Raw genomic sequence first — 72,089 nt, forward strand, 5'->3', positions numbered from 1 at the left:
CTGGATTTGTCTAGAGCTGCAGCATCCATCAGAGGTCTTTTCAGAAACCATCTTAATAAAAAAGACTCCTGCTGTAATATTAACGGGCAACCTCTGTACATCCCATGTTTGAGAACTGTACTTGGTACCATAATGTACATTGATGGCAGTGGCTCAAGTTGTCAGATCCAGTAAAAGCCAGAAAAAGAACAGCATAATATTTACGGGCTGAATGGTTTTGAAACAAGAAATGCTTCTGGCATAAAAGGAGATGAAATTTATGCTAACAATCAAAATCATTGCAAATCTGGGTTATTAAAACCAATATTGTATTTTTTGAAAGCCACACGAACCCAGATAACAGACTTTAAGAAGACCAAGTGATTCTAAAGGACATTAGACAAAAAGAGAAGTTTAACTGTAGATTAGCATGATGGTACTGAACCTGGGTTGCTCATTTCCTCTCTGTACTTTTTATACGGTGGTTGGGGAATAAATGCTTTTCTACATGGGGGAAAAACAGCAGGCTCAGAGTATATGGAAAATTCAGGTGGTGGTCATAAATACATATACCACAATTTATTTTAATTTGAAAGCATAAGCTCCGTAGGAAATGAAGCAAAAGGTTTGGATTCTTTCAGCTGGTAGATTTTGAGAAAATTTTCCGTAATTCAATCTTTTATTTTTCTTACTGGTTTTCATGTATCTGTAAGAAACCACCACTAAACGAATTGTCTTGTACCAGCACCACTTTCATGCACATTTATTGTGTAAAGTGGAAACTCTGAAGTGTAAGAACTCTGTAGGACTGAGTAATAAGGATGACTCCAGACCCCACCACACTGACAAAGCAGAAAGGGACATTTTCATTTGGTTTTAAACATACATTCCATTTGTTCAAGTAGACAAGAATTTTCTCACAACTTGGAAGATATTTCTATAATATATATATATTTTTTTGCCTCGGGAGAATTTTTAGCCCTAAAAATGAAGACAGGAAGTGGCCAAAAGGAAAGGATATGTATTTGCTTCTTCTGCCCCCAGGTATAAATATTTTCTCGTATGTGTTGTCTTTTTCTTAGACACCAGAAGTGAGGATGTACAAGTCTGACCAATGCTAGTTTACTTGATATTACCACTGTCAGATGAAGAAAACAGAGGAAAGACCCATTATGAAAAAAAAGATCACCTCCAACAATCAAATTTAAAATCCAGCAGCAAGACTACAGTGAAGTATTGCACTAAAATTTTTAGTGCTCAGAATGTCAAAGTATAATTTTCAAAAAGTTAAAACATGACGTTGATGCAAATGTAGAATGAACACATACCAAAGATATTATCCAACTCATTAATTAATGAGAAAAACAGTAAAATCATAAAGCTGGTTCAAAGAGCATTTGAGGAGCTGGTTGTTTATAGATGATGTAAAAAAGGAATATTAAGTTAGATTGCTGCATTAGAATTAAACTGTTAATCATCAACAGTAGAAGAAACTGTAACATTTGAGGTTATTTTTCTCTCAGACAGAAAATATTGCTTCTGTACCAGATGCAGGTTTACAAGATAACATGTAACTTCACAGAACCTGAGCCTTTAATTTATATTTCAAATATCAAAATCTAGCGATGGTAGATTATTTCAGAAAATTAAGTAATCCTTGACCAAATGGGTCTGTTCAATACTGTTTCAGTGTGACTTTGTAACAATTCGCACGCATCCTCTTGTCCATTACAAGTTCTGGATGATTTTTCTTAACAAGTGACCTAAGGAATTCTGAATTTACCACGTAATCATCTGTTACATTTTTTTGACAGCATGTTGCTTGGTAAGAATGAAATTTTAATCAAATATCTGTCAACCTTTTGTCACTTCCTTGATTCTTCCAATATTGGTATTTGGTGCTTGTGTACTTTGCAGCTTATGAATTAGTCTCACTGATGTTTGCAGCTCTTAGCATCCTGGCTTGCTGAGCTGAAAAGAACCGTCAGTGACAGTGAGAACTTATTCTGCAGTGACATGTGAGGGTGCTAGGATATTGTGATGTATACCTCCCTCTTCCCCCCATTACTTACACACACACACACACACACACACACACACACACACACTCACACACACATACAGCCTCACCCAATAGGAGTGGTGAATCTTAGACAATTTTATGAGGACAGGGAAAGCACAAATCCTCCAAGAAGAAGCTAATCCTCCTTTGAGTTTCCTGATTAGCTAAGCAATAGAACTACAGACTCCTTGCATTGGACAGGACCTTAGAGGTTAACTATTCCCACTTCCCTGTCAAAGTAGGAGTCCCCAGAACAGCCTTCGCCTGTGATCTTTGTAAAATGCAAATTCAATCATGTCACTCTCCTGTTAACATCAGCCAGTGGCTCCCCTTTGCCCTCAGGATATAGTCCAAATTCCTAACATGACTTACAAGGTCTGGCCCCTCTTCTCTCCCTCCATCCTCAAACCTCTTCACTCTTCTCCTCTTGCACCTTTTTCCTTCAAGTATATGAATTTGCTTTAGTTTTTAAAATGTGTCCTGTTCTCATTAACCTCTGTGCACAGGCTGTGTCTTTTCTGTGGGTAGTTCATAGACTTCAGGTCCAGTCTGAAGAAGATCTTGTGAATTTGACCCAAAGGTCATTGTTTGCTCCTTAGCATAATATTCAATACATTTTTTTCCTTGAGCTAGAACTATTGGTAAGACAGCAGAATCGAGTTGGTAGATCAGGAAGTTACACGAATGACAGAAATGTAGCACACTGAGATTTGGGCCTACATCTGATGAAGTCGTTCATGTCCATCTTTGAGAACAACATGGAAGGATCCAGGTTGGATCATAGTGCTGAGTGAGATCTGTAACTGGTAGAACACAGAACCTCGAGGGGGGCATGAGTTGTCAATAGCATGCTTGAGGGAGGTCTCTGTCATTGCCCTTTGCAGGCCATTATTTTCGTAATGTTTTGGAGGTGAACCTCAATGGCAGGTTGCTGAAATTTTCAAATGGACTCAAGTTGGAAGAAGTTAATATTTCAGATGAAGATTAGTTGACAAAATGTTCCTGACATATTGAAATAATGAGTTATGTCTAACCAGACAAATTTTAAGTGGATAATCACAATGAAACAGCACAGTGATAGGGTACGGTGGGAATGGGAAAGAGATTTGGAACAAATATTGGTGAGTCTAGTTGAGAGTAAATTCCACACGAGTCCGCAGGGTGACATGACTTCCAAAAAATAGTAGGGTTTCTTGGCTGAATGAATGAAAGCATAGTATTTATATCAATGTGAGTTTTAGTGTCATTTTTCTCGCTGACTTGCTCAGTTCAGAGATGGGAATCTATGTTTGGATTCAGGCATTATATTTCAGGATGCTGGAAAACTGGAGCGTGTGTAGAGGAATGCACATAGGATGGAGAGGTGACTAAAAGCTTTGTGATGGGAGGGTTGGGGGAAGACATCTGCTTTATTTAGGTTGGAAACAAGAATGGGAATATAATAACTCTTCTCAGATATTTGGAGGGGTAGTGCATGGATGAAGGATTTATTTTATTTGGTGTGGCTCCTGAGGCAGAGCTAAGACCAATGAAGCAAAGTAGTAGTTAGGAAAAGTGCCTTAATATAGATAGCTCCTTCCTGATGGAGAGAGCATCATAAAACCAAGCTGTCTCAGGAAGCTATGAGTTCCTTGTCACTGAAAATATTCAGAGGCCAGACAACCAATGATTTGTTGGAAATGTAGTAGGCTTTCCAGTATTAGGGAGAGGCTGTTGAACTATCATGCCTTAGTATCTTTCAACTTTTATATAATTACTGTCTCCTTATTAAGACCTGTATTTTACATAGCACATACGCTTAAATAAATAAATATATACAAGGAGGAGCTTTTACCCAGCTCCTTATATACCTAGTGTGGTATAATGGGAAGAGCCCATGTTCTGAGGACAAATTGTTATAACCCTGTCTAGCTATGTGATCTTAGGCAAATCATGTAATTTCTCTGAATTGCTATTTTGTAAACTGAAAAAAATAATAGGACTAATACTTCTAGTTGAGATAAGACAATGGAACAACATGAATATGGATTAAAAATATAAATAATGTTTTGAAATTAGCTAAGAGAAAATGAATGATCAGACAGTGAGGGTCACAGAGATTCAGATGAAGGCTGGATCACTGGGAGTTGGGTAATAATAACAGCAGTTAATTTAGTGCTTGCTGTGTGCCAGGTACTGTTCAAAGTGCTGCTACATGCATTAGCTAATTTTATCCTTGCCAGAAACCCATGAGGAAACCTAGCCACAGAGGAGGTATGTGATTTCCAAGGTCCCATGGCCATAGCCAAGTCAGGAAATGAACCCAGGCGGTCTGGCTCCAGAGTCTGTACACTTTTATTTTCTTTACTGCCTATGAAGAAGACATCACAGATGAGCAGTGTTTGACCCACCGTGCTGTTGCAATTGAGGCCAAAATCAATCCTACTGAAAGTTCTGGAGCTGAGATGGCCCTTCAGAATTGTCCCAAATTTTGAGAAGGGGGTTGGCCTTTGTAACCCTACATTAACCCAAGGTTACACCTGGGGACCACCAATAGCCAATGAATGGCTGACAGGCCTACTGGAGGGCAATTTCTAGTGAGGAAATCAGCTGGGAGAGTATAACAGCCCATCTTCCCAGCATCTGGGGGATTGGTGCATGGGTGAAGAGGGATCCAGGCAGAGCATCACAGAATCCCTATATCTGGCATAGACCAGGCATGATGACAGTGGTGATGGTGATGGTGATGATGATGATTACCAAAGCTTTCTGATGGGGCAGACTCTGTTCTACGTACTTTATTCACACTAACTCATTTAATCCTTATAATATTCCTGTGCAGAGGGTGCTTCTATTTATCTTTTGAGGTAAAGAAACTGAAGCACAAAAAGATTTAGTAGCTGGGGCAAGATCATTCAGCCATTGAATGGCACGAAGGGGATTTTTTTTTTTAAAAGCACTTATTTCTGGGCTTCCCTGGTGGCGCAGTGGTTGAGAGTCCACCTGCCGATGTAGGGGACACGGGTTCATGCCCCGGTCCGGGAAAATCCCACATGCCGCGGAGCGGCTAGGCCCGTGAGCCATGGCCACTGAGCCTGCGCGTCCGGAGCCTGTGCTCCGCAAAGGGAGAGGCCGCAACAGTGAGAGGCCCGCGTACCGCAAAAAAAAAAAAAAAAGCAAAAAGCACTTATTTCTAAATTCACATCCAGTAAAATTCACTCTCTTTGGCATACATTTACATGAATTTTGACAAATGACAAGGGACATGTGGATACAGAATAGTTCCATCACCCGTCCCCTGCAAGTTCTTCAGGCCTTTTCTAGTCAACCCTTACACTTGTCTCCAGCTCTAGCAAACCGCTGGTCTGTTTTTGCTCCTATAAACTTTCCTTTTCCAAAATGTCATTTAAATGGAGTCATACAGTATATAATCTTTTGAGTTTGATTTCTTTCACTTATTGTAATTGATGCATCTGGGATTCACACATGTTGTTGTGTGTATCAGTGCAGCGTTGGAATTAGAACTCAAGCTCCATGACTCCAGAACCCAAGCTCTAACCACTGTGTCTACAAACTCCCCCGGGGCAAGTCCAGTGAGTAGACATGTGATATTGCCTCTTCTGGTGTGGACACAACTATAACTTAGTTTCTAACGCTCCTTTTAGTAACTCTGTTAGAAATTGCTGTGGATTGTTCATTTGTAACAAAAAGTTACAATGAGAAAAACCATGCAGTGGGCTTTGACTGAATTAATTAACTGTTGTAGTTTCTTATTATGAAGTTGAGTCGGTTGCCCATTACTAACTTTGTATATGAGTTTACCATGATTTTTCCAAAGTGTTGTAAAAGAAGATAATTTGGATTTCTGGTGTGTCTCTGATCCTGCCATGTGCTGCTAAGAAATTTGTTGGGGAGTATCTGTTCTTTAGTGCCAGTTAAAATACGTATGAGTGTTACAAGTTATATAGTCCACAGGCTTGGATGTGCAAAGCTGAAACTTTTCTTTATATCTGAACTTTACTCTCTGGTCTCTATCTCTGCTTTTAAAGGAAAACTTTATGTTGTCACTTCAACAACATTCACTTCTAGTTAAATCTTTGTCTCTTTTGGTTTAAAATTCAGTCTAATCAGAATTTCCCTCCCTTTCCTTCTACTTTCCCTTAATCTCTGGTAGATTAGTGTGGTGTAAGGAAAGGGCATCAGGTTTTCTGTCCTCCTCTGATCTCTCTGGTTCCCTCAGTGGGGTCTCCTTCCATTTGCTCTTTGGTCTCCCAAAGAACTGCTCTCTACAAACTCCCTGTGGCAAATGCAGTGACTAGACATGTGATGTTGTCTCTTCTGGTGTGGATACAACTACTATTTATTTTCTAACTCTTCTCTTAGTGACTCTATTAGAAATTGTTACAGATTATTCATTTGTAACAAGTGCAGGGTTTGATACAATCTGTATGCTCTGCCCCAGAACTATGAGTCATCCATCACCTCCCTTCTCAGTCACTTTTATAACTGTTTTTTACTTTTTACTTTTTTTGGTAGGAAGTGGGGAGTGTGCCTCCTCTGAAACTCTTGGCTGTTTTCCATGTGCTACACTGTGGAAGCCATGACTTTGGGGACTGTCCTGGGGCTCTGCAGCCCATTTTCTTCCTTCAGCCCTTTGAAACCTACGGTTTGGCATCATGTTGGACACAGGGCTTTTCTGTGAGCTGTGAAGTGTCTGAAGCACATTGTGGGAAGCCAGGAAATCTTAGAGCCTCTTCGGCTCTGAGATCCCCACTCTCACCTGTGACTTCTGATGTGGACACAACTGTGGCCCCCCCAGTTTCAATCCACAGGGGGACAGTGTGCCAGGCCACTCTTCAGGTCCTCACAGCATGTGAGCCCCTCAGACTTATCTCTAATCCAAGTGGTAGGAAAACTGCTCTTTGGCTGTCCCGTTCCCTCTTAAATGTTTCCCGTTCCATAAATGCTTGTTCTGAGTCTTCCAGGGTTTGGCTTTTGATATTCAAAGCCAAGGCTTCAGAATCTCCAGAAGTTTTGTTTGTCTGTTTGCCTTACGTGCCTGCCTGTGCTCATGTCATGAATGAACTTTGGAAAAAAGTACTCCATTTTCCCAGGGCATCCCCGCTTAGCTACTACAGACTGGGGGGGGGGAGGGGTGGCTGGGAAGGATTGCTGAGAAGAAATGTACAAAGATTGCCATTATCTTGGGTGGGAGAGGACCTGGTAAGGTTCGCACTGGAACTGGGGTGGAGGTGGGAGAGATGGGGGTGACTGTTGGGCTGTGGAGCCTGACAAACCTCCCCATGTGATTCTAACATAGACTTGCCTCTCCCTGAGGACCACAGTTTCTGTCAGTGCTTACCGTTGTCTTTTACTGTGTGATACATTCTTAAATATGCTGTCTCGTATCAAGAAGTTGATCAAAGGTCATTGTTACCTATACTTCAGGGCACTCATTTTTTCCTCCTATCCTTAATAAGTACAAGGACCATATCTGTCTCACTCAGCATAAGTCTTCCAAACTTAGCACAGTGAGTCACATGGCAGGTACTCTGGAAATACTTATTGTGGATGGTGAGAATGACAGCTAGCTTTGGCTCTGGGAAAAAAATTATATCCAAGACAATTAAGGAAGTGACGCTATTATGATTTGGAAGGAAGGACAATTTGGGGTTAGCAAAAGGGAAGGGGAAAGGGAGTAATAGTTTCTACTTAGAGAGGCTCATATTTTGAAACCCAGGGTGGCCCAGAGTATTAAATTATGTTTCCTTGGGACTGGGCAGTTTCTCGGTTCTAATGACTAGAACTCTGCCGCTTCCTGCCCCTCTCAGTCCTACTGCGATAAGATACAAAGTCCTGGTGAACATATGGGCACTGAGCAGAAGCTTTCTGAGCTATCCAGCCCTAGTATCAGCAGTAATCATCTACCGTCAAACTGGAGATTAGATCAGCGTCTGTAGAATGGCCTTCCTCAAGCCACAGGCCAGCTTCCCCAAAGGAGTCTGTTTCACAGAGGCCACACACCCCAGCCTGAAGTCACCTAAAGTCATTCTACAGAGAGGCACAGAAGGAGGAAACAATTCCAAATGAGGAGATTGTTTTCCCAAAATAAAGAATTTTTTTCTCTCATTGATTTTCTCATTATTTTCTACTCTCTTAAAAGTAATAATAACCATAGAGCTGAAATGTCTGCTTGGTCAATTTCAAATCAGTTATATGAGATTTTAGGCTACTTTCTACAACAGTGGAATAAAAGATTCAGTGCAAATTATTTTGAATTCTGTAGTACTCCTCTTACGTTGTCTCTCTACTTCTTGGTTTTTGAAAGCAGTTTGGTAGTGACTTATTGGCTGTCTTAACAACCCCATGTCAGATTTTGTGTTTCCTTACAAAAAGACATCTTGTGTAATTAATTTTTCAGTCTGGAAATAATAGGGCATAAGCCACTGGTCAATGCCAAATTGGGCAAAAAATGGAAGTTTGGCCTAGTTTTTAAATGTTTTATCTACCTGAGATATTTAAATATGTTATTCTTGTTTATTTTTTGATTGTATAAGCAAAGATATTTTGCAATCTGCCATTTTTACTTATTTACAACAAAGTTGTCAAAACTAATCTTTTTCTTTCTTTTTATGGTTGTGTGGGAAAAATGTGTTACTCTTTAAGATCATTGGAGCTTAAAATATTAGCTTGTAACTTAACATGTTGATGAGTTACAGTAGTTTGGCAAAAACTTTTGTGAATATTAAAAATTCAAGAAATATGGTTAACAATATGTTTCCTGGTTACAATAAAATATAGATATGAAATTAATGATATTCTAATTTAGAGCTTAATTTGATAGAAAGCATACACTCAAACCTTCTCAAGTGTTTGTTAAACCCTAACTATGAGCAAGGTTAAACTCTAGGGAATAAAAAAATTAACCAGATCCATATCCTGTCCTCCGTGAATGTACAATTCAGAGGGAAGATAAGGCAGAAAAGCAACTCTAATGAGAAACAAGGTGGAAATGGCAAATACCCTAAGGAATTTGGAAAAGGCACGTACCACTTTTAGCAAGAGATAAAAGAAGAATCTGTGAGGAACTGGTGGCCTTCGAGTTATTTCTGGAAGGATGATATGTGAAGGGAATTCTTCTGGAGAACAGTGTGTGAAGTATATGTAATTTAGAGACCACTTGTGTTTTTTATGGAGTAAAAGACACTTTCAGGCTTGGCCTAGGAACCTAACCAAAGATAAATCCATTCTAGCCACAAAAATCCCCTGGGACATCTTGTCCCATTCTGACCTGAGGGTATTAATGCTTGCTGATACCTCTGCCTGGAATACTTTCCCCCAAATATCTGCATGGCTGGTTCCCTCACGTCCTTTATGTCTCAAACCTATGACACACTGCTGAAAATTTTAGCTGTCACTCTGGTTCCCCTTCCCTGCTTTGTCTTCACCGTACTTGTTACCATATAATATACTATATCACTCTCATCTGTTTTGTTTATCTGTTGCCCCTCACTAGAGCGTATGCTCAGGAAGGCATGGCTTTTGTAATGTTTCCCACCACCAAATCCTGTAACAGTGCTTGGTGCCTCGTGTGTATTCAGTAGATATTTATAGCACAGTTGACTGAAAGAACAAATGTAGAGAAACACAATGGTTCCAAACAGTTCACTTTAAAACAATTATTTTAGATGGAAGTACAGCTCTAGGCTGAGTATTCATGTTCTTTCCCTGTGGCAGGCAGCTTTTGTGTGATGTGAGTCAGCATTGGATAGCTGTTGTGATCGCCCGGTGTAACCTTGGGCAAGTCACCTGATCCCTTTGTGTCTTAGTTTCTGCACCTGTAAAATAGGACAATAAAGTCCCTACCTCATAGGATTATTGAGTTAATATGTTTACATGTGTCTGGCATATAGCAATTGCTATATAAGTGTTTACTAGGATTATTTACTTTTCTTTTATGGACTTGAGTTTGGCTGTCCTATCCACTATGTCTTCAAGGACTATGAGGACAGACCAGTTACTCTGGGCTTTTCTTCAAACACAGTTTCACTATTTCCTTCTGTGTAGACTCTGCAGGCTTTGCCCAAGTACTGGTCTTTAAGCCTCCCCACCTTTAGCACCTCACTCTGGTCACCTTTTATAGGTGACCTTTTCTCACCTTAACTTCCCTCATCTTCCTTTGTACCCACACTTCTGGGCATGGAGGATGTGCTCAGGCAGCCTCTCTGTTCATCATTTTCTTCATCGGCTTTGATATTTCCCCTGGTGTTTCTATTCCAAGGTATAATCTATTCCTTCTGTTCTTCACTGCACCACACAGAACTGTTATCTGAATTTCATCATTCTGCAATACCCAGTCTTTGCCATATGCTTTTCTGTCCCTGACCGTGAAGTGTATTCTGTATCTATCATGCAGACAAACAAAAGGAGAAACAAAAGCTTTGCTTAAATGTTTTTAACTGACATTTTACCCACTTACACTGATGACGAGAAAATGCCACTCTCTTCTTATTCAATCAGTTGCTTTGTCTGGCCTCCCTAATTTCATTTTCCCAGTTTAGACCTAAGAACCTAATAGAACCCTGACTGTTTCTTTTAGATGTTGGAACAAACTGTTTTCGTAAAGTTGAGGTTCTTGAGTATCACTGTGTCCAGTGGATCTTGAGCAGCAGTTCAAGCTTTGTCTCTTTCCCATCCCAGATCTTTGAGGTCTAACAGAACAGGTCCACAGAGGCTTACCTTCCAGATCGGGCCCTTCTGGTACAGGGAACTGGATGCATCCCTATGACATTTCTATCCCTGGAGCCACTGGGAGCTCAAGGCTGCTGCCCACAGTTTCTATACTTGGGATAGTGCAGAAAAGCTGCCTCTAGGTGAGAAGTGGACCCTGTTGAAGTAGCAGGGACTCATTTTGGATATTTAACAAAATGGAGAAAAATGTTAAACAAACCAATATTATTTTTACATAAAAGACCCTCTTTTTTGCTGTAATGCATCCTGGATTCAACAGCCAAAAGCAGAAAAGTGAAAAATGGACTTTTTCCTTATAGACTCTATGTTTACTCCATAGCTGACAGTAAGTTAAAAATACTTGGCTGGGGAGAAAGGTGAGAAATGGATGATTCAGTCCCTCCAGATTAAGAATCTGCTGCTGAAATGGAAGGCTGGTCAGATCCAGCGTTGCGAGGCATTGTTTTTAGGTTCTTTCCTACTAGGTAAATTTCAAAGTAGTAAGAAGCAGGGGCTTCCTGTATAGAGACATAAAAACCTTTACAAAAGTGACAAAAAATGTCAACATGAAAATTTTGTAGAAAAACAGTTTAACTCCGCCTCTTAGTTAGAAACACTAGGGAGAACACATAACATAGGAGTTCTTGTTACAAACCTGGGCCCTGTTCGCTGAACACTTTCCTCTCTTCGGGCACCTTATCTCATTTAAGATGCCACCACAGGACCTGTTTATGACCCTGGCCTGCTCGCTCTCCCACAGCTGCTTAGTTTTGGCTCCCAGTCACTCAAGGTGTTAATTGTGCTTGTGAATACCTCCCAGCTATTCTTAACACATTGTTTCAAACAGTTCTCCTTGGCATTTAGAGGTGAATTTTGACTTTCTTTTTCCCCAGTGCTGACACTCCAGGCTCCGCTGGGTTAAGAGCTCCTACTTTTGACTGTTAACTTCTATTTCTTCACCTCTAACACTATCTTTTTTTTTTCTTTTGCCACATCCAACTTCCTTTTTATTTTATTGAATCAGTTTTTATTTTAGAGTAGTTTTAGAAAAATATAGAAAAAACAAAACTATAGTCCAGGGAGTTCCCCAAAATCCATGGCCCAGTTTCCCCTATTGTTAGAATCCGACATTAGTATGGCATACTTGAACTGATATTGACGCATTACTTTTAACTAAAGTCCCTACTATGTCCTTAGATTTTTCTTAATGTCCTTTTCCCCTTCCAGAATCCCATCCAGGACACCACATTACATTCAGAAGTCACGTCTCTTTAGGCTTCTCTTGACTGTGACAGTTTTTTAAGAACTCTTCTGGTTTTTGAAGATCTTGGACAGTTTTGGAAAGTCCTACTCAGGTATTTTATAGACTGTCCCTCAATAGGGATGTATTTGTTTTCCTCATGAGTAGACTGGGGTTATGAGTTTTGTGAAAAACAAAAACAAAAGCAAAACAAAACAACCAGAAAAACACACACAGCAAAAATACACCATACTCATCACATCTTATCAAGTATACATGCTATCAATGTGACTTACCACTAGTGTTTGCCTTGATAACCTGACTGAGGTAGTGTTTGCCAGATTTCTCCACTGTAAAGTTATTCTTTCCCCCTGCTTTCACCTTATACTCTTTGGAAGGAAGTTACTGTCCACAGCTCATATTTAAAGAGTGAGTGGGGAATTATGTTCAACTTCTTTGAGGGTGAAGTACCTACGTAAATTATTTGAAATTCTTCTGCAAGGGGGATTTGTCTATTCTCCTCCATTCATTCATTCATTATTTAATCTTTAAAAATTTAATATTGGTATGTACACATGGTTATGTGTTCTGTATTTTTGGTTGTAATCCAATGCTTCTTTATTTTGTTGCTCAAATTGGGAACCAACTTAAATTTTTAAAGAATAACTTGTTACTACCCTTCCCTTAACATTCTTGATTATTATAAGCAGAATAATATGGTTCAGAGTTTAAACCATATCAACTCAATTCTAGACAATTGTTTACAAAGGTTTTCTTCCAGATCCTTCCCTTTTTTTCTTTTCCATAATCTTAAGACATTCACAAAAATAATTTATGCATAGAACCTTGCTGATGAAAATGCTTCCAGTTTTAGAAAGCTGCTCAAACTCACTGAATAACTGCCCACCCTCGACTCCACTTTGCCAATTTAGTTAGTTTTCATCATGTCTTCTATGCAGCATCTTGAACACTGGCACTCAATATGTATGAAATGGTAATCAATACCAGGCATGAAATATTCTCAGTTGAGAAATTATTGAATAGAAACAAAAGTTAGCAAGGTATAATAAAATTAATTTCCTTTCGTAGCTGGTTCATCCAGTTTGAACTTTCTAGATACAAAAGATACAACATTATATTGTCCAAAATACAATGAAAATCTATTTCCAGAAGTCTTTTTGAGGGCAAATGGACATTTTGAGCTCATAAATCTGTTGTTCATTGTAGATTTTTCTTTGTTATATTTTTCAAGTTCATCTTAAGCCAGAAATGCCTGTGTGACCCCATGTGATTGAGATTCTGAATTTTCACTTTCCTGGCACATTCAAACAGTTGGTTCCTTTGCCTGAGGAAGGGATGGCTTGTTATTATTTGACTAAAATATTCTGTTATAATGGTCTTCACATATTCTTCTCTTTTGAGTTACCAGACACATGTGCCATTCCAGTTATTGGAAATGGAGGTCAGAAAATCTGTACTTACTCCACAGAAAAAAATGCCCTTTTAAATGTTGTTCCCTGGTTGACGTGAATCCAGCGTTCTTTAAGAACGATTACCACTTTGTTCTGTGGCAGTCACTGGAATGCTTTCTATAAGAGTGGAATGACTCTTGTTTCATCCTGGCTGCCTTATGGTGGGTCTCCTCAGTGTCTCTGATGCATGATGTTTGCAAAGCCAGATCACTCTTCTCAATGGGGGCTTCCTAGTTTATTACTGCTCTGGCCTAGCCCTTTCAATGCTAAAGGAGGGTGTATGACACATTTACCAGCTCTGTCGTGTTGAAGTTATCATTTTTAAAATTCCATGGCTCATTTAACAAAGGAATTGAAAGTAACAGGCTTCTAGTGGGTATTTTCTTTGGGGCCCCTTTATGTAAATGTTATGAGATTGCTCTCTGATTACCCACTTTTGAGCCTAGCAGTGTGTGTAGAGTACACAAACATACAGCTGATTGGGTGGTATCAGAGTTAGCACTACGAAAATGAGGATGGTGCTTGCAAAGGGGCCACAGGCATGGTGTAAGACCTCAGCACGGGTGGCTGACAGCACCTAACATAGCGGACAACTCTTATGTTAGAGGTATATGTGCCCGCTCTCTTATTCTCAGAGCACTGGAGAAAGACTTCGGGTTTGGGATCTGTTGTTTTGAGCTCCAGTTCTGGCTTTGCCTCCAATGGTTGTGAAATCAACCACAAGTCATGTAAACTCTCTAGATTGCTGCTGCCTTGTTTGCAACTAAGCAGATGAGACTAAGACACTTTTAACTCTAAGGTCCTGTGATCCTTATTTGCCAGGTTAACATAGGATTGAATTTCTTGCATATAAAAAAAATAAAGATAGGTTTAACCATCTCTCTCTTATTGAAAACACAGCAAGATGAAGAATAAAATGGATTTGAATACATCCCTTCCACACAGATTTGTTGAATGCATGGTACTAAGGATACAGTAGTGAATAAGACACAGTCCCTGCCCTCAAACGTGCTAAAGTTTAGACATGAAGCATGTCAGTTCTTCCCCCTCTTCCCTACACTCCTACCGTATCCTGAAGGAAACCTAGGGCTGTCATCAAATCTCCGGTTGGCTTTTTCCAAAAGCTCCAATATCCCAAGGTTGCAGATGGGTGGGGCTGAGACTCTTGAGGAGCTAAAGTGAATTCAAGAGACTGCCTAAAAGTGAAAGTTCCTCTGGTCTCAGCATTGTCAGGTTTTTGTACGGTAAATCATTATCCAACCTATTTATTATCTAGTTCCCAAGCTGTTAGCCTTTTTGCAGATAAGGATATGTATCCTCTCTAGACAAATTACGTAAGTGTGGCTCCTCTGTGGACCAATTAGGGAAAGGCCCCCTTCCTACAGGCTTCAGCCCATCATCAGGGTACGCGGTGCCTTGAGCACATGGCACGATCTCAGCCCCCTGTCCTGCCCCTCAGAGGATGCCCCACAGAACCTGCACCACTGCCTATGGACAACCTTGCCAGCAAATCCATAAGAGGCTTCCTCAGAACAATGCTTCTCTCCACACATTTACCAGGAAAGATGTGCTCTCTGGGAGCTGCTATCCTAACAGCACCAGGCTGTTAAGACAGCGTCTATTTCTTCATGTTTAAAATACGGCACCATATGTGTGAGTTGCCTCAGGGTTTGGGTGACAATGCATCCTATTTTTGTCAGATTGCTCTGGTTTTTACTACTTTTTTCCCCCACAGTGTCCTGAGAAGTCCTTCTGAGTAGCAACGTGTCCCCTTTGAAAAATCAAACCACCCCTGCAGGATCACAGCTCTTGAAATGAGACTCTGTAGTCGAATGTTTAGAAACCCAGCAGCCGATGGCTCTGCGAAAGCCTGATTCTCTACCACATGCATTCTAATTTAATTGGCCTAATGAATTTAGGCTGATGTGACTAAGTGATCAATCAGGTTTGAGTTATGAGATATTGAAAAATGGGATTAGAGAAGAAAAAGGGCATTTGGCAAATTGACTACAGGACAGGGGAGCTGCGAAGTCTTGATTTAACAATTGGATACTTGCTTTTTATTTTTTTCCCCATCCCTGGAATGCTAAGTCATAACAAAACCTACTTTGATGTGCTTGCTTGCTCATGTTTCATTGGAATTCATTTTGCAATTCCCCCTCTGTTTTGATTCAAAATGCTTTTCTTTCTATCAAACACAATAAGCCAGAAATTCTGCCTTGTACGAAACATTCAAGAACCAATGAATGCCTGCTATCTAGAAAAGTGAAATGTCCCTATTGAATTCTTGTTACCCTTAGACATTGTTCATATGTTCTATGAAAAAATAAAAATACAAAAGATAACATGAGTTTTAACGTTGACATGTAACATTAGTTCCGTTTAAACATTAGCTACTCTGTTCCTGTTTGTCTGGTTAAATGGGTGATTGGCCAAGGAGGGAATTTCAGTGAGTGGATTCCACCCCCCCACCCCCCCTCCACCCCCGCCGCCTCTTTTTGAATGGTTGTTAAGTGGGAGGAAGTCCTTGGGTCATCTCAGGCCAGCAACTGAAACGGCTTGAGACAGACATTCTTCCAGCTCTGGGAAGGTTAGAAATTGGGTAAACTTATCAAGCTTGGCTGGTTTTCCAGTTGACTTGCTGTGTCTGAGGTAAATATGGGTACTCTGCAGCATGTTGAGTTCTGCTGTTCATTTACAAAGGTCTAGGGGCTTGCTTTTGTTTTTTAAAAGGTTGATTTTGTCTTAGAATTTCAGGCAAACTTACAGAATGAGTATAAATTGACTCTTCCACTCTGGGAGCAGGAAGTGTTATATTTCTTCATGTTCAAACACATCTGGCTCTGTTTCCTCCTAACCCTGCAAGGTTGTTGAGAATTTAATCTCATCTGTTTTTGCCCTGCAAATTCTTTTGGTCATTCAAGGAAACTGAGGGTCTTATACATTCCAGCAAATTTGAGGGAGGGCCTCTGGTCTGGCTGCTGAAGTGGCTCACTGAACAGCGTTTGCATTTGGCGGCACAGTCTGCATGTCCAACTTGGCCACTGTACGTTTGATCCCTCCTGAGCCACGGGGCCCAGGGTTTACACCTAGACATCATGTTCCATCATTAGCAGTTCCACATTGCATGGGCATCACGTCCACTAGGATAGAGTCATGTCTTTCAGAAACTTCTGAGCTTTTTCCATCTTGAACGATCCAGCTATTTACTTTGGGAGCTTAACCTTCTGAAACTCTCTTCCTTGGGGTGACATCCAGGTTATAAATCCTTGCTCTGCCCCTGAGATGAAGGTAAGGAAAAGTAGCTTTCATTCTTTCACAATAAACTCACAAAGTTAAATTCTTAGACAGTATTCCTTGCCATATTTGATTTCTTCTTAATTTTTTTTTAAATATTTTTTTATTCTTGAACTGTTGAGTAAGCTACCAGCATACATAGTGAAGGGTTAGGTCACCATCTTTGATGTCTGTGATAATTTTTTTGTTGTCATTTTTTTTGCCTTTCCTTTTTTCAGAGGGGAAATTATGAAGTCATCTTTCTCAATGCTATCCTCTTTAAGTCCAAGAGCAGAGTACTTCAAAAGAGCAGTCTTGGGCTTCCCTGGTGGCGCAGTGGTTTAGAGTCTGCCTGCCGATGCAGGGGACACGGGTTCGTGCCCCAGTCCGGGAAGATCCCACATGCCGTGGAGCGGCTGCACCCGTGAGCCACGGCTGCTGAGCTGCGCGTCCGCAGCCTGTGCTCCACAACGGGAGAGGCCACAACAGTGAGAGGCCCGCTTACCGCAAAAAAAAAAGGGCAGTCTTTGTGGTTCACATGGAATGTAAATAGCTCAAATGGCCCCACTTCTAAGAAGCCTTCTTATTTTGGTAACATCTTCTTTGGATAATTGCTTTACAATGGTCTGTTACTTTCTGCTTTATAACAAAGTGAATCAGCTATACATATACATATATCCCCATATCTCCTCCCTCTTGCGTCTCCCTCCCACCCTCCCTATCCCACCCCTCTAGGTGGTCGCAAATCACCGAGCTGATCTCCCCGTGCTATGTGGCTGCTTCCCACTAGCTATCTATTTTACATTTGGTAGTGTATATATGTCCATGCCACTCTCTTACTTCGTCCCAGCTTACCCTTCCCCCTCCCCGTGTCCACAAGTCCACTCTCTACATCTGCGTCTTTTTTTTTTTTTTTTTTTTTTTTTTGTGCTGTACACGGGCCTCTCACTGTTGTGGCCTCTCCCGTTGCGGAGCACAGGCTCCAACGCGCAGGCTCAGCAGCCATGGCTCACGGGCCCAGCTGCTCCGTGGCATGTGGGATCCTCCCGGACCGGGGCACGAACCCGTGTCCCCTGCATCGGCAGGCGGACTCTCAACAACTGCGCCACCAGGGAAGTCCTACATCTGCGTCCCTATTCCTGTCCTGCCCTTAGGTTCTTCAGAAACATTTTGGTTTTTTTTTTTTTTTTTTTGGATTCCATATACATGTGTTAGCATACGGTATTTGTCTTTCTCTTTCTGACTTACTTCACTCTGTATGACAGACTCTAGGTCCATCCACCTCACTACAGATAACTCAGTTTTGTTTCTTCTTATGGCTGAGCAATATTCCATTGTATATATGTGCCACAACTTCTTTATCCAGTCATCTGTCGATGGACGCTTAGGTTGCTTCAGTGTCCTGGCTATTGTAAATAAAGCTGCAGTGAACATTGTGGTACATGACTCTTTGAATTATGGTTTTCTCGGGGTATATGCCCAGTAGTGGGAGCACTGGGTCATATGGCAGTTCTATTTTTAGATTTTTAAGGAACTTCCATACTGTTCTCTATAGTGGGGGTATCAATTTACATTCCCACTAACAGTGCAAGAGGGTTCCCTTTTCTCCCCATCGTCTCCAGCATTCATTGTTTGTAGATATTTCATGATGGTCATTCTGACCGGTGTGAGGTGATACCTCATTGTAGTTTTGGTTTGCATTTCTCTAATGATTAGTGATGTTGAGCATCCTTTCATGTCTTTGTTGACAATCTGTATATCTTCTTTGGAGAAATCTCTATTTAGGTCTTCTGCCCATTTTTGGATTGGGTTGTTTGTTTTTTTTTGATATTGAGCTGCATGAGCTGCTTGTATATTTTGGAGATAAATCCTTTGTCAGTTGCTTCGTTTGCAGATATTTTCTCCCATTCTGAGGGTTGTTTTTTCATCTTGTTTATGGTTTCCGTTGCTATGCAAAAGCTTTTAAGTTTCATTAGGTCCCATTTGTTTATTTTTGTTTTTATTTCCCTTTGTCTAGGAGGTGGGTCAAAAAGGATCTTGTTGTGATTTATGTCATAGAGTGTTCTGCCTATGTTTTCCTCTAAGAGTTTGTTAGTGTCTGGCCTTACATTTAGGTCTTTAATCCATTTTGAGTTTATTTTTGTGTATGGTGTTAGGGAGTGTTCTAATTTTATTCTTTTACATGTAGCTGTCCAGTTTTCCCAGCACCACTTATTGAAGAGGCTGTCTTTTCTTGCCTCCTTTATCAAAAATAAGGTGGCTATATGTGTGTGGGTTTATCTCTGGGCTTTCTATCCTGTTCCATTGATCTATATTTCTGTTTTTGTGACAGTACCAAACCATCTTGATTACTGTAGCTTTGTAAAATATTCAGAAGTCCGGGCGCCTGATTCCTCCAGCTCCATTTTTCTGTCTCAAGATTGCTTTGGCTATTTTGGGTCTTTTGTGTTTCCATACAAATTGTGAACTTTTTTGTTCTAGTTCTGTGAAAAATGCCATTGGTAGTTGGATAGGGATTGCATTGAATCTGTTGATTGCTTTGGGTAGTAGAGTCATTTTCACAATGTTGATTCTTCCAATCCAAGAACATGGTATATCTCTCCATCTATTTGTATCATCTTTAATTTCTTTCATCAGTGTCTTATAGTTTTCTGCATACATGTCTTTTGTCTCCTTACGTAGGTTTATTCCTAGGTATTTTATTCTTTTTGTTGCAGTGGTAAATGGGAGTGTTTCTTTAATTTCTCTTTCAGATTTTTCATCATTAGTTTATAGGAATGCAAGAGTTTTCTGTGAATTAATTTTGTATCCTGCTACTTTACCAAATTCATTGATTAGCTCTAGTAGTTTTCTGGTAGCATCTTTAGGATTCTTTAAGTATAGTATCATGTCATCTGCAAACAGTGACAGCTTTACTTCTTCTTTTCTGATTTGGATTCCTTTTATTTCTTTTTCTTCTCTGATTGCTGTGGCTAAAACTTCCAAAACTATGTTGAATAATAGTGGTGAGAGTGGACAACCTTGTCTTGTTCCTGATCTTAGAGGACATGGTTTCAGTTTTTCACCATTGAAAACGATGTTGGCTGTGGGTTTGTCGTATATGGCCTTTATTATGTTGAAGTAAATTCCTTCTATGCCTACTTTCTGGAGGTTTTTTATCATAAATCGGTGTTGAATTTTGTCAAAAGCTGTTTCTGCATCTATTGAGATGATCATATGGTTTTTCTCCTACAATTTGTTAATATGGTTTATCACATTGATTGATTTGTGTATATTGAAGAATCCTTGCATTCCTGGGATAAACCCCACTTGATCATGGTGTATGGCCCTTTTAATGTGCTGTTGGATTCTGTTTGCTAGTATTTTTGTGAGGATTTTGCATCTATGTTCATCAGTGATATTGGCCTGTAGTTTTCTTTCTTTGTGACATCTTAGTCTGGTTTTGGTATCTTGGTGATGGTGGCCTCGTAGAATGAGTTTGGGAATGTTCCTCCCTCTGCTATATTTTGGAAGAGTATGAGAAGGATAGGTGTTAGCTCTTCTCTAAATGTTTGATAGAATTTGAGTGTGAAGCCATCTGGTCCTGGGCTTTTGTTCGTTGGAAGATTTTTAATCACACTTTCAATTTCAGTGCTTGTGATTGGTATGTGTATATTTTCTATTTCTTCCTGGTTCAGTCTCAGAAGGTTGTGCTTTTCTAAGAATTTGTCCATTTCTTCCAGGTTGTCCATTTTATTGGCATGTAGTTGCTTGTAGTAATCTCTCATGATCCTTTGTATTTCCGCAGTGTCAGTTGCTACTTCTTTTTCATTTCTAATTCTATTGTTTGATTCTCCTCCCTTTTTCTTCTTGATGAGTCAGACTAATGGTTTATCAATTTTATTTATCTTCTCAAAAACCAGGTTTTAGTTTTATTGATCTTTGCTATTGTTTCCTTCATTTCTTTTTCATTTATTTCTGATCTGATCTTTATGATTTTTTTCCTTCTGCTAACTTTGGGGTTGTTTTGTTCTTCTTTCTCTAATTGCTTTAGGTGTAAGGTTAAGTTGTTAATTTGTCATGTTTCTTGCTTCTTGAGGTAGGACTGTATTGCTATAAACTTCCCTCTTAGAACTGCTTTTGCTGCATCCCATTGGTTTTGGGTCGTCGTGTTTTCATTGGCATTTGGTTCTAGGTATTTTTTAAATTTCCTCTTTGATTCCTTCAGTGATCTCTTGGTCATTTAATAGTGTATTGTTTAGCCTCCATGTGTTTGTATTTTTTACAGATTTTTTCTTGTAATTGATATCTAGTCTCATAGCATTGTGGTCGGAAAAGATACTTGGTACGATTTCAATTTTCTTAAATTTACAAAGGCTTAATTTGTGACCCAAGATATGTTCTATTCTGGAGAATGTTCCATGAGCATGTGAGATGAAAGTGTATTCTGTTGTTTTTGGATGGAATGTCCTATAAATATCAATTAAGTCCATCTTTTTTAATGTATCATTTAAGGCTTGTGTTTCCTTATTTACATTCATTTTGGATTTTTTGTCTGTTGGTGAAAGTGGGGTGTTAGAGTCCCCTACTACGATTATGTTCTGTCGATTTCCCCTTTTATGGCTGTTAGCATTTGCCTTATATATTTTGTTGCTCCTATGTTGGGTGCATAAATATTTACAATTGTTATATCTTCTTCTTGATTTGATCCCTTGATCATTATGTAGTGTCCTTCTTTGTCTCTTGTAATAGTCTTTATTTTAAAGTCTATTTTACCTGATATGAGAATTGCTACTCCAGCTTTCTTTTGATTTCCATTTGCATGGAATATCTTTTTCCATTCCTTCACTTTCAGTCTGTATGTGTCCCTAGGTCTGAAGTGGGTCACTTGCAGACAGCACATATACAGGTCTTGTTTTTTTTATCCATTCAGCCAGTCTATGTTTTCTGTTTGGAGCATTTAATCCATTTACACTTAAGGTAGTTATCGATATGTATGTTCCTATTACCATTTTTTAAATTGTTTTGGGTTTGTTATTGTAGGTCTTTTCCTTCTCTTGTGTTTCCTGCCTAGAGAAGTTCCTTTAGCATTTGTTGTAAAGCTGGTTTGGTGGTGCTGAATTCTCTTAGCTTTTGCCTGTCTGTAAAGGTTTTAATTTCTCCATCAAATCTGAATGAGATCCTTGCTGGGTAGAGTAATCTTGGTTTTAGGTTTTTCCCTTTCATCACTTTAAATATGTCCTGCCACTCCCTTGTGGTTTGCAGAGTTTCTGCTGAAAGATCAACTGTTCACCTTATGGGGATTCCCTTGTATGTTATTTGTTGTTTTTCCCTTGCTGCTTTCAATATTTTTACTTTGTATTTAATTTTTGATAGTTTGATTAATATGTGTCTTTGTGTGTTTCTCCTTAGATTTATCCTGTATGGGACTCTCTGCACTACCTGCACTTGATTGACTATTTCCTTTCCCATATTAGGGAAGTTTTCCATTATAATCACTTCAAATATTTTCTCAGTCTCTTTCTTTTTCTCTTCTTCTTCTGGGTCCCCCTATAATTTAAATGTTGTTGCGTTTAATGTTGCCCCAGAGGTCTCTGAGTCTGTCCTCGTTCTTTTCATTCTTTTTTCTTTATTCTGCTCTGTGGTAGTTATTTCCACTATTTTATCTTCCAGGTCACTTATCTGTTCTTCTGCCTCAGTAATTCTGCTATGGATTCCTTCTAGAGAATTTTAAATTTCATTTATCGTGTTGTTCTTCATTGTTTGCTTGCTCTTTAGTTCTTCTAGGTCCTTGTTAAACGTTCCTCGTATTTTCTCCATTCTATTTCCAAGATGTTGGATCATTTTTACTATCATTACTCTGAATTCTTTTTCAGGTGGACTGCCTATTTCCTCTTCATTTGTTTGGTCTCATGGGTTTTTGCTTTGCTCCTTCATCTGCTGTGTGTTTCTCTGTCTTCTCATTTTGCTTAACTTACTGTGTTTGGGGTCTGCTTTTCGCAGGCCGCAGGTTCATAGTTCCTGTTGTTTTTGGTGTCTGCCTTTAGTGGCCAAGGTTTGTTCTTGGGTTGTGCAGGCTTCCTGTTGGAGGGTACTGGTGCTTGTGTTCTTTTGGATGAGGCTGGATCTTGTCTTTCTGGTGGGCAGGACTGCGTAGTGTTTTGGGGTGTCTCTGAACTTATTATGATTTTAAGCATCTTCTCTGCTAATGGGTGGGATTAGTTCTTGTCTTGCTAGTTGTTTGTCATAGGGTGTCCAGCAGTGTAGCTTGCTGGTCGTTGAGTGTAGCTGGGTCTTAGCATTGAGATGGAGATCTCTGGGAGAGCTTTTGCAGTTTGATAATACGTGGAGGGCTTCCCTGGTGGCGCAGTGGTTGAGAGTCCGCCCACTGATGCTAAGGGACACGGGTTCGTGCCCCGGTCTGGGAAGATCCCACATGCCGCGGAGCGGCTAGGCCCGTGAGCCATGGCCCTTGAGCCTGCACGTCCGGAGCCTGAGCTCCGCAATGGGAGAGGCCACAACAGTGAAAGGCCCACATACAGCAAAAAAAAAAAAAAAAAAAAAAAGATAATACATGGAGCTGGGAGGTCTCTGGTGGACCAATTTCCATATCTTGGCTCTCCCACCTCAGAGGCCTGACGCCCAGCTGGAGCACCAATATACTGTCAACCACACAGCTCAGAAGAAAAGGGAGAAAAAAAGAAAGAAAGAAAGAAAAAATAAAGTTATTAAAATAAAAAAAATTAAAAATTAAAAAATTATAAAAAAAGAAGAAAGAAAGAAGAGAGCAACCAAACCAAAAAACAAATCCAACAATGATAACAAGTGCTAAAAACGATTCTAAAAAAAAAACAAAAAAAATGGACAGACCCTAGGACAAATGGTAAAAGCAAAGCTATGCCGACAAAATCACACAAAGAAGCATACACATACATAGTCACAGAAAGAGAAAAAGGAAAAAAAAAATCTATATATTAATAAAAAAGGAAAATAGCAACCAAATCAATAAACAAATCTGCCAATGATAATAAACTCTAAATACTAAACTAAGATAAACATAAGACCAGAAACAAATTAGATGCTGAAAGCAAACCCCAGGTCTACAGTTGCTCCCAAAGTCCACTGCCTCATTTTGGGATGATTTGCTGTCTATTCAGGTATTCCAGAGATGCAGCATACATTAAGTTGACTGTGGAGATTTAATCCGCCGCTCCTGAAGCTGCTGGGAGAGTTTTCCCTTTCTCTTCTTTGTTTGCACAGCTCTTGGGGTTCAGATTTGGAGTTGGCCCCGCCTCTGCGTGTAGGTCACTGGAGGGCATCTGTTCCTGCCCAGACAGGACTGGGTTAAAGGAGCAGCTGATTCGGGGGCTCTGGCTCACTCAGGCTTGGGGTAGGGAGGTGTATGGAATGCAGGTCAATCCTGCGGTGGCAGAGGCCGGGGTGACATTGCACCAGCCTGAGGCGCGCCGTGCCTTCTCCTGGGGAAGTTGTTCCTGGATCACGGGACCCTGGCAGTGGCAGGCTGCACAGGCTCCCTGGGAGGGGAGGTGTGGATGGTGACCTGTGCTTGCACACAGGCTTCTTGGTGGCGACAGCAGCCTTAGCGCCTCATGCCAGTCTCTCCACGCTGATAGCCGCGGCTTGCGCCCGTCACTGGAGCAGGTTTAGGCGGTGCTCTGAATCCTCTCTCCTCGAGCACCAGGAAACAATGGTCTCTTGACTCTCAGGCAGTTCCAGACGTTTTCCCAGACTCACTCCCGGCCAGCAGTGGCGCACTTCAGGCTCTGTTCACGCCGCCAGCCCCAGTCCTCTCCCTGAGCTCCGACCGAAGCCCGAGCCTCAGCTCCCAGCCCCCACCCGCCCTGGAGGCTGAGCAGACAAGCCTCTCGGGCTGGTGAGCGCTGGTCGGCCCGATCCTCTGTGTGGGAATCTCTCCGCTTTGCCGTCTGCACCCCTGTTGCTGTGCTCTCCTCTGTGGCTCTGAAGCTTCCCCCCTGGCACCCACTGTCTCTGCCAGTGAAGGGGCTTCCTACTGTGTGGAACCCTTTCTTCCTTCACAGCTCCCTCCCAGAGGTGCAGGTCCCGTCCCTATTCTTTTGTCTCTGTTTATTCTTTTTTCTTTTGCCCTACCCAGGTACGTGGGGAGTTCCTTGCCTTTTGGGAAGTCTGAGGTCTTCTGCCAGCATTCAGTAAGTGTTTTGTAGGAGTTGTTGCACATGTAGGTGTATTTCTGATGTATTTATGGGGAGGAAGGTGATCTCCACGTCTTACTCTTCCACCATCTTGAAGGTCTCCACTCTAATAAGCCGCCTTTAACCTTAAGGCTGAATGAAGTAAGTGCATTCTCCTTTTTTCTACTGTATTCCCAGCAATACTTTGAGCATACTTTTAAAATAAACTTATTGCTCACCCTTTCATCTCTAGGGAGAGCTATGATTTCTCTTCTCATTCATTCCAAGAAGAAAGGTCAATACCAAGGACTATACTGGACCAAGGTCCGTTTTAAGGGGGTGGTGGTATAAATTTCAATTCGATGAGAGAAGATAGAAGACTCTTTTTACTTTGTGTGACCTCTGGTCTATGTTTGGTGTCTTCTCTTTAGAGTCATTGCTTTAGGTCCTATCCTGATTCATTAATTTACTTATTCATTTAACAAACTTTTCTTGAAGGCTTACTAAGGATCAGAGATTGTCTAGGCCTCAGGAATAGTGCAGAGATAATTCAAACAACACCCTATCCTTCTAGCTTTAAGTGGACTGTCTCTCCTGGAATTCACATGCTACAGTGAGATTGCCTTGGGCCTGCCTGACTCTTGGGAGGGGTTCCCTTGCCCTGAGAAGGCTAACTGGGAAGCTGGATTGTTTATCAAGAAAAGTAGGGGTTATCCACATTTATGCTCCTGTAGCCTACTCGAAGAGCTTATAGCTCAAAAGTTGTCTGTCCCAGCCCACTTTTGTTTTGAGCAGCAAGTATAGAGCGTCTGCCATGTGCATGGGAGTCAGTCTTGAACTTGATAGAATCCCTGAGTCAAGAAGACCACGTGCACATCTAGCACATTTCTGTGATTGTATCTCTCCTGAGAACCCCAGGGTCCTGGATCTGCAGGAGGAGGCCAACTGATAATTCCTAATCTGGAATCCCAGTATCAGCCTCTTTCTAGATAATTTTAGAGGCAAAATACTAACAATGAAAAACTACATTGTTTCAAACATTTGCTCACTTTGTTGTCTCCCTAACTAGATTCTGGTGGCCAGACATCTTGTTGTCTTTACTCTGGTATCCCAGGGACATCTAGCAAGGTACCTCACTCTTACCCTTGTGGACTGAATGAATGCAAAAATCATGCAGGGGGAAACAGAATGGTGCTGAAACTATTCTCTTCTGCATTTTAAATGGCTATCAATTTGTTTTTAACTAAGTATCAATAATAACTTTGAACTTAGGAAAATATATGGATATGGTGTAAATAGATGAATAAATGTCTAAACATTTCCTTTATTCAAGGTGTTGGGCTAGGACTTGTGGATTACAAAGCAGTGAATTGACCTAGACTTGGTGTTTAATGTGTATGGCAGGGCAGATAAGTCACATACAAACAATGAAATTTAGTTGAGATTATTCGTATATTTATTTTTGAGATTTTTTTTTTTTTTAAGCATCACAGTAGTGGCCGCTGCTTTACCTATGGGTGTGAGTGAAAATGAGATTCAAGATTTGGAGTTGTTTGAAAAGAGCACTTGTGTCCTTCATGAGTACTAAAAGTCAACTAGATGGTGGGAGTGTACAATGTTGGGTGAGAGTCAAAGGATGGAAGCCAAACCTGGGTCCTGTTTTCTTCTCTGCTCAGCACCTTGTAAGATCAGGCCTCACCTGGTATGCTCAGCTGGGGAGCTATTACAACTCAGAGGAACCCAAAGGGAACTTAAGCTCTTAACTTGTTTTCTGTTATCTTTCCCTCCACTACCTTGTTCTTAAAAGAATCTATTTTTGTTTCCCTGGCTTTAAAATATTTGTACTCTGTTGTTTTGTATACATTCTCATTCCGATTTGGGTTGCCTAATTCTGGTATTTGACCCGTATTCTGTATAATGGCCTCTATTATTTTCAAACTTGCTGCTATGATAGAAGTTCTCTGATTTGTACAATTTCCCATTTATTAAGATACTGTGTGTTAGATCATTGCCTTGAATTTCATCCTCTAGAAACTGTCCCTGGTTAAAGCTATACCAGGTCAGAAAAATCTGGCTACATGACATTTTAATAAAATATAAACGAACACTTGGGGGTCATTGTCTACTTGTGAGATTCCAGGGTTCAGAAGTTCTGAGAAGGCTGCAGCCTTAAGGAGAGTATAATGACTATCTTAAAAACAACGTCACTCTATGCCAATGTGGGAATCAAGGCCAGGACTGAGACCACTAACAGAGCATGCTGTCTTTTTACCACTGCCTTTTAATTTGGTCAAGATATGGCAGGCGAATTCTCTACACATTTACAGTTTTTTAACGAGAAAGCTATAGGGAAGGAGAGAGTTCAGGGCTGCCCTAGAAGCCATGGTAAACATTCAGAAACAACCCGTCTCTGAGGTTCATTTGGAAGAGATAGAAGAGCTGCAGAAAGGACTGTGACCCAAGTTCATTGAAAGATATGACTCTGAACGTTTTTCCTACACAATTTTGTGCATCAACTTCTCATTTTTTTCAGGGTCAGTGACATTTGGGATATATGCCTGATTTCTGCTCAGCTCTCAGCCGATCTGGAATCTTTTGTCTTTGGGATGGGTTCATATCTACGGGTTAAGGACAATCACAGACCCATAGCAAATGCTGGCAAAAGTTTTGCAAACATGGGCCAAATTTTAGCTTTATTATAAAATGTAAAGTCAGAGCTGGCTTTGTGTTTTGTACTAACGTATCATACAAAACTAATTTACAGTTCTTCCAGATGGGTTCAGTGTCTATGGCATACTGCCTGCTACTCTAAAATGTACTTGGTATAGAGAATGATGGTGAAGGAGGGAAAAAGTTTGTTCCTAAGTGGGGAAATATGAAGGCTTTGTGACTTATGGCAAGAAAGAGTTGGATTTTTAAAAATTACCACTGTAAAAAAAAAAAAATTACCACCGTAACAGCAGCTTTATCAAAATAGTTTCAGGGGAAAATGGCAGAGAACCAATATTTTACTGAATGATTCACACTAGGTATTGTGCTCTGTGTTTGATGTGTATTATCTTATTGGTCATTACTATACTCTGTGAGGTGGCATCCATTTTCCTTTTAACTGGGAATTCATTTACCTCTGGATTCTGCAAATCATCTCTTTGTCTCTATTACATATCAGATGCGTATGTATGTGTATCCATTAAACAAAAGTTTGCTTTGTTGGCAAGGAGTCAAAAATATCTTCCAGTTAGAGGTTGACCCAACTTGATTATGTTTCCACTTCATGCTGGGAACTGTGGCATACAGTTGTGCACATTGCTTACTGTGTGAATCCCTGGTCAGGGAACAAGTGGGTATAATCCAAACCCCAGGCCACTCACCCAGCTGTGTGCTTTGGTCAAGATTGTGTCTGCTGGGAGGAAGGGGTACCTCTTTCTAGTTTACTCATCTATGTTTGCAGTGGCTCTGCTGATGCAGATCACTTACAACAAATCAGCAACCCTGGAAAGGAACTTGGAAACTCTAAGTAATATCCTGTTCATCGTGGCATCTTGGGGTGTTTGTTTCTTCATTTCCCCCTTCTCTATCATGCATCTTGGGACTGTCCCTTAGAACTCCATTTGTCCTGACTACTGATCTCACTCTGGGACTAGCCTGGGAAAAAGAGCCTGCCTCCCTCTCTCCCTCTTTCCACTTCCCACTGGGCCTGGAGAGCTGGCACTGATGCAATGCCTGTTTACCCTTGCTAGGCATTACTCTTTATAAACTGCTTAGTGAATATTCATGTTATTCTTTCCTTATATCCTTTCCCCTAAAACTGCATGGATGGTCAGGAAAGTATATATATATATGTGTGTGTGTGTGTATATATATATATATATATATATATGTATATATATATATGTATGTATGTATATATGTATATATATATATAATTTAAAATCCCAGAGTTTCAAACTTTGGAAAATAGTTTAAAGAAAAAAATTGATTAAAATGCTGTCAGTTCTTTAGCAAATATGTTTAGCTGCATAGATAAATGAGTTGTAAAATATACAAAGAGAAAAGGATTGTTGTAAGTTAATTAAAAAATGTTTATTAAACATCTGCTTGATTCTTAGCAGTGTGTTACATGCAGGAACAGAATACAAAAAAATTAAGATGTGAAAATGGACTTATAACTTAGTTTAAAGAGATGTGAAAACCATCAATGTTTTATATCTCGTATATAATCTAAGTGTTGGGAGACAGGGACCCCATAACACCAGATATGTTCTTCAAGCTTTGACTCTTATGTCCCCTGCCATCCTGCAAAGTCAGATGACCTCTGGCCTTCATTTCCCTTATCTGTAGGTGAGACGCCGTGCTCTGTAATATCTTCCTCCCAGGCTATTGTGTACCTGGAATGAAATAATGGATGCATGATACTTTAAAACTTATAAAGCTCATTATATATTTAAGGTTTAATTGTCCTTACAAAGAAAGATGAAAAGACGGCTGATAGTTTCTTTCAAAAAATATAATTTTTCCTTTTTATGTGACATATATTTAGTGTGAACAATGTGGAGAGACTAAGGTATAAAGTAAAAGAAAAAAATGTCACAAAAAGTAACTATACGCTCCCAATGATAATCATGGTTAGTATTTTGATGTTTGATTCTTTTTTAATCTTTTACAAATTTACATTAATTTATCAAAGCTGAGATACTATTATATATAATTTTAAACCTACCCTATTTTTCAACTTTGTATCAGTTTAAAGAGTCACAGGAAGCACATGGGCAGCTATCTTTCTGGGCTATCAGCAAATATCAGCTTTAGATATAAATAGTTCAGTGATTTTGCCCAGTAGCACTTCCTAACATGATTTTTATTGAATTTATACACAAAATTGACACACCTCTATAGAGTCATTTGTATATAAGCTCAAAATATAGTATTTTTCCCCTTATCATTTTTAAGGTTTTTAACCTAAACATATATGTTCAGGCTTTCAAATTGTATCCTCTCCTGAGAATTGAGAAACTCAATCTCAAGACATTCAAATAAGAATATTCTAAATGGAATGATAATATATGGAAACACTAAAAACCCCGGCTGCTTTTCAGTATTGTTGCCCCCTCTTAAGTGGTGAATTTCCTCACACTGTGGTATAAATAAAACTTTTAAAACCCTGGAGGAGTTCCCAAGTATCCAGGCTGTGTAAAGATTTTAGAAAAAATAATTACCTGGATGCTTAATTGTTTTGAAAAATGGGACTTTTTGTGTGTGTATGTGGTGGGGGGGATAGGGATATGAATGCTTTTCTTAATGCAGGGCACACTGGGAGTTTCAAATCATATACGCTTAAAAAACACCTCAATTTCCCACGGACACTGGTAAATATACATTTTCTCCTTTGGGCCGTTTGATTTGTATCATTTGCCTCATCTTACTTGGTTAATCACACCAAGATTATATAATGTTATATAAATTGTCTTCGGTGACATGATACTCTCTTTTTCAACCCAGATCAAATGTAAATTGGGAAAACATTCCGTTAGGGTGTATCATTTTTCTCTTTTTAAACCAGTTCTATCTTGAAATAAAACAAATGAAATAGAGGCAGTTGCAATTACAAGTACGATAAGGTTTTATCTATTGCACCTTCAAGGTTTCATGCCCCTTCTATCTAGGTCCTGTCCTCCCCTCCCCCCTGTCCATTCCTTTTTCTGTGTAGGTCAGGTTAACAAGGAAAAAACCCTCACAAGGATATTTAGAGGGTGAGAAAATGTTAGGATGGATCTGAATCTCTTTATTAATAGTGAGTTGCATAATAAATGCCATGGGGTTGGTAGGTTTTACTTCGTCTGTTAAATATTAACAGTACTTGTACTTTCTGGGATATTGTTGAAGCGCTTGGATACTGCTCAGCCAATCACAGAGAAACAGGTTTCCATGGAAGCAATAGCACAGATTCATTTCATTCTCAATGGAATCCACACAGCAAGACAGATCTTTAAAAATAACCCATGTAAAACTGAAGCAAAATATTTCTGGGTGTTTGTTTTATGCCTTTTGGTGTGCGTATCTGTTTTCCATTTAAAAAATAATCTAAAAATATCTGGGCACTCAGGAGAGCTTCCAAAAAAGCTAAAGCTCTTACCCCTGCCTGGTTGGTGGTGGTTCTTTCGGGCATGCATTCCTGTGTATTTGAAGGGCACAACCCCTCCCTTGTTTACGTTCTTGAACACAATATTTTAGACCAAATTTTAAGATGAAAAACAGAATATTCTGAATGTGTGGTGAGCAATAGACTATTTTAAAGAACGTTTATATATCAATAATAAACATAATGATTTTTGATTCTCCTATATGAAGAGCTTTGAAAACCCTGTAAATTAAGTACTATAGTAACCCTTATTTTATAGGTGAAAACAGAATCTCAGAGAGGTCAAGTAACCTCTTTAAGGCTGCCAAATTTATAAGTGGCAGAACCTGGTTTTCAATTCTGGTTTACCTGGTCGTATAGATGCTACAATCCCAAATTACTATGCCATGTTTTTATTATCATGAAGAAGAGCGTCAATATTGTTTACTGTCTCTGAAGTCAAAACATCATCTATCTCCATTCATACATACATATATTCATGTACATATATATATACACACTAAACCCTGCTCCCTCCTTTTGCTCTCATAACAAGCAGTGTATTTTTAGCTCTAACATAGCACTTATTCTACTTCAGTGACTGTGTGTTTATCTGTTTCCTCAGGGCTGGGCTCTGAGCCATGGTGATCAAGGATGGGTTTAGGTTGATCTGGATATTTCCTGAGGCTAGGACTCTGCTTGGCACAATGGCTACTTTGTATAAACAGAGTTGATTTAAAATCTACCAGAGTTTGAATGATAAGCCAAAGATTCTTTTACATAAACCCTCAGCAAAAGCAAAATTGTTATGGGGCCAGGGGGATGTTGCTTGAATAAATGAAAATTTTTCACTGCTCTATCCACTGAACCAAGAAGTATGCCTAGTACACTTGAATAAATGACAGAGATAAATATCCTGAAGCTTTTTAGAAGCATTATTCTTCAACTTTTAATATATTAATATAAAAACATGCTTATCTAATTCATATTTATTAAAACAGGTCCTCTGAAATTACAAATTGTCTAAGTAGTTTAAAGTAACAAAAGTGGATTAAAAAATAAAAGGGTAGCCTTTCAAGACAGTTTCTTCCACTATTATTTTCAATTTTTGAACTCGCTTGGCTGACACACTAACACTTCATGTGTTGATTAACATTGAGGAATCAAGTTCTTTCAATGTTCAATTTTTTAAAGATAGATTTTACATATCAAAGCTCTCTGAAAACCATTTTTAGTGGGTAATTATCTAGGGTGCTTTATTCACCTCCCTGTCTTAATAAACAGAGTCTATCAGATGTGACCTAAGCTTTCCTTTATGACTCAACACCATCACTCTGACTATTATTTGTAAACTGTGGGGTTGCAGAGTGACATCCTCAGGTGTCAGAGCTTATAAAGGACGGTTCCTGTCTGCTTGATTTCTCTTTTTATTTCCCCTCTGTCATCTCTGATCATTTGCACTGGTTTCCCTGGTCTTCTTCATAATACAGTCCATTGTATGTCTAATTTCATGTCTTCTGTTTGCTAAGGCTGATCTGTGGGTTTCATGGGAGTACCAGGTAAGTCAGTAAGTTTAATCAGCTACTGTAAGGTGAACCCCTGAATATTTCAGTTAGCTCTGACCTATAGGCTTCAGGGTGAACTCATTTATCTTCCTCTGTAAAACCCATGAGCTTGGTTTAAGTACATTCCTTATCAGTGCTAGAGTCTTTTTTCTGTTATCATTGTTCAATCTTCAAGAAGGAAAGTGTATTTGGTTGAGTTTCTATAGAGCTGTCTGCTGAATATGTGAGACTCATAATTTGCAACAAAGACGATAACCTAATTTGTTGCTATTTTGAAGAGGAGACTTTTAAAAGGCAGCTTCCTTTGGGAATGTTTCTAGGAATAGTGACTTGACATATGTATGAATATATGTGTGTATATATAGAGATATATGTATATATATATTTCTGTGAATTCACTTATATTCTATATTGTTTCTGAAAAGATTTAAAGTAACAGTAGTGACAATAGGAAAGGAAAAATGGGTAAAGTTCAAGGGGCTACATAACAGTTGCTAACACCTTTTATTAACTGGGCAGCCTGGTACTCTGTAGTTCTTTTTGGACATAACTGCCTTCAAACTGTTCGTGAGACTGTGGCAGGATGTCCCTCAGTTATAAGTAAACTTGGAGGCTGGTGTGGCTTGGTCACAGTTACAATCTTGGGGAAGTTCAGTTTTGTTCTTTAAACTATCTAGGTGAATTTTTTTTTTTTTTTTTTGCGGTACACGGGCCTCTCACTGTTGTGGTCTCTCCCATTGTGGAGCACAGGCTCCGGATGCTCAGGCTCAGCAGCCATGGCTCACGGGCCCAGCCGCTCCGTGGCATGTGAGATCCTCCCAGACCGGGGCACGAACCCGTGTCCCCTGCATAGGCAGGCAGACTCTCAACCACTGCACCACCAGGGAAGCCCCTAGGTGAATTTTTTTTGAAGGAGTGTGTAAAGGACATCACAGGCCATTGTTGTGTGTTTTCAACTATTAATTTATAAGAAGCATTTGACATAACCAGAAATAAAGGGTCAGGGGGTCTAAAGGGAAATGACTCAGGCACTCTTTTGAAAACATATCAACTAATGCAACCGTTATCTTTCTTACTGGGCTGGTGCCGAGGTTTTGCCATGAGAGGTCTTGCAACGTTGATTCAACCAGGACAGTTGCCATTTTAAAAGAGTTTGATAGCTAGGTCTCCAGATCTGCCAGAAAGAGTAGCTGCCTTTCCTCATGTGATTTAAAGGGCAGTAAAAGTTAAGTCTGCCCCATGATCTCCTCCCCAGTGGCCTTACTTCACTTGAAAATTTTCATGGTTAGAGATACTCCATTGGATAAAGGCCTTGCCTCTAGAAGGCACCAATAAACAAGACTATATTTTACCTGAATATACCATTAATGCCCTTTCTGAATACATGAACAGATTAACAAATGTAGGCAGCTTTCACCAGCCTAGAGCAGAGTATGAATGACTGAGATGCAAGATGAGAACATTTAGGTTTGGAACATCTGGAGCAAGAGGTCCTAGGAAGACATGGGAAGTAAGGGGTGGCTGGGTGGAGAAAATACAAAGCCATTAGACGCCTGGAGGTACACTTGCTGACTGCAGGAAGACGACAAAAGGGGAGATGAGGGGGTAAGGACTACCATACAGTTGTGCTCCAGGCTGATTCTACTTTTTGGAGAAACATAAATGAGCTAGGAGTAAAGAAATCATGTCTGACTGCTCTTGACCTTTTCCAATTAGGTTGTACAATAATTTAAAAGTAATAACTTCCTCAGCTTCCTGACTCAACATCCCACCTAATTAGCTAAATCCTTTTGACCTCTACTTGGTGACTCATCTTTGCTCCTGATTCTGAGACCACACTGGTTTATAACTAAAAACATTTAAAGAAACTTAGCATTGAATGTCTTTTCTTTGTTTTGCTCCAATCTTGTACCCCAGTTTAAGATTTTTTTCTTTGTTATTGAGGTCAAATGATCACCTTGCTTCCAAGATACAATAACTAAATCCCAGTTCAATTCATTTATTCATTCACCAAATATTTATCGGATGCTTGCTAGGTGTCAGATGCTGTGCTCAGAGCAAGAAACACAAAAACAAATGAAGCATGGCCATGTCCTTCAGAAGTTACCTTTAGTGCCAGAGAACTTGCTTTTATACTCAGGGGGGCTCCCAGGGCCCTTCACGACTGAAGTCCAGCCTTGTGTTAGGAAGCTTCTATCTCCTCCACTCTCTTCCCTTCCCCTGAGGATGGAGATCTGCTCCAGAACCTCACTTGTTGATTGAATCCAACTTTTATACCATAGGAGTTTGTGCTTAGAATGTTTTCAGGAGAAAAAAATTAATTTAAATGTATTTGGAGACTCTCCAGAAAGGCTTTGAATTGGTTCCTGTTTGTTCTAAGGTTGTACATTTTCCCTCATCGCCATCACAAAGAAAGGTGGGTGGATTCAATTCAATAGAAGAAACAGCCATTTTAAGAAGATGTCTGCATCCTTGATATTCCAGCCATTTAAGTCTTCCGCAGATTGCTCTGTGCTTTTATGTGGTTTCTGTGAAGAGAATTTTGACAAAGAAAGCTATTAGAGAAATGAACTGTGACACATGCAGTTTAGACTCCAAGGCTAATAATTTGGAAGAATTTTTCTAAATGTATGTTAGAGGCGTTGCCTTTTCATTAAGGTGGTTAGTGAGAGTTCCTCTACATTTTTATTTGTGATCCTCTACATCTTAAATTTATTTTCCAGTGGGCTTTGTATAGTTAAGAAAATGCAAGAAAAATGCTCAATCCCTGGTCTTTGGGAAGCAATCTTTCCCCATCTCTAACTTATAATGAAACTTTTCTTCACTTTGCTGTAGAGGGTTTCTTTCTTCGCCTTCCTTCCTCCCTCCTTCCCTCCCTCCCTCTGTCTCTGTCTCTCTCTTTCTCCCTTTCTCCCTTTCTCCCTTCCTTCCTTCCTTCCTTTTCTTTCTTTTCTTTCTTTCTTTCTCTTTCTTTCTTTCTTTCTTTCTTTCTTTCTTTCTTTCTTTCTTTCTTTCTTTCTTTCTTTCAATTCAGTCATTACTTGAATGTCTTCATGGGAGAGATGGCTAGTTCTTTCTTTTTCAATCAACTATATTTGACATATAACATTGACTAAATTAAAGGTGTACAGTGTTTTAACCTGATACATTTATATATTATAATATGATTGCCATTGTGGCACTATTTAGCACCTCTATCACATTACATTATTATCCTTTCTTTTTAGTGGTTGGGATAATCAAGTTCTAGTCTTTTAGCAAGTTTGATGATTGTAGTATAATATTGTTGTCTATATTGATTACACTGTGAACTAGGTCTCTATGGCTTAACTTACTAGTTGTTGCAAGTTTGTACCCTTAAACAGAATTAATTTTGTCCTCCCACCTCCCATCCCCTGGTAACCACCATTTTACTCTCTGTTTTTATGAGTTGGACTTAGATTCTATGTATAAGTGAGATCATACAGTACTTGTCTTTCTCTGCCTGACTTATCTCACTTAGCATAATATGCTCAAGGTCTATCTATGTTACTGCAAATGACAGGGTATCCTCCTTTCTCATGCCTGAATAGTATTCCATTATACACACACACACACACACACACACACACACACACACACACACACATATATATACACACACATATATATACCACATCTTTTTTATCCATTCATCCACTAATGGGCATTTGGGTTGTTTCCATATCTTGGCTATTGTGAATAATGCTGAAATAAACATGAAGTACATATATCTCTTTGAGATCCTGTTTTCATATGCCCAGAAGTGGAATTCCTGGATCATATGGTAGATCTATTTTTATTTTTTTTTTGAGGATCCTCCATATTGTTTTCTTATAGTGGTTGGACCAATTTACATTTCCACCAACAGTGTATCAAGAGTTCCCTTTTCACCACATCCTCACCAGTCTTCTTGATAAATAGCCATTCCAGCAAGAGTGAGGTGATATCTAATTGTGGTTTTGATTTGCATTTCCGTGATGATTAGTGATGTTGAGCATCTTTTCATTTACCTGTTGGACATTTTGATGTACTCCTTGGAAAAATATCTATTTAGTTCTTCTACCCATTTTTAAATCAGATTTTTTGTTGTTGTTTTTAAGTTGTATGAGTTCTTTATAAATTTTAGATATTAACCCCTTATACAATATACAGTTTGCAAAAATTTTCTCCCATTCTGTAGGTTGCCTTTTCATTTAAATTGTTTCTTTTGCTGTGCAGAAGCTTTTGAATTTGATGTAGTTCTATGTGTTGATTTTTGGTTTTGTTTTTTGTGCTTTTGGCATCATATCAAAAGAGTCATTGCCAAGACTAATGTCAAGAAGTTTCTTTTCTATGTTTTCTTCTAGGATTTTTATGATATCAGCTCTTATGTTTAAGTCTTTGATCTATTTCAAGTTAATTTTTGTGAGTGGTGTGAGATAGGGGTCCAATTTCATTGTTCAGCATATGTTTCTCCAGTTTTTCTAGCACCATTTGTTGAAGAGACTATCTTTTCCCTATTGGGTGTTCTTGGCACCCTTGTCAAATACTAGTTGACTGCATATGCTGCGATTTAATTCTGGGCTCTCTATTCTGTTCCATTTGCCTATGTGTCTGTTTTGGTGCCAGTGCCATACTGTTTTAATTACTATGGCTTTGTAGTATAGTTTGAAATCTGGAAGCATAATATCTCTAATTTTGTTCTTTTTTTCTCAGAATTACTTTGCTATTCAGGGTCTTTTGTGGTTATACACAAATTTTAGGATTGTTTCTTCCATTTTTGTGAAGAATGCCTTTGGTATTTTGATGAGGATTGTGTTGAATCTGTAGATGGCTTTGGGTAGTTTGGTTATTTTAACAATATTAGTTCTTCTGATCCATGAACAGAGGATGTCTTTCCATTTGTTCATGTCTTCTTTAATTCTTTTCAGCAGTCTTGTAGTTTTCATTGTAGAGAGAGATGGGTAGTTTTTCACTATAAATGACTGACTCCTTTCAGTGGGGTAGAGCTGCTGCCAGGAGCTGGCTGCCCAGCTAGGGATCAAATATCTCAACCTTCATGTCTATGTGGCTTCTTCTCCCAGTGGAATGACAGTAGAAGAGATGTGATCACTTCTAGGCCCAGGTGGTTAAGAAGTAGGAGGCTTCTACATGCTTTCTGCTCCTGTTTATAAAGAATCCAGCACAGGAAGCAATGGTCATGGGTGATGGAGTCACAAGATGAGAGGAACCAGTTCCAGAAATGCCACCTAGAGGATAACCACCTCTCCTTGAGGAACACCCAATTATGGGATTGAGAAATAAACTTGTAAGGTGTCAAGCATCTAAGAGTTGGGAGTATCTGTTACTGAAGTTAGTATTTTGCACCTAATTATGTCTGCTTAGTACAAATCACAGACAGACCTGGCACTTTAAGGTGACACAAAGATGAGTGAGAAACATCCAGAAGTTTGAAGGAAAGAATGCAAACCTAGAAGTTTAAATGCAAACAATTATAAGACAAAACAGATTTTAATCACTTAGAATTTTAATAAGACCTCTTTGAATTGCAAGTGACAGGCATCCAATTTGAATTAGCTTTATCAAAGGGGGAATTTTATTAGCAGAATGCCCATATTATTGATAAAAAGATTGAAAAACAAAGCAAGGATGTAATTGTTTCCTGGAAGAAACTGGAACCAGGGAATTACATACTGCTAAGACTCATTCCTTACAATCAGTTATGGCCAGGGGAGCAGGGTTGTGGAAGCAATGGTAGCTCCTGTGGATACAACAGGACTAGTTGGGGGGCTGGGAGAACAATACTCAGAAGTAAAGAGAGGCTCTTTTATTCTCAGAAGAAAGGAAAAGGTATTTAGCAGACAAAATAATTGGTTTCCTCTACCGATGGAGTAATTATTTGCAAATTCACCTTTCTTTGTTTTTGGTTTTGTTTAGTATATTTTGCATTGTTAACATTTCCTGTTTTTATGAATAGCTCCTGAGCTTGAATTAGATCTTTCCTTTTTGTTCCCCTGCCTTCCTCCATCCCCAGCAGTGCCTTGTATATAATAGGAGCTTAACAAATATTTTTTTATTGGCTGAGAAAATGTAATTAGAGAAATATGATGAACTTGGATCCCTTTAGATTGTCTTAATGAAGACACTCTCTTTTCATCATCAAATCGTGCTCTTCTACATGAAGCTTCAACTCCAGCCAGCTGTGGTTTCTGAACATGCCCTGCAAGTATCTGCCTCTGTTATTTCCCCCATGTTTTCCCTACTCTTGCTTCCCTTGGGAACCTAGCCTCCTCCTCCCAACCAGTCCAAAGTCCACCATTCATGCCTGATCAAGCCCAGAGCAAATACCACCCCTGCTGTGAAGACTTAGCAGCCCATCACACGGCACAGAGGTATTGCCTCCTCTGAATTCATCACTGTGTATCATCTATTAAGTAAACATGTTACATTGTCCTTGTGTAGTTTTACAGTGTTACATTTTTTAAACAATCATATTTTAAACAGTTAAAAATATTATTTCAATTTTAATTTTCTTCTCCAACTAACTAGATTGTAAATTCTTTGAAGAACAGGAACAGTCTATCATGCCCTCTGTAGTGGTTGATGAAATAGCTTAAATTGTAGTCTCCTGATAAGTCTTTGCAAACAGATTTAAATCTTTATTTTCAGTTTCAAGACAGTTACCCCATATATAGCATAGCTAAGAATCTCCAAATATTCATATGAATACAGTGCTTTCTTAAGTGAATATTTTTTCCTTTCATTTTTAAGTTAAAGGGATCTGCCAAATGTTTGAGTGGAATATATCAGAATTCTTTTTTTTTTTTTTTTTTAAGGTACAACCTTAGGGATAATGAAACCTGTTGCACAGAGAGAAACCGGTCAGGCTGCTTATTGACTGTGCAGAGAAGCAGTTTCTGTAGAATTGTAAATGGTAATCATTAATTAGATTGATTTTCCTACACTGCCCTGTGTAGTGGTGGATGGTGCACGTGGTTATCTGAATGTGATATGTATGAAAAGCACAGGATGTGTGAAAGGAGGTGAGAAAAAGCTGGGCTGCGGAAGATGGAAAGCTACCACCGTTTCTGACAGGATGCAGTATGTGAAGATTAGAAAATACCTCGACTCTGAATGGGGGTAGAGCACGGTGGAGGCTTTCAATATTTGAAAACAGTTTCACCTCACTGTTTCCTAACCCTCAGCTGCACCACACGCCATCTGCTTCCAGGATTCTGCCCAATGTCTTGTGCTTTCTGGAATCTCCCTGCTGCCCTCATTGGCTTCTTTTCAATCATGATTGTCCCTTATTTGCAAATGACACAGAGATTAGAGACTGTTTCTTATTTTGTGGCTTTTTCACAAAATTATGAAAAGGCTCTGCCTGCAGTTGAAATAAACAACTCTTGGCTATAGAGACATAGCTCCTCTCAACTTCTTCTCAAAAACTATTTTCATTAATTGCTAAAAATTTAACATGGAGTTTGATATTTAAGGAATTAATAGACTAATACAAGGTTAAAAAAGACATGAATTTAGAGTCTATCTTGTTCATGTCCCCTATTTTAAAAATTAAAAAAACTCCAAATCCATGTAGAAAAAGGGCAAAAAAGAAAAAAATGAGAAAGCAGAGTTCAAAACTAATAACCACAATTTTACAATTAAAGCATATACCTTAAATTTGAAATTCAGTTTAAAATTAGTATGACAAATCCAACAGGTAAAAATAGTGCCCTGGATACATGCATGGTATTGTCCTATGTTTTAGTTTACTTTGTTTGTTAGTCAAAAAACAAGCAATTGAAATTGGCACAGTTTTAGGGACTGTGAGTTCAGACTCCATGTGGGGTGTGGTTTTCATATGTTAATGGACTGGCCCAGATCAGGGGAGGAATGGCCACACCATCCTCTCTCTGGTTTTCTGTCTCATTGAACACCAGCCTGTTTTAATTTATTTAAAAAATTGTATTTCTATATTTTCTATTTCAAGATATGAAAGCTATTTAATTTTAGGATTTATGCTTCTAGGAGTTTCCAGGAGGGGACTAGAAGACTGTTAATTGCACATAGGTGATGCTGATATGATGATGCGTACCACCACATCTTGTTTTTCTTTTCCAGCAACAACAGTTAACAGTCATTGAATTCTTAGTCAAGAATGAGACAGGGGCTTCCCTGGTGGCGCAGTGGTTGAGAGTCCGCCTGCCGATGCAGGGGACACGGGTTCGTGCCCCGGTTCGGGAAGATCCCACATGCCGCAGAGCGGCTGGGCCCGTGAGCCATGGCCACTGAGCCTGCGCGTCCGGAGCCTGTGCTCCACAGCGGGAGAGGCCACAACAGTGAGAGGCCCCGCGTACCCCAAAAAAAAAAAAAAAGGTCTTCCCTGGTGGCGCAGTGGTTGGGAGTCCGCCTGTCGATGCAGGGAACACGGGTTCGTGCCCTGGTCCGGGAGGATCCCGCGTGCCACGGAGCAGCTGGGCCCGTGGGCCATGGCCGCTGAGCCTGCGCGTCCGTCCGGAGCCTGTGCTCTGCAGCGGGAGAGGCCACAGCAGTGAGAGGCCCGCGTACCGAAAAAAAAAAAAAAAAAAAAAGAATGAGACAAGCTGTTTGCTTATGTCACCACAGTTATTCCAGTGAGTGAAGTGCTGGTTATTATTTCCATTTTACAGATGCAGAAACTGAGGCTCAGAGAGGTTACCCAGTTTACAAGGTTCCAATCTGGACAGTCTGACTCCAAGGCCACCTACTATTATGCTATAGAGACTTTTCAGGCAAAGCTCTGTTGGTGTGAGGGGAATATCATCCTTGTTTCTAACTGAGGAGCACACTGAATAGAGCACAGGTGCTCAAGGAATGCTCTGTCCTTCTGGGTGACCTGGGATAAGAAGGAGAACAGGTATGTAGACTGTTGTCCCTTTTGAGTTGTGACTTCCTTTGACAATTCTACCCATGTCCACTGTTGCCCTGGGAGTCACCGTGGAAGCTCAGGGTCAGGCTCTAATTCCTCTTTGCTACTCAGATCTAGATAAGCACAAAAGGATCGCCCTTATAAATGATAAATATGGGTTTCCACTTTAAAAATATTTTCCTATTTCCTGCCAAATGAATGTGTATGGTAGAGTGCCTGAATTTTTCAGGTTAGCCTAATATTCTGTCCTGTTTTCCCTTATAGTCCCCAAAGGTCGATATTTTGGCATTCAACCTGTTATCTTAAAGATTGACTAAGGGCAGTCCCAGAAGCCATACAAAAATCTTCTGTGATATACAAGGTTTTGATTTTTGGTTTGGGAAATATATGCTTAGGGTAGAGAAACAGCCTTCATACATTCTTCTCTAGACTTGACTCTTTAGTCTGAATTATAGGAACATCTGTTTCATTGCAGTTTCAGTTTCAGATCCAGACATCTCTGGTGCCCTGGTCAGTTCTCCTGCAGTCCTGGTGCCTGGCAAGCGGGTTGCAGACATATTTCCCTGGGGAGTGGGCACTTTATTTATGGGCAGTAGGGGTCCATGATGAAGAATGAAGTCTCAGTGGTTGCATTTTCTCCCTCATGTTGTTAATAATAAAGCCCATTCAAAACAGTGTTTCCAGAATTTCAACTCACGTATTCAGTAAGTGGACCAGGTTCTTCCTTAGCGCCAGTGCCTTCTATTATAGACTCCGTTCATTAGGTTATTTCAGGGTAATGAGGATGTCTGTGCCTTTCAGCAGAGGCAGCCAACAACTCTGCTTTCGCTCACTCCAGAGAAACAAACCCAGGGGCAGGTGGGGCAGGAGATCTGAAGGCAGTGCCAGCCCCACCTGGTCTGCAACTGCCAGGGCCCAAGGGTAGGATCATGAGTGCGGTAGCCAGGTTCTCTTTTGCTCTTCCCTCCACGTCCAAGAGCAGGTTAATGGGAAGTCAGGTGGGATAGATGTCTGATAATCATCCCTAACACTTATACACGTTTGTGATGTTCTAGACACTTTTCCTCAGCCCTTCAAAATTTGCCTCATCCAATCTTTCTAGCTATCTGATGAGGGAGGGATGGTTACTGACGCAATTTGTAGAGGAGGCACTTGAAGCACAGGAGGTTCAGTGACTTGCCCCAGGTCACAGAGCTGGGAAAGTGGCAGCGCTGCGATTTGATCCCAGTTGGTGTGAGAGAGAGCCTCCTTTGTTCCCTGGGTCCTAGGGAACTATGCTGTGCCCGACCCACTGGGCTGTGGCCCTCATGCCATTTCAAAGGGAGATATGAGCTGGGCCAGGAAGACAAAGGACTGGGGGTGTCCCCTTCACGTGACTCTTGGCATGAATTCTCATGGTGCACTTCCCCTCCCCAAACACTCCAACAGCACAGGAGGTGCCCTCCTCCTGGCTGCTCTGAGCCAGGCCACAGCCTCCAGCAGAGAACTGAGACCAGGTTGTCTCTGAAAAGAGAGGACATGAGCAGAGAGGTGGCTGGTTCCTTTCCGTGCCAAGTGAGCACAGTGCCAACCCCTCCTGGAAGAACTCTCCCATCTTCCTTTCTCCTTGACCCAGCAGGACAAGGAAGCTGGGTCTTTAGGCAATTTTTCACTGCCTTTGAACACTGAGTCCTGTTCTAGAGAGATGAGAGCCTGCACATTTATGTTGGGGTGAACTCTGAAAGGTCAGCCTGCCCTTTTTTAGAATAAAAATCTTGCTTTTTACCACATGCGTGGTCCCACTGGCCTTGTGTGTGTGTGCATGTGAAGAGTGGCTGAAAGAAGAAGAAACGCCAGGAACCTCATTAGAGTTTTTAATAATATTTAGAGTTGGGTTTGCCTGTTGAAAGAATACTTGATATGGAATGGTCAAAAACAGAATGACACTCCTGTTCTGAATTTGAGGCCATTTTTTCTTAGTCAGTGGGCAGCTTCTTTTACCCATCATGTGGGACTGAAGAAAGCACAGGGCGTGAATTTCTCTGAGAGTAGCATCTATCTGTCTGTCCATGGGGGAGCTTCCCTTTTGCAAAGTTTGCTCCCTTCACTGGAGGACGAGGTTTCTGCAGGCCTAGCTGAATGACACAATTGTACAAAAGCTGCATCTTAACATTGGGAAAAGATAGCAACTTTTCTCCCTCAGGTCTGTAAAACTCTAATGCTCTAGTAAGCCACCCTGCTCCTTCAGAGCAAAGGCAACCCTCAGACCCAGGGTCACGGCAAAGCCATACCTCAGAATGTCCCTCTACCATGGCAGCCGTGACCCGGGGATCCTGTTAGATATAAATTTATGCATATATTTGTGTATATAAAAGTGTATGTATGCATACACACAGTATATACGTATATACATACATATATAAAACATGTATCTGGAAGAACTAGGTTCTAAGTTTATGCAAATAGTACCAGAATGGGTGACAGACATTTTCCTTCATGAATGGGCTGTGAGAAGAAAAACTACTTAATGAAAATCACAAAAGAAGAACTGAGAATGGTGTTTTCAATTTCCTTGGTGTAAAGTCATTTTCCCAAGATTAAATTGTCTGCCACAACCTTCCTGGCTGGCTTCCCTCAGATTCGATTTCTTGGAGTACTCTTGAATTCATTTCTGTGTTTTGGATGCTTTATTAACTGTATATGGCTGACACTTAATTTTATTGCTAGAATTTGGTAAACATTAACAGATTACATGCTTCCCTTCTCCCTTTCCCCTCATCCCACACGACTCCCCTCTGCTCTCCCCACCTTGACCCCAGAGACAAGAACACTTATTACTTTGTTTTATGGTTGTCCAGAAAATAGGCCACCGGCTCCCGCATAGTGTGGTATACAGAATTTTAATGAGCATAAAGCCAGCGCTTCAGTTCTTCACTCTGATATGAGCAGGGTGACGTCAACCTATCCAGGAAATATTGAATTGATTTTAAAAATTACTTTCAGGGTGAGTAAATTGGTGGGACCGTGCATTACCCTGAGGCTGCCCTACACCCACTCACACCTCCCTGTTTATCTCAACACCAGTATTATTAGAAACCACCTGAATAGATGCCCTTTAAAGTATAGGTTGAGGGATCTGGGAATGTTGGTTTTGTCTTAAGCCTCAATTTTATAAGTTGCCATTATCCTAGGTTTAAAATTGTCAGACATATTTAGCTTCCAATTTGAGTATTTTCTTTTTAATTCTAGGATTTGGTTTATTTACTAAAACTGGGAATCATCTCTTCTGCCCCTCCCTCTTCCCATTTCCCTCCTCCATGGTTCTTAAAGTACATTTTGGTGCTTCAGCATAAAGGCACTATATAATGTTTTCTTTGTATCCCCTTCTGCTATATGAAATGAAAAACCCTAGCATCCAGTGTGTGAAAAACTGGCATTGTGCGCTATTTGTAAGAACAGGCAATGTTCAGCAAGACACTGCCTAATATCAAAGCCAGATAAACTCTCTCCATACCAGAAAGTGAACAGACAATGAAAATCCCAACGCTGATGCATCACCAAATGCATAACAACCCCTCCTTCAACTCTCTAGAATATGGTTAGGTTTTTAAATTTATTTTATTTATTTTATTTTTGGCTGCATTGGGTCTTCGTTGCTGTGCGCGGGCTTTCTCTAGTTGTGGTGAGTCAGGGCTGCTCTTCATTGCGGTGCGCGGGCTTTTCACCGCTGTGGCTTCTCTTGTTGCGGAGCACGGGCTCTAGAGCGCAGGCTCAGTAGTTGTGGCTCGCGGGCTTAGTTGCTCTGCCGCATGTGGGATCTTCCCGGACCAGGGCTCGAACCCATGTCCCTTGCATTGGCAGGCGGATTCTTAACCACTGCACCACCAGGGAAGCCCTGGTTAGGTTTTTATTTTTTTTTTTTTTTTTTTTCTGTTACTGTGGCTTTATTATTTCATCCCAGGTTTGTTCTGTAATGTAGAAACAAAAGAAGCCTAGGAGGTACTCTGTTCTATAAAGTCACGGAACAGAACTGTTTTTAAAACAAAGTTGCATTAAATTGTATCTTCCTATCTCCCTACATATAGTAGGATCAACACTGGCAACAGCAGAGATTTGCACTGCCTCTCCTAATACTAGCCGAGAAGCCCTTTGAAATTGGAAGAGTTGGTTAGAACCCATCCTGGGTAGAAGTTTGAAGGGGAAGGAGTATCTCAAACCCCTGAAGTAGAATAATCTGGGCAAGAACCAGCCCTATACAATACAAAACTTAAAGAATAAAAACAAAGGCCACAGGAAAGCCATGGTGTAGCCATCTTGTGAGATCTTCTATTAGGTTAAAGGTTAAAGGAGTATAAAATGAATCATCTGAATGTGGGACTTCCCTTTTAAATTTTCAATTTTAAAGCAATAGAAACTGATCACCCTACCAAGAGCCAAAACTATATTATGAAGGCCCTATCCTGAAATATTCAGCTTGTACCAGAATAACTCCTACAAGCAGCACATTCACTACAAATAACTACTTTATTAGCAGTCCCACATTGAATCTACTTACTTGAAGAGCTTCCGAAATGTTTAAGATTCCGGAACTATCTTGAATTGCTCTTAGCATTAAAAAAGAGTAGATGGTGAAGGGCTGGTAGCCCAGCAGGCCTATTCAATAACCCTTATCTAAAAAAACATTCTTATATAAGCTAATTCAGACACACAAACTTTACCTGCTTCTGATTTAAGAGTTTTACTGGCAGAGAAAAAAAAAAACCTGTGAGGAGACCCACTCCCTTTGCCACATAGCTCAGGCATATTTTTCCCCAACATTATTCAGACAGTGAGAGAAGCCAGGTCTCTCCAGTTTTAGTTCTCTTAGAGACATAAGATTGGCCAATAGCCGTTAGTCCTGAGTCAACCCCAAGGCACTATGATGTCAAAGGTACTTCATACCTACACCCCCAAACCAAAGAATTCACATAGAGATTAATATACTAGAAGGAATAAACATTTCAGATCAGCTTGTGACTACTGACCTGTCTCGTGTTTACACCGTAAGAAAAGCCGATATAATAGCTGTTTTCCTGGAAGCCTTTTCCTGGCAGTCACAACAGGAAGAGGCCTGTGAAGAACCTCAGGGAGCAGTCCTCTCCATTAGGCTGCAGCACTTAAGGTTTATCACAGGAAAAAACCCAACGATTCAGTCCTTGGCATCTCCTACTCCATCCGCATTGATGGCAAACATAGCTTCAGCTTCAGGAAGACAAGGAGAGTCATAGATTTTGCAGATTCTGGTTTCCCCTCTTCCTTTTCTCAGGTACAGTCTTGTTGTTGAGGCATGAGCAATGATATTTCCTCCAATAGGTTTTTTAGGATCTGCAGCAAACATGGCTGCTCCATCCACTTGGGCTACCACCTGGTTGGTGATTACCACTGCTACACCAAACTCATCAGCAAGTCGCAGAAGCATCCGCAGAAACCTGGCCAAGTGCATCTGCCTGGCGGAAAGCTCACCTCGACCCGAATAGTCTGTTCTGTAGAGGGCGGTGGCACTGTCTACAATTAGCAGTGCATACCTGGACTCTACCATCATGGCTGACGCTTGATAAAGGAGCTGGGTCTGATGGTCTGTGTTGAACCCTCGAGCATATGCTACATTATCCAGGACGTCACTGCCAGAGAGGCCATATCTCTCAGCCACTGCTAGCAGCCGTTCTGGCCTAAAGGTACCCTCGGTGTCAATGTACATGGCCTTTCCTTCACCTCCACCTCGGTCAATGGGAAGCTGGCATGTTACAGCCAACGTATGACAGATCTGGGTCTTCCCAGTTCGGAATTCTCCAAACATCTCTGTGATGGATCCAGTCTCAATTCCTCCTTGAAGTAGTTTGTCAAGCTCTTTGGAGCCGGTAGTAATCTGTATGATCTCAGACCGCCTTTGGTGGAACTCAGTTGCAGTGGTGAAACCCATTGGAACTAATTTAGCTGCCTCAGTCAGAATTTTATCAGCTTTGGCTTCACTAATCCCCTTAATATTTATTAGCTCCTTCTTTGGTGCATAGGCAACAGCCTCCACAGTATGGAATCCAGCTTCTTCCAATTTCTTCACATCATTGGCATGTATGCCACATTGCTCTAATCGAGAAATAGGTTGTGGGCCAAAGCTCTCTTCTTCCACTGAAGTATCTGCATTTGCTTCAAGCTGCATCTGCATAGCCATTACTTAGTGTTCAATACTCAGCCTGCAGCGTAACTCGCCCGGGCGGGCTGCGCGCTCCGACTACAGTCCGCCGGACCCGCGCGCGCCCGACCCCGGACGGACTGCAGACCCCCTCACCTGCACCCCACTTCTCTACGCCCTTGCTCCGGCCTTCTGCACGAAACCCAGGCGACTTTCAGCTCCTAACTGCGCTCCTGGGGCGCGTCTCAGCTCTCTTCAGGCCGCGGTCTCAGGCGGCAGCGCCTGGTTAGGTTTTTAGATTGCTACTGCTACAACCATTTGCTTTTCTTCTTGCAATCTTCTTTCCAGCTTGCTAGTTTAGCTAGTGATTAATGAGTTAATCAGTAAAGATTTCTAAAGTTCTTTGAAGAATAAAAATACTACTTACTGTGAACCTGCATCATGTAACATTAGGAGATCAGTTAATTCTCTAAGCTTCTTACAAAAACCAAGAAATAAAACCTTTAAAATTTAACTACAGTGACTGCAGAAATTTTGTTAACCTTTTAAATACCTAACTTCAGTAACTCAAGGTTTTGTTTTTTTGGTTTTTAGTTGATTCCATGGATACTTTCTGCTGGAGAAAATTCCCAGTAGATATTCTTTAACAATGATCGTTACTATAAGCATCCTTGAGACCACCCTCCTCCCATTCAAGGAATTCTGACTACTTAATAATTTGTTAAGCCCTATGAGGTATATGAGGAAATGTATGCTTTATTATTTGTCCTCAAAGAGCTTATAGTACACATATTTCAAAACAGTAATTCATAATATAAGACAGAATTTGATGTGCCAAATGAATGGTGTAGAAAAATCAGTGTCCTGGGAGTATGGAGAAAAATCTCATTGTGGGTTGCCATGTTTCCCAAAGGAGCCCAACAGAGGAGGCTGAACTTTAAGTTGGTCTTCGAAGGACTCAGCCTTTGTGGAAGTGGAGCACATTCCAGGTTGAAGGAGAGCCGCCAATAACAAAGGTACTCCTGACACAGGCTTAGGTGCATAGACGGACCTGACTTGAAGGCTGGTTCATTCAAGGTTAGAATAAGTTTGGAAAGAACGTCAGAGGAAAGAATACCTCAAAATACCAGGCTGAGAAAAATTGTGTTTAACTTATAAAGAATAGAATATTTCATAATGCCTAGAGTTTTCAAGCAAAGAAATTATTAAATCCTTTATTTCACCACTTTGAAAATGGTGGAAGAGTAATCTTATTTGTAAAATGATTAACCAACCCAGAGCACAGGAATTATACCAGGACAAAACAAAAGGGAAATTAGGACTCAAACTGTGCCTGGTGTGGGATCAGTATTTACTTGCTTCTGCTCCTTTTCCAATAGTTACAAGGTGGCGGAGTTGGGGGGCACCTAAATCTGTCAAAATGCCTTCCACGTAGCAGTGTTCAATATATGCTAGATGGATATATGAATAAATAACCATCTGGTTGATGAGCACAATAAAATGAACAAGAGCCATCATGTAAAACCTGGAAGGAAATTGCCTTTATATAACTTACTTTCTGTTTCATTAAAGATTAACTCTCATTTTTATCTACATATGACGTGAGGCTGGACAAGGAAACGGATCCTTTTTACTCTACATTTAAAAGACAAATGAAGAGCACAGAGCAAACAAATGAAAGCAAGCAGAAAACCAAACCAAACCAAACAAAAACCTGACACATCCTACATGTTAACAAACTGAAATAATGTATTGTTGATTGGTTGTCCCTTGAGAGAAGAAGTAGCTAAACAACCTCTTGAAGAAGGACATTTAAATGTTTTCCAGGTGGCTTTTATTCTGTCAGAACCCATTATGCTGAATGGGGATACATATTTACAGGCTGCTAATACCCAGCTGATAAGAAACCATATCTGAATTATTTCTGAGTGTCTTGGGAGCCCAGAGGCAGCTAAAAGCATCTCTGCTCATATGTCACTTTCAATCAATTGCATCTGTTACCTGAGTTGTCATTTACCCATTATCAGGGACTAGGACTTGAACCTGAATCAAGCTTCCATTTTCTTGCACTTGAAATTCAGCAAAACAGTCAAAAACTAAATATAGTCAGAAACTGTAATGTGATGGTTAGCCTTTTAAAGGTACTCGGTAATATAGCAATAAGCTTTAGAATAATTATTCAGGACCCAAAACGATTTCTAATCTTGAGTAGCAGTATTATTATTTGTCTGTTTTCTGCAAATATGAGTTTTCCTTCAAGGAAGATTTCATTTTTGGTACAATTACTAAAATCAGAGTTTGTGTATTGTTGCCATATGTAAGCTGTTTAGTAAACTCAGGGGGCATGGACTCAATCTTAGTTTATTTTCTTAATATTGAATATCACCCATTTTTATTATATAGGTTTCTGCTGAAGAACAAAACCCTTGAGTTGCCATTAGGAACTGGGGGCAGTTAAGCCATGTAACCTCTCTGATTTTCAGTTTTTCCATCTAGTCTATAAAATGAAAGGTTGAACTAAGTGATATCTGAGGCCTATTCAATTATTAGTTCTATTATTACTTATGATCCTATGATTTCAGTTGGTTTCCATCCTAACTGGTGATGACCTCTAAATTTCAAACCTGAAAGGAGGTAGTGCATTTGCCTTGGTTCATCAGCCATACAACTGAGTGGGCTCCAACATGACAAAGCTTATTTACAGGCACGCCATATGATTCCTCTTTTCCAGTCATTGGTCCCATTTGTTTACAGTGGTTGTTCTCAAAATGTGGTCCCTGGCCCAGCACTATTAGCATCATCCAGGGACTTGCTAGGAATTCAGATTCTCAGGCCCTGTCCCAGACCTACTGAATCAGAAACTCTGGAGGTGAAACCCCGCTTTCTGAGTTTTAGCAAGCCCTCTAAGTGTTGCTGATGCATGTTAAAGTTTGAAGACATGAGGTTAAAGTTGCAGGTTCAAATTCTGAAGTGTTAATTCTGTACCCTGACCCTCACCCACATTATTACACATGTCCTCCATTGTTTATCAGAGATATTGGATAAAACGCCTTGCTGGCTCAGCTCCATTGCAACGTGAAGATCTTGAACTATTAATTTAGATTGAAAGTGTTTTTCAGTAGGCTTAAAAGGCATCTGTTGCTCTGATTCCCAGCTCTATACAAATGAAATCCTTTCTTTCCTGACTCCTTGGTGATCCCCTGTCTTTGGTTAGACCTGTTTCCTTACTGTACACTTCACTCATCCTTGTTCCTTTCCATCTCCATTTCCTGGCTCATACTATGTGTTCCACTGCCTGGAATAAATTCTGGTTTTTCTCTCTACCAATCCAAATTGGTCTAAACTTTCAGATAACTACTATCTCCAAGAAGCTTTTCCTTAATCTCATCCCATGGGCATGAGAAAAAAAAAATTCTGTCTCTTGAATACCCTTAAATGTATCGCCTAGAACAGCATTCCTCAAATGGGGTTATACAACCCCATCACCTGAAAGAGGTTTTTAAAAGTATAGATTCCTATGTGCCCCTCCCATTGACCTACTGAATCAGAATCTCTTGGGTGAAGGATATGCCTTTAGCCAGGTTCTTAGGAGATCCACATGCAGCTAGACAAGGTGTTTAGAAATCACTGAACTAGAACAGGGGTTGGGACATTTGTTCTGTAAAGGGTCACATGGTGAATATTTGGGGCTGATGAGCCATGCAATCTCTCTTACAACTGTTGAATCAAACTTTGATCTCATTGCAGCTGTTACAGTACAAAAGCAATCATAGACGATATTTACACAAATGGGTATGGCTGTGCTCCAGTACAACTTTATTTACAAAAATATGGCCCGGGGACTATAGTTTTCTGATCCCTGAGCTAGATTATTATTTAATTTAATAAAAATGAACTACAAATCTAAAAGGTTACTCTGTACTCAGTAGTTGCTTTTGGAATGAACTAATAAATAAAGGAACCCAAAGTAATGTAATTGGTAGAACATTTTAAATTTGAACTAGACATTTATCACAAAGTAATGCTACTAGATGATCTTGACTAAAATTATGCTGACATATGGAAACTCTTGGTGGTCTGGGGAGAGGGATAATGGGAAGCATGGAGTATACATCTGAATTCTAATTCAGCCTGCTCATTTCTTGGTTTTCTATCTACAAATTATATTCTACCTAATTGACTCCTGACAAAAGGTTGGTTGAGGAGTAATTTGTTTAATGTTTTAAAAACGCTACATAGATCCCGAGTGTTATTGCAGAATAAGGTTTCTAAGGAAGAACCAAGAATAAGCAACACTAAACCCGTTTTTTATTTTTTTTTTAAATTCCTAAGCAAAAGCTTTAGTTAAATGTCTCCTGGAAAGTGGCACTTTGCCCCCAACTCAAATGTCACTCTTCTCTCCCATTTTACTCAGGAAAACCTCAAGTATATCGTGTGGTGATATTGAAAGACGTCAGGATCAAAGTGTATTTAAAGTTGCTAAGGGGAAGCAGATGTTCCTTTTAGCTGGGCAAAAGATTCTCAGAGTTTCCAGTGAAATATAAACTTCTTGAAGGCCCCATGGGATCATGCCTTAAAATGTCATGGTTTTGTTTACTCCTCCCATATGCAAAACAGTGGTGAGATGGGTTGTTCTGGGAGAGATAGTGGAAAGTTAATGAGCTAGAAGCAATAAGGAACTCTACTTCCAAAAAAATTGGAATGGATGTTATCCTTAAAAAAACAAACAAACAAAAAACAACAACAAAAAACTAGGACAAGATTAGAATAGTCATTTTCCTCAATTCTGCTTTGTATATATCTTTAAACATCTATCTCTGAATTATCCTGGTTGGCTGGATTACCAATTAGTTTTCTTCAATACTTTTTGCTCTCATGTTTTTCCAAATAGAAGTAAGTTAAGAAGTTTTTACTTATCCCTTATAGATTGTACCTTTTTCACTACAGTTGGTAACCAAGAAGTAGTTGCAAAGAAAAGAATAGTTGGTAGCTTTTAAACTTCAGCTGAAATCAAAGTGTGAAGCTAATGCTTTGAAGAATGATCTGAATGCAGACAATTATAATTTTCAGCCAGAAAAAATGCCCAGAGACTTGTATTTCATCCTGATCACAGTGGCATCAAGTAGCTGACCCTGTGGTGAAATGCTAAACAAATGTAGTATTTTGTGTATCGTATTTTCTTGAACACTTGAGAAGAAGGTAAGCCAAGGAAGATGAGGGATCCTACAAGGTTTGAGGCCAACTTAAAGTTGAAAAGGGAAGAGGGGAAACAACTGGAATGTTCTTGGTTACTGAATTGCTGTAGAATGATTTCTATGTTAAGGCCACGGTTCAAGAGTGGTGAACTTTTTTTTTGTTTACTCTTTCTGGGTAAATCAATGAGAGATTAATTGGTCAGAATTGAAATATGACTATAATGTCTATGGATGTTTAAGCATACAATCAATGAATTTGGTTTTCCATACATTTTGTTGAAGTTTATTAATTTAGGACTAGATCCTGGTACCATTACTGGGAACTAAGGCAGTTATGAATAGGTCTAGAGAAGGAGACTATTTTTTTTTTCTGTGTCACTCATGGTTTTATGTATTTTGATTAAGTAATAAATCCATAAAGTTAATTATATAATTTTAAAGAGTGGGATATATTTTGAGGAATTGTTCCTCCTTGAAATGATGACATAGGCATCACTTGATCACACAAATATTTTTCTTACAAAGCTATTGAGCTTGAGGTCAAAGTTAAATGACATTTTCCTGGGATAGTCTCCACTATTTGCTAACAGAATCACTTTCCATATTCACTTCCAAATGTCTACATCTCAACCTTTATAATCACAATCATAATTATCATCACAGCTAGCCTCCTCCTCTTCAACATTACAGACACTGTTGCTCCTGTATCAATTTTGATGTCCTATACTATACAGCCCTTTTTTGTGCATGTGCTTTTGATGCCAGGAAAGATATCTGAGAAGGAGACTATTTGCTTTCTCTGGGGCGTTTATCTGAGGGATTGTAAGGAAGGCTGGCCAGTCTTCATTTTGCAAGGCAGAGGGAGGAAAGAATATCTATTACATCTGAGTAATACAAAGACATCTTAGACTATAAGCAGCTCATTCTAGGAACCATTTCTTAATCACATTTTCATGTCCAGACCTTGCATAGAGATAAAAAACACAGCGAAGATTCTTTGCATGGATGAATGCCTACCACATATTAGGGCATAGAGTAGAATTAAAGACCCATCTTTGAAATAGTAATGGTGGTTACTGGCTCGTCTTTCCACCTCATCTTAAGGAATTGGATGAATTATTCCACCTTGTTAAGTAAAGTGTCATTGAGTCAAGATTTGTGAGAGCTGGAAGGCACCCTCACTATTCCATTTTTGTAGATGAAGAAATCGATATTCGAAGAAGAACATTTTTTCCTTAACACCATTTTCGTTGTTGTTTTTACAAACATCTATATAGAACTTTTCAGTTTACAAAGTTGATTCTATTGTCATCGATTTCGTTTGATCTCTCTAAGAACCCTACCCTGTACAGTAGTCCCACTGCACCCATGGATTCCACGACTGATGGAATCTGCAGATGTGGAAGCCGCAGATACCGAGGGACAACTGTACTCCGCCATTTTATTAAGGGACTTGAGCATTCACTGATTTTGGTATCTAACTGGGTTCTGGAACTGTTTCCCCCAGACACAGAGGGACGTGTGCACTGTTACGATAATAAATCACCTTAAGAGATGAGAAAACCGGGGTTTAGGGAGATGAAGCGAAACATCATCTTGCCTTCTCCCTCTTTTCATCCGTTATGTCCATTCAATCATTTAATCCAGTGGAGATTAACTCTTAAATATCGCTTGAATCTTTTCATGTTTGTGTATTTCCACCACCCCTGATATTGAGCAAACTGCCTTACATTTTCCTCTTGATCACAGGACAGCTCATTATTGACACTTGATACCAGGTTTGACCCTGACTCCCACTCTATTTCCAGATATTCTAAAACAAAAATAAGATCACATTACTGCTCAGTTTAAAACTTTTAGTAAATCCCAGGGTACGTATCATCCATGCATGGCAGAAAACTCCTTTAGATCCTCTGCCTATGGATTTCCCCTCAGCACTTACACATCCTGTTCTTGTTCTCTTCCTCTATGTCTATATGCTGTTTTCTGTTTTACAGTTCTCAATGGGTCAGATGATAATGGGAGAGCAACTCTTAGCAGGACAGGGAACATCTCTTTCAACTTGAAGATGCATTCCTCGAATTCACTTCAATCTCTGTTAGCTAGCATTGTGCCAGATATTTGGTAGACACTCAGCAAAGTTTTGCTGAATAAATGCATAATTGAAAGATGGGTTCCTTTAGTTCAAAGCTAAAGTCGCAGTATCTTGATTTACTGATGGCAAGGGGCATGATTTACTTTCCCCAGAATTCTTGACATATATAATGTGATCAAAATAGAGGTTTTGTTTAGGGATTTTTTTTCCTCTAAATCTTTTCTAATATTCTTTAATCAGTTTATAATTTATAGGTATTGGTTGGCCATCTTTTGTAGAATATATATGTGTATATATACATATATATCTCTCTCAAATAACTTGACTTTTTAGGGTATTTAATGAATATACTATTAATACTATTAATTTATTAAATCCAGTGTAAGTTGTGAACTTGCATGAATAAACAGTAGAAAGCCTTTTTTTCTGAGTTTCACAGGTGTTACTTTTCTTTTGAAGTGTGAAACATTTTAATATATGTCTGTTGTTATATTGCTGATGACAATTCCATTTCATCCACTATTTGAAGTGTGAAAAGGACACCTTTTTCATTAGCCTTCCATCTGGTCACGTTAACATGGACATTTACCTTTAGCAATGATTACCAAGTTCTCTTTTCTGGTGAGTATATTAATGGTGTGTTAATATATTTCTCCTTTAATCTTTTCAGGAGGTAAGCTTATCAATTTGTTAATTGACCTCCAACACGCTTGAAAATTAGGAATAATAAACACATGAAAATTAATGCCTGTTTATATTGAACAGAAAATTCTTTGCATTGAACAGATTTTTGGCTCATATACCATTCATATAATTTGTTCCACTTTTTTTACATTAGCTTTTTTTTATTAAAAACTTGAAAAATTTGCATCTGCAAATCATAACTGAGAAGTATTTTTTTCCTTACAGATCTTACACCTTTGATTTTATTTTATCTACCAGTTGGTTGGCATTGATATGTCTTTCATTAGCACTTTTGTTTTCACTTCCAAAGTGTTGGTCAGCTATGCTAGGCTCGAGTATTCCTCTTTTGATGGTACTCTTAAAACTAATAGAGGTGAGAGTGGCAGGGAAGGAGGAGGAGGAAGGTACCCTTGGAGGGTTAACTTGGAGGATATGACCCAACCAGCTGAGTTGAATGCTGGGCACTGTTACAATCGTGCACATCAGCCTGGGCCCTCTTGATTCCTGAGTAGGCGTCTCTTGGACTGGGATGGGGATGTGAAGGATAGATGGTGGCAAGTCTGGGTGTGGAGCCTATACCTGATGCAGATAGTGTATTGTATGATGTAGCCTGTATTATTATAACAGAGTCCAAGGATCAAGAAGTGTGGCTCAATTGTCTTGATGAGTAATTTCACAAATGGCGACTACTAGTCTTATTTGTGCCCTGCTAGTTCCTGAGCTAATTCTGACAGAGCAAAAGATATTTTGTTGTAGCCACCTCCCCCATGGCTACCTCCAGCCCAGATTGTGGGCTCAGATGAAGTGATTTCCATAATCGAGGTCTGCTGAACTAGCTGTGACTGAGCTGTGACACTGGTCATTTTTGTTGCCTGCTGCACAACCTCTAAACTGTTCACCACCTGCACCAGGCTCTGAAGTACAGCCCGTGAAGTGCAGCGCATGAGTCACATCACTTCTTACCATACCCTCATCCACATTACGTTCGTCTGGCTGACCCTGTTGTCTGTCTGCCCAAGTTTGCATTGCTGAATCCTAATTTACTGGTTTACTTCAAACCAAGCCAGAACCGTCTTGTATTCTACAGCATGCCATTAGCCCCAGATATTTATTGGGGTCCTAACATATATACACCTGCCAGGATGATGGCTGCTGCCTGGGTCTCTCCCCATTGTGCCCTTCAAACAACCCAATAGTCAACTACTAAGTCTTGTCCCTTTGGATCTTCTTATCTACCCCCAGAGCTTGTTGCTGCAGTTGGGTCAGTTACCCTAATCCCTGCTCTAAGTAATTAGATGTCTCTGCCAGTTCCTCCTAGCTTCCCTCCTCCCATATTCCTAAACATCCGTCATGAATCCTGCCCAAGTTAGCTTAAATTCCAAAGGTTCTAAAGCCCCATTAGTGTGCTTGGTTTGTCCATTGATTTGTAGGTGACAAATATGTGTCAAATGGATTTGTCCCCAGAAGGCAGAAAATAATATGTTCTAGAAGCAAAGAAAGGCTTTGGGAGCCTTAGGCAGGAATGAAGCTTTCAGAACCCCATGAGCTTTCTAATCTTATTTTTAATGTACAAGATTTTCTTACCTGTCATAGGACTGCTGCCATCAAAAGCTTTGTTGTTATTATGTGTCAGAGCCTTAAAAACTCAAGGTTAGCAGCAGGAGTAGAGTCATAGTCCAAACAGATAAATTAAGCACAGGCCCCTTGGATGTGAGAAAGAGGTAGAGCACAAAGTGTCATAGGCTGTCTAAAAAGCCCCTGTCTGAATGGGTATAGAGGTGGTCTGAGACACAATGACTTGTGCCTGTGTATAATGGGCCCTGCAAATGACACAGGGAAGGAGGAGGATCCTTCAACTGGATTGTGGCACCGTTCTGAGTGGAATACTGTCTGAGGTAGGCTCAGGAGGCACGGTGATTTAGATTGTTGGGAAAGATGCAAGCAGGATATAAGCGATTTGGAAGCTTCAGGTGGACACTAAGGATCAGAAAATATGCATTTAACTATTGGGAGGTGTTTTAGGCTGTATTTTTTTTTTAATTTTGCACTTAACTTTGCCATCAAATTATTGTACAATGCTCCAACAGATGGAGTTAAGAAAGTGAAGTTATTTTTTCTAGTTTAGATTTTCTGAAAGTGAATTCCAAGAATTACCTGCATCAGTATCCCTGGGTGCTTGTAGAAATGCAGATTTTTGTGCTCCACCTGAGACCTACTGAATGAGAATATGAAGGGTGGCATCTGTGAATCTGTCCTGATCCTATGTACTCTGATATTTGAGAATAGTTTTTGAGGACCATTTAATTTTTTTCCATCAGGGCAAGCTTCTGGGAACCTTGTATATATAACATGTAGAATGGGTTCTGTTTAGAAGAAGAAGCCAATGACAAAGTTTTAAAACATTTTGGGGGTATGGGGAAACGCTTTTACTCTATGAATATACTTTTGGCCTTCAGAGATTAGAATAAGTCTACGTCTACCATGGAGAGGGCATAAACAGACAGGTAGGCAGGGTGGATGATAGAAGATCTGGGAGCATCCTGGGTAGCCAAAGAGGCTCAGGAGGTCTTTAGGAATCAGAAAGACACCCCAAAACTAGTGTTTATCCTCTGGGTTTCTCTTTGTTAGGTCTTGCAAGTGATGAACCCTAAAACAACCTGCCTAGGGTTAAATTTATAACTAGCCACCTCAGGATTGTTTGAGGGTTGTGTGGAGCTACTACCACCAGAAATTATTGTCTGTGAATTTCCTCATTGAGGAATTCAAATTCATTAGAATTGGGGACTTGGAAAGAGAATAGAACCACATAGCTGGGATCCGGTGCCCTGAAACAGGGTTATGGATCCCCTGGACGACAGAAAGTAGTTTTGTGTGGCTGAGGAATGATTATCTAGATAGGCGTGGTGCAATATGGTAGTTACTATCTAGTAGTAGCAGTTTAAACTTATTAAAATTAAGTAATAATAAAATTTCAGTTCATTAAGTCACAGCACATTTCAAGTGCTCAGTAGCCATGTGTGGCTACCACATTGGATAGTGCAGATACAGAACATTTCCATCATTGCAGAAAATTCTGTTGGACAGCACTAATTTAAAAGAGCTAGCTTTGGGACTTCCCTCGTGGTGCAGTGGTTAAGAATCCGCCTGCCAATGCAGGGCACACGGGTTCGAGCCCTGGTCTGGGAAGATCCCACATGCTGCGGAGCAACTAAGCCCATATGCCACAACTACTGAGCCTGCATGCTACAACTACTGAAGCCCGCGTGCCTAGAGCCTGTACTCCACAACAAGAGAAACCACTGCAATGAGAAACCGGCACACCACAATGAAGAGTAGCCCCCACTCGCCGCAACTAGAGAAAGCCCGCGTGCAGCAAGGAAGACCCAACGCAGCCAAAAGTAAATAAATGAATGAATGAATGAATTAAATTAAATAAAAGAACTAACTTTGGTGGGGATGGCAAGCAGGAATGTTTTTATCTGCTGAAAGACACTGGCTAGTATAGGGTGGGGAAGGTGGACCAGGAAAACAAAGGTAGCCTCAGTGTTGAAAGGATAAAGTCTAATTCTGGGTGAACCAGATTTGGCTACTTTCAGCCTGGAAAACCTAAGCATCTATGTAGTGTCATTCCAGTTTGTATCTGGGCCAGTTCCCAAGGTGAATTCCTGATGCTGTTCTGATTCCGTTGAGTATCTGCTTCCTTATTTGAAAGGGGTGATGCAGGGGGGTAAATTGACATGGTGGCCCACTGGGAAATGTGCCTGTGAATGTAACAGGCAGCTTGCCCTGTTAAGTTACTAACCAGGAACCAACTGGACTTTCATATTTTGATTAGCACATCTAAGTCCCTCTGGAGGTCCATGTAAGTACTAATCTATCCAAAGAATGCAGACTTGGGAGGAACAGGAAAGAAGGCAGGTGCTTGCTTCATCCAAGCATCCCAGAGAATCTAGGTTCTGAGACAAGCTGGGACTAGTCAGCCAAACCAACCAAAACCTGAAGGAAGAAAGAATCCCAGGGCAGCTGGACCAGCCAGAATCCTCCCCAGTGATGATGAGTGTGGGGAGAGAAGAGTGGAAGAAATACAAGAGGGTGAGCCAGATGTTTTTAGAAAAAATACCTCTCTTTGTTTTTGTTCAGAGTCTCCTTTCTTGCCAGGACTCTGATATGAGTACATCTGAAAGGGGCTGCAGCTGGGGAGGGATGTAGCACCGGAGAATCAAAGTCAGCCTTTCCCCAGATAACTAAGACCTTCTCTTCTCAGGCCAAGCTTGTCTGACAGTCTCATTCTGTGTGAGCTCCTTCCCAGGAGACTCTTCAGTTCCTGAAGCAAACAGTCTCCTGGTAGACCCACCCTTTCAGGCAGCCAGACATGGCTAAATATTAGTAGCAAACAGTGCAGCTGGAACTCCTGCTATAAGATTCATTGGCAGCCTGTCATGTGCCAGGAACTTTCAGGGATATTATTTAGTTGATTCCTCATAATGAACCTATGAGAGAGGAATTGTAATCTCCATTCCACAAAGAACCAAACTGAGGTTCTCAGAAGTCAAATAACTTTCTTAAGGTTCCTGAACTGTACTGGTAGATAGAGGATTTGAACCCAGGTATATTTGGTATCAAAACCCACCTGCATTTCTGCTACTAAACTACATTGTCACTCGGACCTAATAGTTAGTCCTTAAAGTTTGAGGCCTAGCTCTTCCCATTGTAGGATTTTGTCCTTGCTGAAAGGAGGATTGGGGGCTTCCCTGGTGGCGCAGTGGTTGAGAGTCCACCTGCCGATGCAGGGAACACGGGTTCGTGCCCCGGTCCGGGAAGATCCCACATGCCATGGAGCGGCTGGGCCTGTGAGCCATGGCCGCTGAGCCTGCGCGTCCGGAGCCTGTGCTCCGCAACGGGAGAGGCCACAACAGTGAGAGGCCCGCGTACTGCAAAAAAAAAAAAAAAAGGAGGATTGTGAGTGGCAAGATATGATATTTAATTTTATATGTCGATTTGATTGAATCATGGGGTGCCCAGATATTTGGTCAGACACTATTCTAGGTGTTTCTGCCAGAGTATTTTTGGATGAGATAAACATTTTAATTAGTAAAGCAGATTGTTCTCCTTAATGGGCTTTGTCTAATCAGTTGAAGATGTGAATAGAACAAAATGAATGGCCTTCCTGAGCAAGAAGGAATTCTCTGGCAGACTGCCTTCACACCTCATCTGAAGCATCAGTTCTCTGGGTCTCCAGCCTGCTGGCTCACACTTCAGATTTGGACTTGCCAGTTTCTATAATCATATGAACCAGTACTTTATCATAATCTCTTTATATATAAATATGCACAGCCTATTGATTCTCTTTCTCTGGAGAACTCTGACTAATGCACAAGGGAGAGTGAGTCTCCTCCATATGGAACAGGATTCATGAGGCTGGGTCTTGACAGGCACCCCTACCTTAGTTTTAGTTATTACAAATACTCCTCAAAGCACTTAAAATTAAATTTTTATACATTTAGGAATTAAAATTTAGAAATTAAAAGGAATGAGTAGAAATAATTTCAAATGGAAACCAGGTATGAATCTCTTTTGCCTAGGCATCTGTCTTTTCCCATATGGAAGATTCAGAATTTCATGAGGCTAACCTAGATTTATACAGATAAAATTCACAATGATCCTACAAGCCAAAGAACAGTCTTACTTTGTGTGTGAGGTATAAAAGTTCAGTAAAAATTCAGTGCATGAGAGAGCAACTGGAGCAAATTTGGAAACATCATCCAATTTGCACATTGGTCAGCACAATGCCAAGTCTGAACTAGGCCTCCGGTGAGAGCTGTAAGCAAAGTTTTCGTAGCCACTCCTTTCCTAGTGCAGTTGACCCTTGAACAACATGGGCTTGAACTATGTGGGTCCACTTATATGTGGATTTTTTTCAAAAGTAAATGGTACGGTACTCTACGCCCTTAGTTGTTTGAATTCCCGGATGCAGAACTGCGAACACAGAGGAACCGCATACACCACGAGCTGACTATTAGTCATATGGGGATTTTCGACTGTGAGGAGGGTCCACTCCCATAACCCTTGCCATTGTTCAGGGGTCAACTGTAGCTTGCCTCTGCTTGTGCTGTTGTCTGGGGTCATCGTAGTGGGTCATTTACATCTTTCCGTCTCTGTGAATGTCCCACTCAAAGCAGTGATCTAGTTAAATGACTTTCTTTAATCATTTTCTAGGTTAACCAGTGAGGATTTAAGTCAGCTTTATAAAACAACAACAATAACACAGATGGAAACTATTAAAAGTTTTGAAGAGGGATAAAAAAAGAAAGAAATGCTCACTTTAAATGTATTATGAAAGGAAGAGAGACTTGTAGCTTTACGTGTTTGGCACAATACATTTTTTCCATAGAAATTTAATTATAAATGGTATTGAGGATCTAAATCTGAGCAACTTAAATAAATTTTTGTTAAACTGAAGTGCACTTTCACATGGAATAGACTAGGGCATACTTTTAGAATGTAATCCTTACATTAAATCGAGAAGAGTTTATATAAAGATATGGACTGTGTGTGTGTGTGTGTGTGTGTGTGTGTGTGTATACATATGGGAATCTTTGATGGAAACCTCCTCATCAAGCCCCACATCCAATCTATCAGCAAGCCCTGTTGCTTCTGTCCTTAAGTCCACTGACCTGTCTCTATTTCCACTGTAACTACTTAGTCCAGTTACCATTATCTTTCTAATTATGCAATAGTCTCCTAACACATGGCTTCTCTATCACATGCCATGTTTATTTCCTTGGTAGCACTCAGCACACTTTGTATTTATTAAATGAAATTGTTTATTCACTTGTTTGTCTGTGTATGTATACTCTTAGTTCCTTGATACAAGACCCTGCTGCTGCCTTGTTTTGTTTTTTTTTTTGCGGTATGCGGGCCTCTCACTGTTGTGGCCTCTCCCGTTGCGGAGCACAGGCTCCGGACGCACAGCCTCAGCGGCCATGGCTCACGGGCCTAGCCGCTCCGTGGCATGTGGGAATCTTCCCGGACCGGGGCACGAACACCGTATCCCCTGCATCAGCAGGTGGACTCTCAACCACTGCGCCACCAGGGAAGCCCTAGAGTTCTTTACTCTCTGTGGCTTCAGGCCTCCACTGAGGGTTTTGGAATGTATCCCCTGTGGATAAGGGGGGACTACTGTACTATATACTTGGTGCCTGGGGCACAGTTGGTGGCCAGTAATTATTTGTTGAATGGAAAATTTACAGCACAGATAAATGAGGAAGCAGTTAGTTGTTTTTAATAAAGAACTCACCAGAAGGTTTTTTGTTTGTTTGTTTGTTTTTAATGATAGCCACATTTTGGGTCATTTAACATACTTTATACACACAAATATAATTCATATGAAAATTTTAAAGAGTCTGTGACATAATGTGAAGTGCATCGGAAATTATTTTGCAGTAAGTTGAATTCTGACTTCTATTCATTTGAAATGTATACTTACACTTTTCCTGATTTAAAAAGGAAAAAAATATACAACCATTTGTATCTTTTTCCTCCCTTCTTTCCTGCCTTCCTATCTTCTTTCCTTTCATCTATCTATTTATCTCCCCATAACTTATTTACACATAGGAATACCTTCTTTTGTGTTATACAGGTGTTTAAGAAAGTTTCTTGAGCACTGAAGTTTTCTAAATCAAATTATATTATGATTTATTTTGTTTTATAGATACTTTATCTTACTTTCTGACTGATTTTCTACTGTATGTAATTTCTAATTACTATCCTCTGTCCCACTCAAATCTGTAAAAATTATATATTTATACTTATATGCACTAGAGGAAATACTATGTAAAACAACTCAGAGTTATTTTGTAAATAAAAAATTATTAGGCAATGAGAACAATTTTCACCTCCTGCATCTATTGATGTTTGGTTATATTTAAATTTTCTTGCACCATCTTGTTTTCTGAAGGCAGATCATACCTAGCTCCTCTTTCCTTGTAGGGTTTTGCAACACAGATGAAAAATGTAGGTTGAGATGGAACAACGAATAAAGGGTTGAGGGTTGTGTTCTTTATTACATAGACTTAAAAAAAAAAAAAAAAGGTTCTGTATATGTTTAAATCCTCAACTTGGGGATTTGTTTGAAGTCTAATTCCCAGGCCAGTCTCAGGATGCTCTGGCTTCTGTTGTGGTTGTTGAACTGGCACGGATTCTGTATGCATTACTTATGCCTTCTTGGAGTCTGAACTGAAAGCCTCATGGATTTAGAGATGGATTAACGCTGGCATTTGGGGCGTTACAGATGGAACACCATGGAACTTTATTTCAAATAAACACAATGCATATATTTCATTTGTCTTCTTTTCAGTGGTTCATGAAGGTGAAAAGGAAAAAATATTTTTCTGCTTCTGTTGAAATTAAATTACAGAAATTATATGACCATGATTTTAAAGATTTAGGTTCACACATTTACGTAACAGGTTTCTCATAATCAACTAAGTTAATTTTAATTCTCTGAGCTAAAATGTTTTAATGTGTTTTTTGCTAAGATCTATTATTCACTGAAAAGCAAACAGGGTATCAGCTAATTGTGTTTTTTCACAGGTTTGGCTGAGCTATTTAAATGAACTGTAGGCCGACTTATTTTATTAGTCCAAGTATTCAAACCTGATTAATATTTGGACAGTATTTAGTTAGCAGTATGAAAAAGAATTTTGAAACTTAGCCCTGTCATATTTTAGGAAACAGTTAAAAAATGTGAAGTAGGATAACCTCTAAACTGTTTTTCATAGAACAACTAAAGAATTAGCTCAATTTAAAATACATCATAAGTCAATTATGAAAGAACAGTTGAAACACACGCATGTGATATGGTTTTGTGGAAAAAACATAACCACTGAAACCAAGAGATACGGATTCAGATCCTGGCTTCACTACAGTGCTAGCGGTTCAACCCTTGTGCGAGTTATAGAATTTCTCTGAGTTTCCGTTTTCTCAGCTGTAAAATGAGGTAATCATACCAATCTCATAGACTCACTATGATGTAATGAGATACATATGTCGAAGTGCCTAGCAAGAAAAGAATTGCAAGATATAAAGGAAGGCATGAAATAGGAAGTGAAAGGATGAAGGACGGAGAAGTGAAGGGAGTCTCTTCTTCCCAACTCCAAGCTTCCCTACAACCGTTTTTCCCAGGCCCTTTCCCTTTCAGTGGCTCACCTTCTCCTGTCAGTAGCTGTCTGCCTTTTCTAATATAAAGTCAGTGGGGCTTGCTCTTACTCAGATCTGTATAACAAAGGCCATGAGAAGTAGGACTCCTCAGTGGCTTCCTGGTAGGGGGACAGGGCAGTCCTCTGCATGGACACAACTTGCTTCTTCATTTTCCTGTCTTCCTCTTTTTCTCTTTTTAAATCAGACCAGAACATGATGACCTTCTTAACTCTTCACAAGCTGATGGCTTTTTAGTAAGAGGGTGACTGAAAGGGTTTAGGCCAGAACTGTCCAATAGAAACAGAATGCGAGCCACGGATGTGAACCACATGTGTGATTTTAAATTTCCTACTAACCACATGAAAATAAAAAGTAAAAAGAGACAGGTGAGATTAGTTTTAATAATATATTTAACCCAACATATCCAAAATATTTATATTTCATTATATAATCGATATTATAAAATTATTAATGACATATTTGCATCCTTTTTTTTACATTTCAATTTGGACTAGCCACACTTCAAGTACTCAATAGCTACATGTATCTAGTGGCTACTGTATTGCATAGGGCAGGTTTAAGACTAATCCTCCCCCCCTTTCTGCCCCACCCCTACCTGTCTTAAAGCTGTCTGTGAATTTTAGGAATAAGCTAAATCACCAATTCCAAATTCTTCATACCAGGAAAGTGAGACCCAAACAGATAGCAAATTGTCCAACATTATTGTCCAACTGGTGAGTGCCACAGCCAGAACTCAAACTTCTTTTTCTGACTCAATCCATTGTTCTTTCCAATTAAACAACTAATTTATGAATTGCAATTTATAAACAAAGCTATTGGAGCTCAGATAAATGAAGTCACAGTACAACTCACTGGGAGGAATTGATAAATTCCTGAAGGAATAAAATGACACATTTCTGACAGGATTATGTGCTAGGGTGGGTCATGCACCGACACCTTAATACCATAAGAAACTAGTCTTCTGAATTTTTTGGAAAAAGAAACCTGGAGGCCTGGTTTGCCATGGGAAAAGAAAGTCTGTAAAAATCCGTTAATATTTCATCTTCACATTGGTGTTAATGACTCTTGCAGTACCTAGTACTATACCTGGCCCATAGAATCTCTCACAAACATTTGCTAAATCGCTTTAAGCACTTAGTAAATAGAATAGAAGATTAAAACTAGAAGAAGTATTGGGAACCATTTAGTGTAAACTTTACAGAAGACAGTGGTGGCAAAGTGCCCAATAACTCAACAAATTTTAGTACTTTCCTCCTCCTTTTAATGTTTCAGATGAGAGAAGTGACTTGCTCAAGGTCACACAGCTGCTAATTTGCAGAATCCAGGTCTCTGTATACTGCCTAGTGACTTTTTTAAAGACATAATTTTGATTCCTCTAATTAGACAGACTTGAATCCATAGCTAAGCCATGTCTTGTGAATAGAGGGAGTTTGGAATCTCAAGATATGACATCTAAATTGGAAATTTGGACAAGCATTTACTGAGCCTGAGAGAATTGTCTATTTCTTGAGAGTGTTGTTAAAAAGCTACAGGAATGCAATTATTTTGGATTTGTTTTAGCGCTCTGGTATTTTTAGAATTTCCCCATAAACACCTCCCATGAGGAATATACCGCACTTGGCTTGCCACGGTACTTCAGGATGCCTTTGGCAAATGCAGTTGACAACTTGACAAGACATCTGGATTCGTGTGTTTCTGAGAAAGCCCAGGTGCTTATTCAAGATATTCTTGCTTTCTGACTCTTCAGTTTGAGTAATTCTTCCCCTCTTTCTTGAGTTCAAACAATTTCCTAGCACAGAACCTGGCCAACTGTCAAGATAGAGCTATTTCTGCCCAAACACACTGCTAGGCTCCAGACTGCTAGCTGTTCAACACAGACTCTGTGTTTCAGATAATTGAGGGCATGTTTGTAAAGCAAGGGCCGTGGCAGCAAGGCGCTGTGGAGTGGCATCCACGCTGAGAAATTTGATGAAATCAGGGCACCATATAACTTGGTCTAGCACAGTGATGTTGCTCTGAGAAGTGAGGTGGAAGAAAATATCCCCAGGATAAAAAGAACAGGATGAAAAATCCTGGTTAAAAAACAAGATATGGATTTTTTCCTTCCCAGACAGATTGTGAAATAGGCTTTACTTGTTCATTGGGGTCTGGTAATGAAAGTTGACAGGATATTAAGGTTATTTCAGGTTCTGCTGTCTCCCAGGGTCACATAGCCTTCTGTTATGCATGTTAATCCATCTCAGCATTCCTGCCAGGAGCTGCCTAAGTAGGGCAATCGGTTTAGTATGCACCCTTCCCCTTTACAGTTTCGTTGAGAGGCAAAACCTACCAATTAGCAGAATATGCATTGAAAATCAAGTGATGTTTTTCTATTCTGAAGACATAGCAACACAATTTGTGATTAATAAATGATAAATCCAATTACTATTTCCTCAGAAAAGCAAAGCAAAAAGAAGAAAGCCATATCTCCCTCTTCTCCCCATTTATTTTTTTGGTATGTGCATGTGCACATATGTACATATGTGTACGCATATAAAACTAGATGGTGAATTTAGCACCATAGACTGGAAATACTGGTTGGCTCCTGCCAAGCCCAGCTTATATTCTGTCTTTCCTCCTCTTTAGGCATACTGCTTCATCTGCAAACTCCACCAGCTATCCCATTAGCTGTGGAAAGGGAACAACATCACAAAGAAAATACTGGAGATGTAACTAAATCTCGGTGAAAGGAAGATTGCAGAAGTGTGATTCTAGAACTAATCCATTAGTAACTGTGTGTCCCCACCAACAGACATTATTCTGGACAATTTCTTGAAAGAGATTGTAAACTTCTTGCGGTTATAAAATAACCAGAACAACCCATTCTTGTGGTGGTTGTTATTTCAACCTTAAGCTGATTGTTTTCTGCACAACTGATGACAGTGATGGCAAAGGCAAAGACTTTGGAATTCACCTGATTGGGTTAGAATCCAGCTTTACCACTTAATGAATGTGTGACCACAGGAAGTTACTTAACCTCTCTAATCCCCAGTTTTCTCATATGTAAAATGAGGACAGTTGTTCTTATATCTTAGGATTCTTATAAAGGTAAATGAGATATACTGTTTGGGTCTGTAATTGGTGATCTATTAATGGTCACTACAGTGATGATGAAGATAAATTAGTTAGTTTAGTCCTAGTGAATTGTTGCCACCTTTTGCCTGCTTCTTAAGGCTTATGACATTATACCGGCACAAGGATGCTATGTGCCCAAACCCAAGTGGTCAGTGTAGAAGAAAAATATATCTCTTTTTGCCCACATTTATCTTTGAGTAAAGTCATAAAAATGAGTTCCATTCCCTTCTCTTTTGGTAAAAGCAAAATGTATTCACTCTTAAGTGGCTGTTAGAGGGCTGATCTCCGTACAGCCCATTCTTTATAATAGGTACTCAAAACTCATTCACTCTATAATGGCTTAATATTTTCTGTACATTGACTATGGTATAGGCTCCTAATAAAACATTACATCAATTCTCGAACCTCTGAATCTTTGAAGCAGATGTTTTCCTAACATCCTGTAAATACTCCAATCATCTCAAACTGCTGGGATTTCACCTTTGTACCATTTTTAGAAATGTGCCCATTGAGTAATGGGCCTGTCTGATCTGTTTGACGTTTATTGGTGCTCAATGTGTAGCAAGGTTGGGAGATGTAGCAGAGCACGTTCTAAATAAATCAATGGAAGAAAGCAAACTAAATCACAGGGGGAAATTACAGTGTCCAAGTCATTTATACACTGGTGATTACAATTTCACCTGGGTCCAACTGATGTCACACAAGGGTCTCCAAAGCCCTAGGAATCATTTGTCAACCTGACTAAGCCTGCTCATCCATGCTTCCACACTGCATCGACCGTGGCGGTAGAGACTTACAATAGTCCAGTGCAGGCAGGTTAATTAGCAAGGAGAGGAACATGTGGAGAAGAAAACAGACTAGAGTTGGAGGGGTTCTGCACCATTTCTGCTATTAGCTAGCTGTGTGTTCTTAGGGGAGTCACTGTATACCTCTGGACCTCAGTTTCCTTAACAAGAAAATGTATATATATCTTTGTGTATATGCATGTGTTTTTGGAAGTGTGTGTGTGGGAGATTGACTGGTTGTAATTTTCATAGTTTCTAAAGGATCAGAACCTCTGTTTCAATTGTTATCTAATTCAGAACTCAATATAGAAAACTGATAAAAGCAGAATTTATGTTTGGGGAGAGGGACCCAGAGCAGACTGGACATCTACCCATATCCTATGGCAACTCCAAACAGACTTTCATAGATACCTAGAGTTCTCCAATCTATGTGTGATTACATGATCTGTAAGGTCTCACCAACTCTATAATTTTATTTGCGTCTGCGGCAAATTCACCTGCACAGATAAAATGTTGGACTTAAGCAAATAATTTATTAATTTTTAATTTATTAATTATTTTGCAAATTATGCAAATAATTTGTAAAATAATTTATTAAAGTAGTTGGTTTCAAGTCTCAAGAGTCTGTGGTTTAAGGTCCTGTAGTTTTTACTAATTTAAAATAAATGAATAAAAATATCCTTTGTGTAAAAAAAAAAAAAAAAAATCCTTTGTGTTTTGTTCCTACCACCTGTATTACTCATGTAACAAATGGCCAAATTGTGTTCATTTAAAACTGTAAGCTCCTTAGAGAGTCTCCTTTCAGTTAGGATGCAGAAAGTCCCAATAGACATTGCTCTCATCCGGATAATGAGAATAAGTTGGATCATCTACAAAACCATAGATTTGTTTTTGACCCATTAAAGACTTGAGGAATATGAATCAAATTCCAGGAAACACAAGTTCTTCCTAGGAGAGTAGAGAGGACCAGAGATGCCTTGATACTGGTGGAGGAGTGTGAGGTGGAGTGAACCTGACACAGACTGGGGTAAGGAAAAACTAGGCAAACTTTTAATGAACTTTTAACAGTTGCTTTTGGGGTGGCATAATGGATTAGGATCCTGAGGACTCCAGGCATAGAGCAAGTCTGTATCTAGCCATCAGCCCTCTCCCATGAGCTTTCACCAACTACATGGGGTACAAGTAGATTGGAGACAGAGAAGGAGACGAGAGAGGGATCTCTCTGAGCATAGGAATCCCGCACAAAGTGGAAAGTAGAAGGCTGCTTAAGGTTGGGGCTAGGGCAGCAGGGCAGAGGGAGATCTCCCAGGCACAGGAAACTGGAGGTGGGACTGAAGAGCAAATCAAATTCCCCAGCACCTTAAAATTAGAGAATTGGCTGTAAAATAGAGATTTCCAGAGTCTCACAAGTCCTCAGATTTCAAGACCAGCTGAAAGGAAAGTCTCCATCCTGCCCTCAAAACATATGAAGCCAATGGTGAAATGAATATAACTGTAAAAAAGGCAAGACCCAATTCAGAGATAGAACGAGCACAGAATACTAACAGCTTGACAGAAGACGAGAGACATCCTTTCTGGGGAGGGGTGGGATTCAAATAATTTTTACTTCAGAGGGGGTACAAATATTATTTACTTTAGTCTCCACTATTATTTTACATATAATGTCCAGAATTTAATTTAAAAATTGCGAAACATTTGAAGAAACTGGAAAATGTTAACCATAATCAAGAGAAAAAAGGCAGTAGAAACAAATCAACACATGTCCCAGATGCTACAATTCTTAAAAAAAAAGGACTTTAACCATGTAGAATCAAAGATAGTTTTTTTCAACAGATGGTACTGGAATAACTGGACATCCATGTGCAAAACAAACAAAAAAAGAAGTATACAGTCACAGACCTTATACCCTTCACAAAAATTAACTAAAAATGAATCAGGGACCTTAATGTAAAATGGAAAACTATGAAACTTATCCTCAAAGATAAGATAGGAGAAAACCTAGATTACCTTGTATATGGTGATGCCTTTTTAGATACGATACCAAAGACACAAGCCATGAAAGAAAAAAATTGATAAGCTGAACTTCATTAAAATTAAAACCTCTTCCCTGTGAAAGACAATGCCAAGAGAATGAGAAGATGAATCATAGACTGTGAGAAAATATTTGCAAAAAGCACATCAGATAAAGGACTGATAACCAAAATATACAACAAACTCTTAAAACTTAACAAGAAAACAACCCAATTAAAAAATGGGCCAAAGACCTAAACAGGCACCTCACCAAAGAAGATAAACAGATGGGGAATAAGCATATGAAAAGATGCTCCACATCATCTGTCATCAGGGAAATGCAAATTAAAACAATGAGATACCACTTCACACCTATTAGAATGTCCTAAATCTTGAACACTGACAACACCAATGCTGGCAAGGAAGTGGAATAACAGGAGCTCTCATTCATTGCTTTGGAAATGCAAATGGTACAGCCACTTTGGAAGACACTTTGGTGGTTTCTCACAAAACTAATGTACTCTTACCATACGATCCAGCAATTGCACTTCTTGGTATTTACCCAAAGGAACTGAAAACTTATGTCCACACAAAAACCTGCACATAAATATTTATAGCAGGTTTATTCATAATTGCCAAAACTTGGAAGCAACCAAGGCATCCTTCAGTAGGTGAATGGATAAATAAACTGTGGTACATACGGACAATGGAATATTATTTAGTGTTAAAAAGAAATGAGTTATTAAGCCATAAAAAGGCATGAAGGAATCTTAGATACATGTTGCTGAGTGAAAGAAGCCAATTTGAAAAGGTTACATATGGTATGATTCTAACTATATGACATTCTGGAAAAGGCAAAACTATGGAGACAGTGAAAAGATAAGTGATTGCCAGGGGTTGGGATAAATGGGCAGAGCACAGAGGATTTTTAGGGCAGTGAAAAGACTCTGTATGATACTTAATGATGGAAACATGCTATTATACATTAGTCTAAATCAATAGAATATACAACACCAAGAGTGAACTGTAATGTACACTGTGGACTTAGGGTGATTATGATGTGTCAGTGTAGGTTCACCAATTATAACAAATGTACCACTCTGGTGAGGATGTTGGTAATGAGGGAGGCTATACATGGTTGGGGGCAGAGCGCTATATTGGAAATCTCTGTACTTTCCCCTCAGTTTTGCTGTGAACCTAAAACTGCCCAAAACATAGTCTGTAAAAAAAATAGCCATGCCTCACATATATGTGGAATCTAGCAAAATGGTACGGATGAACCTATTTGCAGGGCAGGAATAGAGATGCAGATGTAGAGAACGGACGTGTAGATGGGGTGAGGGGAAGGAGGGGTAGGATG

The 72,089-nt window shown here is 39.8% G+C and overlaps 1 protein-coding gene across 2 annotated transcripts; it reads right to left on the reverse strand.

Annotated features, from left to right (window-relative positions):
- Window positions 1-45,527: 45,527 nt before the first annotated feature.
- Window positions 45,528-47,666, reverse strand: LOC309822828 (DNA repair protein RAD51 homolog 1; the record flags this gene model as incomplete). 2 transcript variants are annotated; one of them, XM_082654868.1, is made up of 2 exons in its annotated part: window positions 46,720-46,770; window positions 46,893-47,666. In XM_082654868.1, 2 exons carry the CDS (start codon window positions 47,664-47,666, stop codon window positions 46,720-46,722), a joined length of 825 nt encoding a protein of 274 aa, XP_082510994.1. The 2 variants fall into 2 exon arrangements, with proteins under 2 accessions (XP_082510993.1, XP_082510994.1); XM_082654867.1 differs by having other exon boundaries at window positions 45,528-47,666.
- Window positions 47,667-72,089: the final 24,423 nt, after the last annotated feature.

The sequence above is a fragment of the Grampus griseus genome, assembly GCF_964374135.1.
Source record: "Grampus griseus genome assembly, chromosome: 5".
NCBI classification, from domain to species: Eukaryota; Metazoa; Chordata; class Mammalia; order Artiodactyla; family Delphinidae; genus Grampus; species Grampus griseus.